This window comes from Venturia canescens, chromosome 10, assembly GCF_019457755.1.
Source record: "Venturia canescens isolate UGA chromosome 10, ASM1945775v1, whole genome shotgun sequence".
Classification (NCBI taxonomy): Eukaryota; Metazoa; Arthropoda; class Insecta; order Hymenoptera; family Ichneumonidae; genus Venturia; species Venturia canescens.
In genome coordinates this window covers 14,380,628-14,438,059 of record NC_057430.1, presented here as the reverse complement: position 1 = coordinate 14,438,059, position 57,432 = coordinate 14,380,628, and the positions used below count along the sequence as shown (strand labels likewise).

General features: G+C 45.4%; 1 protein-coding gene across 1 annotated transcript; it reads left to right on the top strand.

Annotated features, from left to right (window-relative positions):
- The first annotated feature begins 25,450 nt into the window (after positions 1 to 25,450).
- LOC122416915 (uncharacterized) lies at positions 25,451 to 49,083 on the top strand. Its single transcript, XM_043430066.1, has 4 exons — positions 25,451 to 25,762; positions 47,201 to 47,432; positions 47,563 to 47,691; positions 48,318 to 49,083. The coding sequence occupies exons 2-4, from the start codon at positions 47,201 to 47,203 to the stop codon at positions 48,704 to 48,706; spliced, it is 750 nt and encodes a 249-aa protein (XP_043286001.1). The 5' UTR covers positions 25,451 to 25,762; the 3' UTR covers positions 48,707 to 49,083.
- The last annotated feature ends 8,349 nt before the right edge of the window (positions 49,084 to 57,432 follow it).

The window sequence follows — 57,432 nt, the reverse complement described above, 5'->3', positions numbered from 1 at the left end:
GCTCGAATATAATACTGACGAGAGACGAGCTTGTATAAATCGACGAGAACGAGACGTTTATACAGACGCATATCGTCCTCTGAAAATCAAAAAGACGCGTTCGAGCTTGACACGCGAAAAAACTTGGCGCCCTTTTGCCTTTCGAGCGTGCGAGGTTATGTGTGTGCTCCTTAACACCGGGCTCTTTCGTGTAATATAATGCGAGTGCGTGGGCGCTTCGCCATTGTTCGACAGGGTATAAAAGCTGCGCGAGCCAAGACGAGAAGACGATCCTGAGAGATTCTAGGCAGTAAATCGACACAGAATTGTCCGGGGAAATGACCGAGGGAGAGACACCTTTCGAAGCGTAGCAGAATTTCGATCAGAATTATTCCGGCAAATTTTACAATTCGCCCAACAAAATTCATCGAAAATCAAAATCAGCGAATGCGGTCTGCCACTACCCAGGCAGTTTTTCACAGTTTCCAGAAACAGTTAAACTGTTGAGGTAGATCATGCCCGAAGGATCGTATTTTATGGGTGTCTAAATTGGATCACTTTTTACTCCCTAATCAAAGATACAATCTCTTCAAATTAATGTCAGAGTTATCAATTCGAAATTGTACATTTTTTCAATTTATCTTTTGTCGAATGAAATTACAAGCCCTCAATTAATCGGGGATCCATCACTGGCTGAACCTGAAATTTGCACTCGTCCCTGGCGAAAATACCATAGTTTTTTATGCAAAAAGTCGTGTCAGAGAGCGCAAAGGGAAAACACAAGGGGAAATGTCCCATGAAAAAAGTATTAATAAAAAGACAGAAGGCTATGAGAGGAATGGCCTGAGCCGAGGAGAAACAAAATGCCGAAATAAGCAAATTGAGATTATACGAGTGCTTGTTACCAATTTCGTTCAATCTTTAAAGTAAAATATCTTTATTATAGTAAGACAATCGTCGCGAATTTTTTCCCAAACCTTCATTATATACTTCATTGTTATTGTGCACCTTTGACTTCGTAAGAAGCGTTCATTCCTTATATGGAAATAAACACGTTTATTTCAACAACCAATAATATGAAGCCCTTGAAATTTGAGGTTCGCGTCAGTCGACTACCCATTGAAACTCTGTATAAATTTCAAGACTTTCTTAAAAGAATCGTTTGGTGCATGAACTACCTCAACAAGCCTTTTGGTGGTTTCTCGAAAGAGGTTAATTTTTTACGACTGACGTACAAAATGATGAAAAATTTCGTTGTAATATTTGGAAACTTGATTTCGTTAATAAGCTTGTTTTAACGAGTTGATAATATCGCATTGAAGCAAAGTGATAATTTGTGATTTTTCTTCGTCAAATATTGACGAAGGTATATTAATAATGATGAGTGGCCTTGAAAAAGCTTCGGCGTCTCCGGCTGTCTGTCTTTCGTCCATCAGCGTTCCCATTGCCGCGGTTTCTCCGTGTAGCTCGCGCGCATGTATTCGTTCATTCGTTTTTTGCCTGGCTCCCTTTTTCTTTCTCCAGGCTCGGGGTTCATTCTTATTCTCGGCCGAAGTAATCGAAGCTCGAAGTGGTTTTTAATCTGAAGTTCTGGTGGGCCGGAGGAGAACGCTACGCGCTCCCGCTGCTCGCCCTCCTCCTTTTTCTTCTTCTTCCGTTGTTCTTCACTCAGATGCACTTCTGTGATGCATTTCAGACCAGCGCCCGAGCAGAGGTTCGGCAAGAGTCCCGACCCCCGCGTGACCTCACGAGAGAGCCGCTCATTACCGGACACGGAATCAATTTCAATTTCGCCACCCGCCTGTAGCGCATGCACGACGCTCGCTCTCTCGCTCTCCTCATAGCCTTTTCCTCTCGTTCCTCCTTTCAGTCTTACTCGTACCTGCCGATATATTGTGGCCATACAAAGATGCATCGAAGTTGCGGCAGGTCTGCGTGTGAGCATCGCCCTTTTATTTTTCGTATCTGCCGGCGAGGAGCGGCCCTCATCGTGCGCTCGTCCTTCCTGTGGGCAAGGATCAATTCTCTCTTTTCCCTTGTGTTCGCAAAGTGCTTCGATATTTAATCGTGATTATTCGAGCCGAGGGCGATTTGTCTGTACAATTTTGTGAATTCGATGAAAAAAGGAGTGGGAGCTCGGAGTGCTCGAATCAGCTGGTCGCAATCGCGGGAGTGAAACCGCGTCGTTTCCGGGCTCGTATTTAAATATGCGATAATGGAATGCGCAAAGAAATGAAAGTTCGAAGAGCCGGGGACGATCGCCGAGCAGATTTTCGGCTGCTGAGAATTTCGATCGCACCGAAAGCGAGCGAGAAATGTGAACCGGAGAGTAGAAAAGATGAGAGGAAGCGATAGGAAGCGAAGGAGGCAAGAAGCGCGCGAGAGGAATAAGGCGCGGCGAAGGTGCCCGAGAGAGGACGCTTCTGGTCGAGGTTGATTGAGGTTGGTGGGTGGCCCCCACGGTGTGCAGGTAATGCCCTCTAATCACGGCCACAGCCATTGACCATTACGCTTAAATGCGATTTTGAGCGATCCCCGCGCCCCCGTTGCGCCGCGCCGCGGAGCAAACGCAATTTCCCGCTCTTCTTCCTCTTCTTGCGCTGCTCCGAGAGAGCCCCGTTATATTAGGATCCGCACTGTTGTTCCTCCATCTCTTCCACGCAGCCCCACCATTTCCCCATCTTTGTCTCTCCCGCGCGCGCGCGCGCGCGCACTTCCCGTGTGTTCCTCCAACGATCTGGCGCATCTGTTTCTTCATCGTTCGCTTCTTCATCCCGGAGGCGCACGAGTCACGGACGATTTCGTGCTCAAAACGCCCGGCTTCGAGAAGAAAATGCATAAAAGCAAAAAAAAAAATCCCAAAACAATGATATTCAACTCTTAAGAACAGTATTTACGATCGACTTTGGAGGGCGCTCCGCGATTCGCGCGTTCCTGTCATCGAATCGTTGCTCGTCCATCATCCAGCGCGAGGCTCCTCTCAGTGCAAATTTTCATTCGACATTCGAGAGCGTGCGATGAAACTTTCCATAAAAATATGAGTCACTCGATTTTCCTATGAATAATTGAACGTATTAAAATCTGGGGAATAATGGGAGCGTCGCTGAAAGGTCTCCGGAGAGTCTGTTGGTTCGAGCGAAGAGTGATTTTCTGGCGTGGCACGGAGGAGGGGACTGTATACGTACTTAGAAGTGATGTTTCTTCACGCTTAATGCACACCGCTCGGAGCTCGAAGAGAACAGAGAACTAGAAACCTCAGCGGAGTTGAGAGCGAGAGAGCGTCGAGTGCGCGATTTCCTCCGGTCTCTTTGGACTCTGCGGAGGTTTTCCTTCGCGGGCTCCTTTTTTACGGCCTTTTCGCCTTATCCTTCTTCGGCAGTATCTCGCAGTTAGAATATAGTGCAGAGTGTTCGAGCGTGCACACAGAGCGCGAGACTGATGCTGCACCCCGAGCTCGTGCACGCTGCTCTCGCGAGAGGCTCCGGGAGTGCAGCAGCAGCAGGAGCTTCCTCTTTGTCGAGAGAAAGGGACCGAGCAGCAGGGAGGAGACGGGAGAGCGAGTGAGCGAGCACAAAAGAGCCTCGAATCGCGGGTGTTAGCGATGGAATGTAAATACGCCGCGACCAATAGGTTTTATGGTTATTGCTCCGCGCCGCGAGAGCTCCGGGAGATGTGCGCGCGGCGTCGTTGCGCGCTCGTCTTCCTCTGTGTTTGCAAACGTTGAGAGCACATCTCGATCCTTTCGGAGCTACCTATAGAGCGCGAGTGCACCGAGCAACAGCCTTGCATTTCAAGCTCCGGAGAAAAATAGAGGAGCTTTTATTCTCGTTCATCTGGCTGCTAAACCTGCCTATTTCCTGCTCAAACACAATCCGACGGGAAGAAGCGTCGCGTTAAATCTCGCTATTTCGTTGTTTCGTCACACCGTTACTCTCTCCATTCAATTACGAGCCTGTATCTCCGCGCTCATCTCTATTCCCGGATACTCAGGCGCGGGGACGTTAAAATGCTAAATCGAGGAAAATAGAGCGAGCTCTTTCGGTCGTTCTGTGGCAATTATACGGAGCTGAGCTCTCCGCAAACGTAGAAAGTAATATCGTGATATATCGCAGCCATTATCGACTCAACGGTCGACGAAGAAAAGCGTATTTTCTTCTTTTATTTTTCCTTCTTTTTTCACCCAACTCCGAGTTAATTACGTTTTCATCAAGCAGACAAAACCCGATGTGTTGAAACGCCAACGTAAAATGGCTTCTAATCAGGAATTCGCGCGCGCGCGCGCGCTCGCACGCGGGCTATCGACGAAGAAAAAACGTTTATCTCACGCGAACGGTTGATACACTCGCGCGCTATTTGCTTTAATGAAATGCGTCTTGTCCCCTGGGAATTCCTCGCATATACGCGATACCGGGACAATAAAGTTAGGTTTCTCTGATTGCATAGCCTGCGAATCCACCAACGCACTCCGGCGTAACTTTCTCCATTCTCTGACACGTGTAAATACAGGCGCGCGCGAGCACACATGCACGATTTAATGCACACGGGACTCTCGTCGAACGCAGTTTGATTTCGCGCGTGCCTGACGGCAGCCAGGGGCGCACGAGGCTCACTGTATGCAAATACTTGCACGTCTATGCAGTTGCAGCTCCGAGCTGCGGCAAGAGAAACGAGGGGGGAGGCTCGGGGCAAGAGAATAGCTCCGTATAGGCGTCCAGTCGACGCTTCGAAGGCGAGATAGGCAGGGGACTCGCGAGGCGCGTCTCGCCACGTCCTTGTAAGGCCACTTGCCTTCGAGGCGCAATTCTCCGCACACGGAGCCTCGATCCACTGTCCGTGTGCACCAGTAGCCACTTTTAATGTGCGCAGCTCTCGTACGCCATTCCTTCACCTCCGCACACACCTTTCTCCACAAAATACATTTTTACGTATTTCCAGATTCTTTTGCTCCTCCAAAAAGCTTCGGTTTTATCGAACTGTGGCTTTTTAGCTGTCGCGAGTCCCTCGCACTCGCTACGACCCCATCCAATTTCCATTTTTCGACGCGTCCCCCAGCAATGCAGCTTCGATCGATCGGCATTCGAACGCCGACATCAAAGTCCGAGTGGAAAGGGCTCGCGCTGTCCTCAGACTCTCGCCATTCTCACCAGTTGAATCTCTCGCTCCAGCTCGAATCAGCATCCGCACGAGTGTCTTCCCCGATGCCGCGAGCTCACCTCGTCGATGCCAGTGTTTAGGCTACACGCGCGTATCGTAGAAGCGAATTATACTCGAGAGAGAGAGAGCGAGCCTGCAAATATCGAACGGAAAAGATAGAGACGGGGGCGCGTGCAGCACTAAAGAGGACTGACGCGCGGTCTCGCGAACGCGGAATACTCCTCGGTTCCAGCTCGTAAATCGATTACGAGCTTCGCGTACCGGATAAAACCGAAGGGCCGCTTTATATCGGCTCTCTCGGCTCTCTTTACTCGTGTCGAAAGGAAAACGACCTGGTGCGATCGTTACTTCTCATCATAGCTTATCGACTATATTTCACTACTCGCTCATGAAAATCACTCCAAACAGTATTTGCTCTTCGCATACATCAATTGCGGCTGTTAAGTTTTATACTCCACACACACGTATCGCGAGCTTCGTGCGTTAACGGGAAAATTCAATGGGAAGTGAACAACGCGATGTTCCGCGTGGATCAAGCTCCCGAGGGCCTTTCACTAAATCCGATCCTTGGCATCACCCGAAAATCGGAATTTTTTTTCGTTTTCAATTTCACGAGTAGATCGAGACCAAAGAAATTATGAAAGAAGTTGAAGTTACCCAGCACAGGAACCACTGCTTCGATTTCTTCCGAATCCATCTTCGTCTGCAAAATGCATGAAAATATTTTCTGGCGGTCTCACGAGTCAGATTTTCAACTCCACAGCGGATAATAATAGGAATAATTTTTCCACCCGATGCCTCGCTGCTGTGTCTCGGTTTTTAGCTCAAAATTCAGGGCACCATTGTCTTGAAAACAGTTCCCGTGCAGCGGAGTTCCGGTTTCGCATAAAAATCGAATGGACGCGAGGATCGTCGGTCAGAACGGAATAAAAATGCATCACAAAAACGGCCTGCTTCTCTATGGAATACATTTCTTCCTACAGGAAAAGACTGAACACCCGTTAACATTGATTCGATAATTTGACCGATGTGGCTGGTGAAATTTGATATAAAAATTTATTCGTATCACGCGAGCCTTACGATGGACGCTATTTGCGAAGTGTGTTTTGTGCCCTTATTTTGTTACTCGATAAATTTTTCGAGTCTTCTAGCACATTTTTCATACTTTTTTTATTCGGGCATTTGATTCCGGAGATTCTGGATTTTTGTTTGATTTTTTTTTACACGTCGCCTTTCAATGATCCTCGGATCGCGATACACGCGTGAGTCCCTCTGATATCGAAGCGTTGAAAAATGGTTTTTTTTACTGGGAGTCCGAAAGCCTAGAAAATCGTGATAAGCGATGCGCGTTAATCGAGTCAACTTACTGTCGCAATCGGGAACGAAAAAGTTGCGACGCGAGAATCCAAGAAAGTTGATTCCCCGCTGGATTTTCTGCTCCTCTTCCTCTCGTCAAGGCAGAATCGTTAACGAGTCGCGATGCTGAATAAATAAGATGAGAATTGATTAAAGGAGCGTTCGATTATCGAGTTTCGACTATCACGAGGCGCGCATGAACGGGGACGCAGTAGCGGAACGCCCGTTAAAGGAATTCTCGTTGGAATACGAGAAACTCGCGAGTCCAGCGCGGCGATTACGGGCTCGAAATTTCTGGAGCTCTGCGCACGGCCGTTTGCAATCGCAATGACATCCGTAATTTCCTCGACAAAGTTGCCAACGAATCGTCCCGCGGACACTCGCCACTTTACTTTCGCTCATCCTTTTTATCGCGCGTCAGAATATCCCGATGTTGCAATAACATGTGTGATCGCTTACGACGAAAAGCCAACGGGACGAAACCTCTAACAGGTTGGTACCGTAAAACGAAAACTTCGACTCTCGAGATATTCCGATTGCAGGTTCGTCGACAAGATTCAACGACGGACCGGCGGCTCCGACGTTCATCAACAGCCCTTTTCCGCCCTTATCGAACCACGTAATTAGACTACATTTTCATTCGCACTCGTGCGTCGTACGACTAATCTCGCTGAAAATCGTCGCGAGAAAATTTCATTGGATATTTAACGTGCTTTTCCGGTTTTTAAGACTCGATGATGTCACGTCAGACGAGAGCATTTAGATACGCAGTGTCGTCGCATCTGCCGGCAAAAAAAAACTTTCGAAGCGATCCTGCTCGGATACGTAACTTTCGAATCATCATTTCAATCGAAAAGTGTACGTTGACAGACTAAAATAAGGACAGCGCGTCCCGCGAGGAGATAAAAAGTACGAGCATTTCGTAACGCGATTAAAAAATTGCACAATTTTGACTCGGGTTATAAACGCCAAACGTTTTATTTCCTTTTGAAGAATTTCTTCGAGTCTTAAAGCTGGGCAATGTGATCAGACGGATTTACGACCTTATGAACTCGCTCGTTTTATGATTCGTTACTTCGCCCATCTTTACCCTCCCGAGACATTCAATTTGGCGAGAGATTTTTTATGAACCGTCGAAACGAAGCGAGCGCGTCGCCAATTTTTTTAACGATTACAAGTTTTTACAAAATTTCTGTACTTGATATAAGGCTAATAAATAGTGTCATTCTTCGTGGGTCTTCGTTCGAGTCTATGATATATCGCGATGCTCCTCGAAGAAGCTATTAGCGTCATGCCAGCCGGGAATGAGTGCCTTAAAAGTCTTTCGAAGGGTCGTTAAATCGGGAATGAATAACAGGGTGTTTTATATTTTCTTCGAAAAAGTGATTATTTAAACGAAAAGTGTGAGAGACGATCGAGGGAGTGTTCGGACGCGTAAAAAGGAGGAGGTGAACTGATTCCGTATTCGCCCGGATTCTCGGTAAGTTTTCGCTTTTTATTCGGGCCGGGGGGGGATTTTTGCTGCGACTGAAAAAGGCTGTAATAATGGAAGGAGTCACTGACACCTAAGGCGACTTTTCGAGAGTCTCGGGAAGAACGAGTGAATATTATTTAAGATGATAAAAAAATGGGAGAAAAATAAAAAAGTTGGGCGATTGGCAATCACGAATTTAACGATTGGTCGGTACATCCACGCTCTCTCGGTTTACGAGGCCGATCTCCACCCTTATTACAAGCGCTCAAGAGGAAACTCTCTGTGGCCGGTTTGCAAATCGCCGTGGGAGACACTCGCTCGTCCTCGCGTCTAGCGGGAGATGAACTTTCAGAGGTGGGGGAGGACGCACGAGGGACAAGAAAAAAACGAGCGACGGTGTGTGATCGCGCGGGCGCAGGAGTCGCCGAAACACTGAGAAACGAGCGAACCGGAGCGAGCATATCGCCATTACGTCATTAAGGCGTCCAATAAACTTCTTTTACTACTTCCTTAAGGGAGACGCGTACGAGCGGCCCGGTCCGACTCATCCGAGAGCCGGAAAAAACGAGGGCGACGTACGAGCAGGGAGAGAAAAATATTGTGGAAGAAAGAAAAAAATGAGTGAGAGTGAAAAAGTTGGGGATTCGGATGAAAAGAAAAAGGAGGATGGAGAGAGAGAGAGAGAGAGCAGCGAAAGAAAACCTGAAAAGGGGAGCGAGGGATTGAGAATTCGAGGAAAACGAAGGAGGAGCGCTGCGAGGAAGAAGAAAAAAATGATTGCGTTCACCGTTATTTCTCCCTTTCGTTGGCAGTGTCTTCGGTATTTTCTCCTCGTTCTCCCCTTCACCGCGGCCAAATTCTCACCGTAGAATGCACATATTTATATGCGCAAATTCGCCTGCACCGAGAGAGTTTCATGCCCGAAGAGAAATCTCCAAAGTTTCGTGCGCGAGCGCCGAGCGAGAGGAAAAAAGGGATTTGCCCCGGGGGATCGTAAACGACTCTCGACAAAGTAATAAAATAAAACTAAAATTTGTTGCGTGAATTACTTTTCATCGATGCACTTCTTCGACACGTTTAATTCGAGGATATCGGCGCACCAAAGGTTCCTTTTATTACGCGGATTTCCTTTTTTTTACGTTTATACTCTCCGAAAGTTTCGTAATCGGAGTCGATAATTGCGGCCCTCGAGTCCTTCACGTTCGCCACAAATTAGCCGAAGAGGAGCTTTACTGCCTTTAAAACACACTTTGAGCCGCATTTCGACAATCTTTCTCCTCAGTTTTTCTGCTTCTCCATTTTTCGCGAGCGCCGACGTAACGTTTTCAGGTTTTCTCAACATTAGATATTTCTCATCCTCCGAAAGGTCGCATAATCTGTCAAGACTTTACAATCCGATGCAGATCGTAAAAGTGCTGTCCATTCACGTCCGTGATGCCGTAAGATTTTGTCGGTACGAATGTGGTCCACAGATTTTCGGGCCTCTCCGGCCTGGGAACGAGCAGGTCCACCGGAGGCTGTGCTATTGACCCTTTTCCACGGGCAGGTGAGCTCGCCGAGACCTCCTCGGACGTGTAGACGAATCTCTGCCCACGTAGCTCGCTCCATGCGTGGAAACATACGAAGATATTTTAGTTATACGTGCGAGGTAGTCCCGTTTCACCAAGACCTACGATATGCGGCTGGGAGGAGGAAGAGTCGTGGAGAAAACGAAATAAACAAGCTGAAAAAGGTCCCACGAAAAAAATCATCACAAACTAATCGATTGACTGAGTTTTCCGGACGTTTTTTTCGTTGATTTAACATTTCCTCAGAGAATTATAATCGATTTGGAATGTCCACTGCAAGGAAAGGCCGTCTTCCTTCGCGATCATTTCATTTTCGATAATGATTCCGACAGACTTTTCATTAGTTTGAGGACTTTCACTCCGAGCTGCTGCTCCCACGGCCTTTTTCATTAAAGCACTAATTCCCGGAGAATTTTTCTCTCCTAATTGTTCAGCCCAAAGCAAAGAGTGAGTAACTCCGATGCGATTTATCACGGCGTCTGCATTAATCGAAATATCCCGATAATTAAAGCGCCCCGAAAAGACGAATGGGGCCCGGAAAAATATACCGTAAAGCAGCAAAGCCGTTGCTTCGAAAAAGCGATCGCTTACTCCGCCCGATCGATCGGTGTGATCAATGATTTTCAGCCTTCCACCGCGGCAGCAGCAGCGATCATACAATTTAAAAAACGTTACAATCAAATTGATGAATAATCCGGAGAAGATGAATAAATCCGTTGATTTAGTCGTCGTATTCCTGCGGATTTAACTGCTCCTCGGGACTAATTCGCACTGCTCAACAGGATCGTTATTAATGTGATAAATTGCGTTGGTCCACGTGCGTATATCTGTACGGATGGACGACGCAACGAAAGTATATCTCGACGATACATTATTACTCACTCGAGGAAATATTATACGAAAAATCTTTCAAAAATTCTGATTTTATCGATGCCAGAGGAGATACCCGCGGCTGCTTATTGGTTTAAGAATCAGAAAAAGATATCACGATGAATATTCTGAATAGGATACGTTTAAGAATAAACTATAAAAATAATATAATAAAAAGTAAATGAAGGAGGAGAAGAAGAAGAAGAAGAAGAAGAAGAAGCAGAAGAGAATAAAACACAAACGTTGTGTCGGTGGCGAGGATTAGCGATTCGAGTTCGTACGCTTTCGTGTGGTGTGATGCTCGACGCTTTATTGCAGGATCTTGGCTCTCCCACGGTACTTAGTCGACCATATTGGCTCATAAATACTTGGCGGATGTCTTTGGCAGCGACTACCTGTTGCTCTCCCCCTCTAAACTCTCAACATAAATACACGTACACACCAATTTGTACACACATTAACGGAGCTGCGAGCTCCTTTGTACCCACAAACTTATTAGCTGTCATCCCGCTTTCTCGCGCCACAGACTTTCGATTGCATCAGCTGGTCCACCGGCTCTCCCCGACGCCCTCATTCCCTCCCGCTCCTCGGGATACTTTTCGTCATTTCGATCGACGCGCAGCACCTCCGGCCCCTGGAACAACGTTTGTGACTTCAATTTTTTCAATTACAAAGCGATTCGGATGCTAATTATATTGCACGTGATTAGCATGCGTCAAGGCGACGAGGCCAGCCGCCAGAATCGATACACTCGCGTATCGACGTCGCCATGTTTATGTGAGCAACGAAGAACAACGGATTTTCGATAACAATTTAAAATGATGGGAATTTGTCAAGTTTTTTGATAAATTAATTTATCCGTTTGGCAGTTTAGATTAAAAGGAAACGGAGCCAAGTTACCGGAGATAATGATAATGGAATTACCATCTTTTTCAATTTCATTCCGCACGGCCCTAGATTACAAGAAATCAATGGTATATACGAAAGCATGGAAATAATGCAACGATAAACGAAACTTAATTGGCCAATATGAGCGGGATCAACGTAATTATTCCGTTGCGCTCAACACGTAACTGGACTGCTGGGAGAATGTATCGGGAAGACCCTCGCGAAGAGAGCCACCTCTGAAGAAACGATGATCGTTTATATCGATCAACGGAATTCTGCTGTTTTTGGCAGGACAAAATCCTCCTTTTGTTTTTGAGCTACTCGAGAAAACTGAATTTTTTTCAGCGGTCCTGCTCGACCGGAAATCGTGAGAAAAAATCGAGCTCGTCGATGCTTGTATCGATTGCAAAATTTGAGGAAAACTCAGTGACTCGGAGCCTGGGAATGGAAAATGGTTTGAAAATGATGAAAGCAGGGTTGCAACGGGTTTCGTTGGATTCTCGAGCATCCCGTTGGTACTCCGTTCCGTCCGGGTTTCCCCGGTACATGGGGCATATAAATGTAGCACGAAGGTAGGATCTTGGCCGACAAACAATTTATAGCTCGAGATAATTGATTTACAGCAATAAAAGTAATTTTCATCGTTTCTCTCGTGTATATATGCGCAAGAAAGAGCGCAGTGCTTCTGTGCTCGAAGGGAAGGTAGGAAGTAAAAATACTACGGAGTTTAAAAGGATGGAAAGGAATAAAAAATAGCGCTGAGAAAGCACGGTAGCCATTAGCCTATAAAGTTGTGATTGGCGAAGCTTCGTGGTGCGCGCGATAAGAATCGAACTCTTATTGCGATTGAAAGGACGTTTGTGAGGAGAGGCTTCGTCGAGGAAAAGTCCGAGCGGGCCTCGCACTTCGAGCACTCTTTCCTTTGATTATTCTCGCATTCGCCAATGTTATTTCGTTCGATCGTGCACACGCAAACCGATTTCCGGTCTGACTGGTCGAAGATAAAGCTTCTGCTAAGTGGTTCGGACTGTTGGCTCGTGAACGAATCCCAGTGGCGCCCTGCGACGTGCTTTCGGTCTTCATACATTCGCAACTCGCAATAATGCGGTATCGCGAGGGAACGCGTGAAAAGTTATCTCCCCAATGATATCAAAGTTCATCCTCCTTTAATCGTCCAGCCTCCCTCGCCACGTTGTTGAGACGTAATAACCCCCCTCGGTAACGTCTCGCGACAATATCTCGCAGCTCTCGCGCGATCCCCATTTAATTAATTAAATAATACACGAGGTCTGGTAGCAGGCGAGTCGGTTGATAAGGAGCGGAGTGCTCGATGCGTCAACGAGAATAAACTTGTGTTCGCCTCGTGGCTTTTCTACTCTCCGCCTTCCTTCGAGAACATTGTAGACCCGTTTATCGTTGTTGGAGCTTGTGTTACATCTTGATGATACGACGATACCTAGACTAAGACGAAATAGAAAGCAAATGGTAAAGACGAATTTAGCAAAGCTTTTATAGAAGATTCTGCAAGGAAAGATTTCGGTGTAGGAAGAATGATGTGAGACGATCAATGCGACAAATTTTACGAATATAAAATAAAAAATGGGCATGAGTTACCGCACGCCGGAAAGCAAATCGGTTCAAACTGGGTCACAAAGAGCTCAGCGTGCCATTTTCGTCGTTCTTAGTGAAACCGTCACTGCGTTTGTTCGTTTCGTAAAATAATGAGGAAAAAGGATTTTGTCAGAATTTTCATCGAATCTTGTCTCGCAATGGGGACTTGAAACTGGACAATTGTAAAGGAAAGAAAAGGCTTCAGAAGAAACCCGACCGATAAAATAACCTACGTTATAAAATCAAGGAAAATCTTGTGAGCACTTGCATAAATATAAAAGAAAAGTACATTATCACACCTCAGAGAGTTCACCTGCATGCCATCGGGGTTGCAACATTCAAACTCGCTAAAATCATTCTTGCGCTCCCATGTTGTGACTCTCGTCCCTGGATAAAGACTCGAGTGTCTTGACCCGAAAGAAGAGTCTTGACCCGCGCGTTGCGTTCCCTACTAATTCAACATCCTCTACTGCGCGGAACGTAACACTTGAAAATTATTCTTGCATAGAGTTTTTTGAGTGCTTGTCAAAATTTGACAGTAACAATTGGACAAGGAAGGTTGGAAATTGAGCTGCAAAGTTCTCCGTCCTCAAGATTTTTAATTCGATGGTGTACACGCTTAGGCAACGAGGTCGAAGCAACGTAAAGATAAAAATGGAGCTAAACTCTCGTTAAAAAGAAATTGAACGCGGTGAGGCCCGGGCGGTCACGAGTCAGCAGCGATCGAGGGCTCTTCAAAGTCCCCGTATTCGGCGCATCGAAAGCCAATCACGTTTTTCATCCTTTTTTCTCTGCTGCTTCCCCCTCCTTTTCTCCGCACGGAATTACGCTTTGAACATTTGGTAATTCCGGGGAGTCCCACAGCGGGCGCCTTCGCGCGAGACGTCCAACGATACGAGGTGAATGGGAGAGAGCGAGGCGGGGGGAGAGAATCGTTGAACGTTCAACTTGAGACCCACGTCGATCCGGACGTGGACCGATGATCCTCGGCTTATCGAAACTCGCTTTTGCGCCACACATTTACTGGCCGCTTCGGCTGGCAATCATTTTCTTCGTGGGGGTCACTTGGGTGCGGTGCGTGGGATCGAGTGCTCTTTCTTTTGTTTTTCACTCCTTTCTCCCATCGCGATCGCCTGAGCAACGGCAACGGTACGGGGTTGCGCGAGACGGGGAGTTTCGTTAAGGAAATGTCCGTTTCCAAAATTGCTTGTCAATAAATCATGCTATTATTGAAACCCCCGGAACAGGATCCCTGACGAGACTCGCTTTTTTGGAACGGAAACTCTGGAAATGGCGCAACCTCCGTAACGGTGTCGACGGAGCTCAGTTTTCTTGTTTCCTTCACACGAACACTTTTCCACGAAGGCACGTCGCCGCGAGAATCCACGAATCCGCTACGTGCCCGCGGCCGTTTTATTCGTCTCAAGTCCTCGGAAGAATATTTTTCATTTAATCTCGATCTCGCGATTGCCTCGTTTCTCCTTCCCTTCGGTTCTTTCCCCGTGAGTCTGGCACCTCGTTCGTCGAGCCTACAAGTTACTCGGAGGTTCGTGCCTTCGGAGGCTGCTCTGTCCCGTGCCTGCGCGCGAGTCTCCCTCGCTCCCTCGCCCCTTTCGGCTCCCTCGCACTTTTCGAGGCTCTCTCTTCCGGACACGATTTTTCCCGAGATAAAATACAGACGAGAAAATATGAAGACGAACGGTGTTGAATAACGTACTCGTAAGCAGCGTGTGTGTACCACTTCGCTGAGATTCAACGAAGACCAGAATCAACCGTTTACTGGCGAGACAGATCGTATGTTTGAGGATTTGTACAAATGTCATATCCCTACTCGGATTACCGGACATTTTTTGCTCTCCGAAAAATCTCTCGTCCCTCGACTCTTCCGTCGAGCGCGTGCGCGTCAAGCTCCCCGCAAGAATTACGATTCCGGCAAACTCGCTTAGGTGTCGTTCTTCCTTTCATCCTCGGCGACTTCGGAACGACCAAATTTCCATCTATCCACGGGCAGACGCACACACGCGAGAAAACCTACGCCCCGCGCGCGACTTCTTGATTTATTACCATCGAGATGTTTGTCCCTGTGTACGTGTGTTTCGTGGCTCTCGTGATATATTCGAGTCCGGTCGCTTCGACCCACGAAACTTTTGATTTATGTCCAAACAGCGCGGAATATGTCTCAATTATAAATTATCACAATCGTGTTATGAGCAGCGTACAATGGAGCATGTGGACAGGGACATTGGGACAAGCTCTTCTGCCTCGATATCTGCCTGAAACATATTTCGATTGTAAAAAAAATCATTTTTTGTCAAAACTTTTGAGTGTGTTGATCGAAGAGGCGAGGATAAAACAAAGCTTTTGGTAGACGATTGTATGACCGAAGGAAGAAAGCACTTGAGTCAATTACGTGCTCGAGAGTTATCGAAACGAAGTGAAGTTGAACTTGCCAAGGGGCTCGCTTGAGGTCCCCACGAATCTCGCCCTTTTTCACCCTAACGGTTCTCCGACAGCCCTATCTCGAATCTGACCCCGGCGCACAGTCTTCAACGATTACGAATGAAACTCGGAAGCACGTAATGAAACGGTATCGCTATTCTTCACCGCGAGTGTTTAAACTCTATTATATGAAATTTCTATTCTAAGAACGTGCTCGTACTGCGAGGCGAAACAGACGATGAATTACGTGTGCGCGAGCGTCTCTCTGACTCATGCGAGTCTGTCAAAAGAGGACTCGTCCCACGAGTGTCCGCGTTATTCAAACTGATTCTTACGAAACATTGAATTTTGTCGAACCAGTATTTACATTGATGAACGGAAACAACTGAAGCTTTGTTATTTCAACGAAGAGCTGAAAGCAGATCGGGATGAATTTACTTTGCACGTTCTGCGTGGGGCAGCTTCACAAACTCGATTTTTTTCGAGGCTCTTGGGTCGCTGAATCGAGTCCCTTTCTTCATGGAAATTACTCCTAATTGTTCGAACAACACGAAAATTGCAAAAATCGAAAAAATCACCTCCGCCGGTGGGTTCGAAACATTTTTCATGCGATTCTGAGTCGAATGAGACAAAAGTGTAATGACCGAAAAAAAAAAATTTTCGAAGGCAATAGACTATGAAAAATTTCCGAGATTCGAAAATTTTTTAATTTTTCGAAAATCGCAAGAATCGAATAAATGACCTCCCACAATGGGTTCGAAACATTTTTCATGCGATTCTGAGTCGAATGACACAAAAATGTAATAACCGAAAAAAAAAAATTTTTCGAAGGCAATAGACTATGAAAAATTTCCGAGATTCGAAAATTTTTTAATTTTTCGAAAATCGCAAGAATCGAAAAAATGACCTCCCACAATGGGTTCGAAACATTTTTCATGCGATTCTGAGTCGAATGAGACAAAAGTGTAATGACCGAAAAAAAAAAAAATTTTCGAAGGCAATAGACTATGAAAAATTTCCGAGATTCGAAAATTTTTTAATTTTTCGATAATCGCAAGAATCGAAAAAATGACTTCCCACGATGGGTTCGAAACATTTTTCATGCGATTCTGAGTCGAATGAGACAAAAGTGTAATGACCGAAAAAAAAAAAAATTTTCGAAGGCAATAGACTATGAAAAATTTCCGCGATTCGAAAATTTTTTAATTTTTCGAAAATCGCAAGAATCGAAAAAATGACCTCCCACAATGGGTTCGAAACATTTTTCATGCGATTCTGAGTCGAATGAGACAAAAGTGTAATGACCGAAAAAAAAAAAAATTTTCGAAGGCAATAGACTATGAAAAATTTCCGCGATTCGAAAATTTTTTAATTTTTCGAAAATCGCAAGAATCGAAAAAATGACCTCCCACAATGGGTTCGAAACATTTTTCATGCGATTCTGAGTCGAATGAGACAAAAGTGTAATGACCGAAAAAAAAAAAATTTCGAAGGCAATAGACTATGAAAAATTTCCGAGATTCGAAAATTTTTTAATTTTTCGAAAATCGCAAAAATCGAAAAAATGACCTCCCACGATGGGTTCGAAACATTTTTCATGCGATTCTGAGTCGAATGAGACAAAAGTATAATGGCCGAAAAAAAAAATTTCGATGTTTTTTTTATCAGCTTACGATTTCACGTGCATAATTTTTTATTAAATAAAGAAGCCTAAAAAACCGAAGTTCCCCAACGTTTTTCATCAACTTCCTCAGGAACCCAAAATTCCATAAAATTAATATTTAATCGTTAAAATCGTCGAAAACTGTCAAAAGAGCTTGATTCACTAAAGCAAACAGTTGAATCCTCCTTCCACTGAAATCCTCCCCTGAAAAAAGTACCATTTTAAATAAATATTGAACGAAAAAACTTAGTCATCGCTCAAATAGAACGAAAACCGTGAATATAGTGAGATTAACGAGCGCCTACTCGAGTTCATAACAGCCCCGGTACTAATTCCCGTGTTTCAACATTCTGGGGTTGGCAGAGTGTTTGTTTCCCCGGCTCTTTTTCAAGAGCAACCTGTTGCTCAGCTCCCTCGTTTAATTCGTCGAGCACATTGGCGCTGGAACGGGCGATTAAATAGAGATTTCGTGGGGTTAAGCAAGCCTTAATTTATTTTCCCCAGGGCGGGGGCGTACACGCCTCAGCCCTTGTCATTCCTCACCCTTGCGACCCTCCTGACGACGGTAACTTGAGCAAGCAATTAAGCAGCGTGAATACTACTAAACTGGAGACTATCAAAACCTCACGAATTTGAATGCTCTCACGAAATTATTCAAGCCACATTGTTTCTTCAAATCCCTTAAATAACAGCAGCCTAATTACTTCGACTTGCACGTTTTTATTCTTAAAACAAAGTGAGAATTTACTGGTGCCCCAATGCACTATCAGAAGACATTCGAAAGCCTCAATACCTACAGATATACACGTCATTTCTTACTGAATATAAGAACCCGTCGAGGATGCAAATAAATAAATCCTCGATACACATGGCTCGATACACTTATAAATATACGTATACGGAGTCGCGTATTGAGAAAGAGCGATCAGATCGTCGAGGCAATATAATTTATAACTGGTGGTTCGCCAAGAGGTAACGTGTTCCACTGTTCTGCCCCTGTATTTCCTTTATCTCGATATATATACGCACGTCCACCCACGCACCGTTTGCGCCGAGTTTTGCTGGTCGGAGGCTGCATCGTATGACGAAGAGATTCGCGTTGGTGCGAACGGTTTCATTGCGTGTTAAGCGTTCGGAGGCCCGGGCGGTGTGTCGTTGAATAAAACAGCCGGGATCGACGCCGTTCCGGGCTTGATTTCGAGCCCTTGTGTCTTTATGCCTGGGCGCAAATGGCTTCGTGCCAAAAGGGCGGATCTACCGCGCCTGAGAAACTCTCCGAGGCCTCTCTGGCTGGGGGTCTTCGATTTGAATACGAACGCGATATTACACCAAACGTTTGGGTGTTATCCTTCGCACAGGACGATCGGAATATTCTCTCGGGGATCGAGGCACGAGGAGAAAGAGAGAGAAAGAGTTACAGCGACAACGCAATTGTCGTTTATCGTCGCACCCGGGATTTACGGTTTCGAGCACCGCAAACTCGCACGACGCGCGTATATTTTCTCGGGCGCTGCACTACGAAGAGCACGTTCGCGCGAAAGATGCTTTCCCAAGTTGCGCACTCCGAAAGACTCAACCGCCTGATATCGAGCAACCGAACTTTCTTGTGCGATTCATCAAACCGCTATCGCTCGTATATTTTGCCCTTTTCGACGCCTCTTTTCCCATACCTCTATCTGTACACTCGGGCTTCGGACTTCGAATGCACCAACTCATATACAGATGTATGGATTCGCCAGAGGTAACAAGTTAAAACCTCCTCGCTTCACTTCTCTTTCTCTCTCTCTCTCTCTCTCTCTCTCTCTCGTGCCTCTTCTCCATCCGAAGATCCCCAGCTGGTGCCCTTTCTCTCGCTCGCTCTTCTTCATTTTTTCGTACTTCGCACCTATCGCAAATCCTGATCTATCTTGATCTCTCGCTTTGCCAGGAGGCGAAAAATATATGGTGATAGGGAGTTAATAAAATGTAAGAACACGAGATAAAGATTCAATATCTGTTAATGTCGTAGAGCTGTTATTTACACGTATTTATTTATCGATCATTGCGCGCCGCTGAGGAAAAATAGCGTGGAAAAATTAAGTGTCGGATTCGAAGATTAGAATCGCGCCGAGTTTCAGCAAACCTCGAAAGTATTAAGAAATTTTACAGTAAAATGGGAATTTCGGTGTGAAATTTACTCTCGCAGGCTTACGAATTATTCGTCCATGTTTCTACGAAAGTCCTGTCCTCGGCGAGACTCTCCTCGGAGAATACGAATATTTTTCGACGAGCAGGTACACTGGGACTCGTGAAACGAGAACTTTCGACAGATTTATTCTCCCTTTCTATGCTAAGGATGCGAACGGAGAAGGAGAATAGAAGGAATTCGAAAAGAGGGTCACGTTAATGACGCGACGCGTAGGGATAATCAGGATCGGGTCAAACGAGAATCGTAGGTGATCCATCATCGTAACGATTAGCGAGACGCGAACTGCCTGCTCGCCATCCGTGCGTGCCTGTACATCACGCAACGATGTTTCCATTTATTCTAATGCGTGGGCGGTGTGGGTGTTACGAGAGACACGCGTTCTCTTGGAATATCCGAGCAGTTATTCCGCTCGATCTCTAGCTGAGAGAGCGCGTACATGCGCGAGTGATTATATTAATGAGGCAGATCGCGGACTGCGTGTGGGACACTTTTCTACGCTCCGAGGGCTCCGATCACTCTCGAGAAACGAGTACAGCTGTCAATTTTCAAGTGACACTAAATCCATCATGTTCCCGGTCCTTGTGCCACGAATCGCGTTTTTTCTTTCCACATTAATCGGTGGAATATTGAACAGCGAATAAAACGCTGCTTCACTCGCCGGGTGAATAGAAATTCTGTCGATTTTCGCTCGGACTGCAATCGACTTTCTTCGCTCGATTTCCATTGTACTTTTTTCCATATTCTGAATCCAAATACCAAATAAACTTTCGGCCCGCGAGGCGGGCTCCGGCGGTTCTGGACTTCGGGGGCCTCTCCCCGTACCGAGATCGCGGGGGCGAAGGACAAAAATATGTTTCGAGCAGTCGGGAGAATGAGAAGCCGCGGCAAAAATGCATCCCTCCACGACTTCCGTAGTCTGCCGATTCGCGAGAGTCACGAACCTCGCTTAATTATCGATTAAATCCCTTGTGAGTGAATACTCAATCGAGCGAATCTAAATAATGTATATAATTGGTCGTGAATTTAGTGGCTTTTAGAAAGGAGACGCGCGAACGCGTATGATCGGGCAGACTGAAGCGCGCGTCTTATCTCGCCGCATTAATCTCATATCCAGAAATAATTCGACTGCGATTTCGTAATGTGATGAGAACGGAGAAGGAGCGAGGGAGCGCGAGCAGGAGAGAGACTCGAGTATTTGCGCAGTCTGTAGCCAGCCTCCAGGACACAAGCTCGGTGGCATTTCGGATATCTTTTTTTAATTATGCTCATTTACAAAAATAATCTGCGGTTGATTTGGAGGATCGATTAAATTCACGGTCGCGCCGGGGACCGCTCGCCCGGTCACGTTCACCGGCGAAGCGTTTTTTCAGGGCTCTCGCCCGCCGCGATAGCGCAGCCGGAGCAACCGGTGTACGTCCGAGGAGAGTTCACTTGGTGGCTCTCGCTCGGTGTGTAGCTCCGAATATATAATACACCCTGAAATCGATATCCGCCGATTTGCCGTGCGGGCGCGCGTTAACTCGCCCGATAAATCAGCCTCGTTTTGCCTGCCTGCCGCTCGCCCGTCTTTTCGTAAGAGCCTGCGTATGTGCTCTCCGCGGAGAGTGCGGTATCCCTCGACTAGATTGCCCGACGTTGCTGGTTAACGGTAGTTATTAGCCGTTGGCTCGTATAATCCTTGAATTAATTATACAAATACGCGCATATTACATTATGTGCTCGCACACCGCGGGCGCGTGTGTGTACATATTTCCACATGTCAAAAGGAATACGTGAGTCGCGGAGAAGCGAGCGGACCCCCGCGCTCGTCGCGATTGCTCTCGAGATTCTCTCTCGCTAGTTCGGGGCACACGACCCGGCGAGCTCTCGCACAACTCTCCGTGTGCCAGTGTCTTCGCCAACTTCTAAAGTGAGCAAATACTTATCGTTCTGAAGTGGGCGGGGGCGCGAAAAAGTTGGAGCGAAGCGGTCTTCGCTTTTGGGCCAACGAGCATCCGAGAATTTATCTTTCTTCCAAAGTCCTTTCGCCACTTTTTCTATTAAAGTATTTACAATATTGGGCCTCTGGAAAAACGCGATACGTCGCCGCGGTTACGTGATCTAGGACGATGTGCTGACATAGAAAATTCATGAAATTTCGGAAGGTGCGGAGAAATTCCGCCTTTTTGTTCACGCGATAGAACTCGATGGTCGCATAAATAATATTTAGAGAGATCGCTCATTTCGAATGTGTCCTCGAGATATGTCTTGAGTTATGAGCACGTGCGAATGATACTCGCGAGGCCGAAGACGCCCGGGAAGAAGTTCATTTGCTGAAGTACGATCGTATCTGCGGGAAGCGAGACGTCGCGCGGTCCCACCTGCCCAAACGATCCCTCGGTCGCACGCTTTCTTCACGTTTATTCCTTTTTTCCTACGCTTTGCTATTTCCACGGTGCGGAGAGAGAGACTCGAAATAGCTGTGACTTTAACGCTTCACTCGAACTCGCTCCTCGTAGGAGCTCGTGTACCTACGCGATGACGTCGAGTCTCTTCAATGCTTTTTATTTTCATCAAATTCTCATTGAATTACTCACCAAAAGTTTGCTTTGCTCGAGTCTACGGTAAACCGATGACGCGCTTGCCGGAAACATATCTCGAAACTGGTTTTTCAAACGATTTTTCCAAGTTTCATTCCGAGCTGAGTTTCAAAACAATTTCAATTCCGAAGCGCGGTTACGCGGCTGTCCGTAACGATGCAACTCGAATAACAATATTTGGAGAATAATTATGCCAATGTTGATGAAAGACTGAACAAGATATCAAGGATAATGAAATTTTTGAGTTTCTAGGGTTCTGGACGTGCGATAATAGTTTTGATTATCAAACCGTTTCGTAACATCACCATTATTGAAATTCAGTATAATACCACAATTAATGGAGTCGTTGAAGTCTTCGTGGATCGATGTAGCTAAAGAGAGAGCTCACCTGATTTTGACAAGCCCTTTCATGCTTGAGTATTTATTTGCATTTTCTCTCTCATTAATTTCCTTCCCTCTCGCGACATCACGACGATGGTACATCGAGAAAATTTCCAGATTTATTGAATAACATTCCCAGAAAATCGACTAATTTTGTACGAGTCTAAGAAAACGAGGTCCTCGAATCCCAGCTGTATAAAGTCGATCAAAGCCTCAACGATTTTGACGTTGCGATTTTCTAATTAAGGTAGATCATGCCCGAAGGATCGTATTTTATGGGTGTCTAAATTCGACCGATTTTTACTCCTTAATTAAAGATATAATCACTTTAAATTAATGTCAGAGTTATTAATTCGGAATTGTAAATAAATTTTTTCAACTTTTATCTTTTGGCGAATGAAATTACAAGCCATTAACGCTCAACGAGGATCCATCTCTTACTGAACTCGAAATTTCATTCGTCGTTTTTATGAAAAAAATTGCGTCAGAGAGCGCAATGGGAAAACACAAGAAGAAATGGCCCAAAAAAAGTATTAAAAAAGTATTAAAAAAAAGACAAAAGGCTATGACAGCAATGACCTGAGCCAAGAAGAAACAAACTGCAGAAATAAGCAAATGTGAGGCTATATGCGAGTACTCGTTACCAATTTCGTTCAATCTTTGACGTAATATATCTTAATTACTAGTAAAATCGTCTCGAATTTATTCCCAAATCTTCATTATATACTTCATTGTTATCGTGTACTTTTAACTTCGTATAAGAAGCGTTCATTCGTTACACAGCAAGATAAACGATTTTTTAATCATAGTCCCTATAACCCTGCGTATTTATCTTCACATTTGAGCACCTTTGTCTCAATAACCGATAAGACGAACCCTTTAAAATTGGATACGCGTGTCAGTCGACTACCCATTTAAACTCTCTATAAATTTCAAGACTCTCTTAAGAAAATCGTTTCGTGCATGAACTACCTTAAAACGAAAATTGAGAGAAAAACGACTCGCAGTTGTCTCGGTTCTTCAGAATCCGAAAAATCAAGACGCTACGCGATAAACGTGAGTAAAAAATGCGAATAGTTTCCAAAGTGGGTATTCGTAGTCGAGAAAATACATTGGAGCGATGCACATATAGAGACGGTCATATACTAATGTTGTATGTATATAAACGTGGGCAATAGTACAGTGGCATTCGTTGTTCTTCCTAATGGGCTTCGCATTTCTCCCGTCGCGGGCGCGCGGGGGCTTTCACAGCCAGCTGATTATGACATGTTGGTAGCGTCTGGCGCACGGTATTTCTATATGGGTATCAGCATAAGCGATAGCTCTTTCTCTGCGTCCGTCCAAGGGAGATCCATAGCGCGTGCTCCAGGCACCGGAACGCCATTTGCCCGGCTAATGACTCGCGGACACTCGTCTCCCGAGATCGTCTATTAGACTGAGGGGGAGAAAGAGAGCCTGAAGGGAGCAACCCACACAGATAATGACATACACGTTTATTAAGGTAGTCCTTGTAGCGAACAAGTGGAATACACTATTTGAGCAATAAAACCTTTTCCGAATGCTGTGAATAGTCGTAAAACTTGAAGCACTTGAGGCTCACGTTTTGGAGGACTGTTTCAACGGTTTATTTAGTAATTTATTAAATACATTAATTAGCGAGGTGTTAGAAAAATCTTTGAAAAATCATGGTTCGTAGATCCCGAAATATCTGAGCGTTTTGGATCAACTTCCGGTTCGCCGATGCTCCCCCCGCGGGTCGGTCGAATCTTTTGCCCCCGCTTGACCTGAGGCAAGGTCATGGGGAAGAATAGCTGAAAGGTGAATGGGCCGTGCCCGGGACCTGAGAAAAGTACAAATCGAGGAAAGACTTGGCTACGAACTTGGCTGTTTGTGAGCAAAGTTAAGGAGGTTCGAGTACGCACGGTGGTTTTTGTATCATAGTAACATTATCATTCGTTTATTTATTTCTTCGACTCCCTTAAGAAATGGAGAGTGAGAGGGCGCGAGTGCGAAGCAGCGACGTATTCCGAGCTTTAATACGTACATGCACAAAGCTGTGATCACACAAGCGCATCTCACGCCCAATGCGAGTCAGCCCGAGCGTGGATAATGCGTGAGTGCTAAATTTACGTTCACTCGGCGAGACGTGCGCGCGCGTTCTGCTCGCATCTCTAGACGTACGTGGGAGGAGTTCGCGAAGGCTCTCACCTTCGCGCGATTCTCGCGCGCTCTCTCATCTCGACGATCTCCTCGGTTGGCTGTGCGACTCGAGAAATATGCAAGACTCAGAAGCAAAAGGACGCGAAAAATGAATCCCCCGCGTTGTTTTTATCCCGGACATTCGTCCTTGTGCTTTTGAGAGCCTCCGCAACTGCACGCTTGCGGACCCGAGCTTGCGCAACGAGCAGCGACGACGCTGTTGCCACTTGACTGGCGATTTGTTACTCCCAACCTTACGCGATGAATAATTGCCTCACTTCCTATATGTATACTCGCCTCTTACTCTCTCTCCTGCCCCTCTCGCGCTTCGCCCAGCTCTTTTCTCGACAGCATCATCATTTCCTCTCTCTCTCAGCTCCACTCCCAGACTCCGCGCACACCCCCGCACTCTAGACCGGGCTAAAACGCACGCGGTAAACCGCGCGAAACGCTCGAGTCACAAGCACGAGAGATATGACTCGCTTCGCCCGCCGATAGAATCGTTTTCCCGGAGAATCTCATACGGCAGATCCGACCCCGAAGCGTCTTCATCTCCACTCGCTCTCCCTCTCTCTTCGGCTCATCTCATATCTCATCAACGACTCGTCTTCTTCGGATACTCGTACATTTATATGCGCACGTTTTTGCTCCTCGTGTCCCTCGCACACGTCTTATTCTCGCGTGGGGCTCGCGCGATTCGTTCACCCACTCGTTTCACGAGAGGCTCGTCTCTCTTGACACTATTTTCGAGACGCTCCGGGCTCGAATAACCGCACTTTATGCTCTGGCTAATAATTTCGTCTAGTTTTTTCTAACGCGATTTGCTCTCAGCGAAACTGGACACTTTTTCGTCACTGGGAATGAAGAAATTCGTTGAAAAAACTTCGGAAATGTAGTCTAAAATCGGGGCTAAATTTTATTTCCCACCCAACCTTGGCCACGTCAATTTGACGAATTTTCCAAATCCTCTCAATACTCACGAAACAGCTCGCGCATTCGTGTACCCCGAAACTGTGTCGTCTGCGAGCACAGTTCGCCAAGACAGAGAATGAGAGAGAGAGCGAGGAAGAAAGAAAATATTTTCAGTTACAAACGAACACCGAAGCTAGCCAGTATTATTTCTGACAGTCATAAGGACTGACGTGTGTCGCGATAACGTAAACAAAGTATTATTCGAAATTCCGAGTGTGAAAACAGTGTAACCCATGGATCGACGTGGTCGAATTTCCTGACGAATAACCTAACGAATTCTCTCTGTTTTGGCAAATAAACATTTATGCCAGGAAAGAGTCACCGATTTTTAAGAAGAAACAAAACCTCCAGATATCCATCGCGAGCTTTCCACAACAATCGTCCCATGGCTTTGTGTGCGCTGGAATATCCCAGGGAGTAAAAACGACCTGAAATATTGAGGTAAACGAGAAAAGGAGGAAATAGTGGATTCTGGAAAGCGAGAGAGCGAGGGGGGGGGGGGGGGGGGAGAGGCTGGGGCATGTAATCCAGCAGGAGCATTAATTAAGGCTGTAGTCATAATACTGTCCGTAAACGCCTCGCAGTCTAAGGAACGAGTGTCTGGCCGAGTCTATAACGGAGATTCCAAACTCGCACTTTGCATTTATTGTGCAAAAGAGCTGCTCGCTGAATAAACGAGGATTGCAAAAAACACACGCTACGAGGTTGAGAAACCGAAATCTGGGTGTGGTAGACGCGGAGGAAGGGGGGACGAGAGCCAAGCGAGAAACGAAAAAAAGAAAAGTTGGAAACGATGAGAATAATCGCGATGAGACATACCGAAAGAGGTGAAAGATAACCGGGTGGGTTTTCGCGTTGAGAAGAGGCGGACAGTTCCGAGACTAAACAATGGAGAGCACTCGCACTCCCACTTTGCCCCGTAGACTCTCCTTTTCAACTTCTGTTTTGTCACGAAGCTTTTTGAAAAAAGGCGATCGTCTGTAGCGCGCGGAAAACGAGTCCAGAAAAGGGGCCGGGAACGTCTTAGGATGTTCCTTCCCCGCGCAGTAGATTCCGCATCGTGAAAGGAGGCGAAGCGATTTCGGTGGAAACGACGAAAGGCGAAGCAATTATGATTTTTCTAGTGACGCGAATTTGGATATTCGAATTTCTGAGTACTTCGTACGTCGCGAATTCCCGAAACACGAAATCAGAAGCTCGAGTTAGTTGTATTTTCTTCCACGCGCCCATATATTTGGCCCCTTTTCCTTTCTCCCATTTCCCTCTCTTTCTCTCGACGGATCGCACTCAAAGATCTCTCGCCCACTTGGGATAATTGCGTCGAAGACATGCGACGATCAACTCGCCTCGTGTACGCTCACCGAGAGAACGACGAGCTTCTGCTAAATCTCCACCAATCTTCTGCTTCCTCGTTTTCTCTTTCTCCCGACTCGGCCGATCTATTTCAATCGAGCCTCTTCGATATTTTTCCTTTTTATTTAAGCTCGAACTCTCGATATGCGGGGAACAAAAGTATCCGGAAATCCTCGACAGCCTCGTTCGACAATATTTTCATCTACCGACTCATACAGTTTCAAAATTACGATAAAAATTCGAACAAATACTCCGGCAAAATTCTGAAAATTCCCAGATTATCCAAGTCCATAAATTATCAGAAATAAAAGGCACGAACGAGTTTGCCTGACCTTCCGAAAGCTCGGCTTCCACTGCGCTCGCGTATGACAATCGCACAAAAAACAATGCAAAAAAGGTCGAAAAGATTGGAGCCACGGAAATTCCGGATTCAGGAGAATTGCAAGTAAAATACAGAAAAACGTCGACTCTGCCGTCCACGGAAGCCGTGGGTCGTTGCAGGAAAGGCTGAGAGCTTTTGCGCCTGTCCGTAACCGCCCTCTCGTACATGAAATTCTGGAGAATCTGCGGGGTTTGCCACCCCGTGTTCCCGCCCGTGTGCGATGCGGCGAGCCGAGATTGAGCTTCTTCGGTCTTTCTGTTTCCCCGTGGCTTTTGGTTCTCGAATGTTCTTGCCTGGAACCACGAATCAGCGTGCGGCATGCTGGGAACATACTCGCATTCGTGCGTTGACACAAAAATGAGATTCGCTCGCGTACATTCGAGGTTCTGCATGGAAGCGATGGGAATCCCCGAATCGTTGGAGTGGGAACGTGTCCAGTTCGGTGGAGCGGAACGATGCACTTACCCGTGATTAAAGAAGCCTCAAAACGTTAGATTTTTGAATTTTATAAATAAAAAAGGTAAAATCAAAAGGAATGAGGCATGAGCGGATGGGTGGACGGTGAGTCAGGGATTCCCGCTTGTTTCCGAAGCGTGCATTATTATCTCGAGGTTGGAAGCGTTGTTCGAAGCGACTCCCGTTTGCCGGGGCTGCTCTTCCCGATGTTGGTTCGGGCGCGCATATAGCGTGGAATAGCGTTGTCTCGACTGGCTTCTCGTAGTCGGGAGGTCGCGAAGAGTTCGCGTCGCCTCGAGCACAAGTGCAAACAGCCAAAAAGCTCGGGCTTTCTCTCCCTTTCTCGCTCGCTCTCGCGAGTTTTAGTCGGTGCGTACAAAAGTCGGTTAGAGATGGCGGTGAGTATGCACCCCACGCCACCGCCGCCGCCAACTCGAATAATTCACATTGTCCGTCGGGAATGGCCGTGTGTGAAGTACCGTCGCTCTCTCCAGGCTTTTCTTTTGCCAATTATTTCGGGACGTGGCGCGAGGAAAGAAAGCCTCGCACGGAGAATAGATCGCGCGATTTTCCGAGGACTAATTTAGTCCCGGGTTTCTCTGTTCTTACCGCCTGCGCTCTCCCTCGCGCGCTCTCTCCCTCTCCCGCTTTGTTCGAGTGACAATCTTAACGGTTGAGCCTGCGAGGAACCTTTCAAGAGTGAAATAAACGACGCTCTAATGAGTTTTCCCTTTGTTAATATCGTCGCGATCTGACAAAAGGAACGATTTTTTTTTCAGAATCCTTCGCCAGAATGCCTCTGTTGCCAGGACATGAAAATATACTCGTCCCCAGTAATTTCCATCTCGAATGGATTTTTTCGTAGCTCCTCACATCGCGGCTCGCGAGCGCAACGAGACAATCCACAGCAGATACGACTCTCGTTATCGCTTCTTCAAGCAAAATAAAAACAAATAAAAAATCTCATTACTCTGCTCACACATCGTTCATCTTATTCCAAACGTTTTTTCTCAGCTTGCCAGGCATCATTTGATTTTTCCCCCATCCCAGTTCTGCCACACCGAGCATTCATTTTCCTCTCGTGCTTATACTTTCTCGCTTGATGCACTCGACACGTTCGAGACTTTCGTTCTATTTAATTCATTCCCTATGCATCGCTCGTGCTCCTTCAACATCGTGAAAATTCATAAGGGAGAATGAGCGAGAGCAAGAGATTATGAACGCGCGATGCCCAGCAGCAGCGAGCGCCTTCTCAGGCCGACGAATTAATGCTCCCGGTGTTCGTGAATCCCCGCTCGGCCATTCATAACGCGAATGTTATTAGCGCAGATCGCAGCTCGGATAGTCCGCCGTATAGCGGCCTCGTGGACTCTCCTCTCGTGTGCTCTACCTCGTCGTGTGGTTAAAATAAAGATGATGAATGCTCGAGGTAACGTCCTTCTTCACCATCTCACTTCAACCTTCCCCAGCCCCCGGCCCACCCCACCCTTTTCCATCTGATGGCTTAAACCCTTTCTACATTCATATTCGCGTCTATATAGATTTACAAATTCAACGGTGAATCCACGCACGTAATATGTATAGTAAAACTCTTGAGCTCCGGAGCCAGACTCTTCGAAGATGTAGATTGATATCAGCTCGGACTCTCGTTTTCTCACTCCAACAACCTTTCCACATCCGCGCGCGCGCGCGCAGTAGCGTCTCCGAGAGATTTTGCATTTCAAATATCCTACGAAAATAAATTCGTTTGAAGATTCAAACGCAGCATTTCCCATGCGATTCGACACGAGTTCTCATATAACGAAGAATAACAATGAAAGCGCGATATAATGTTTCAAGAAGCAGCGTCTTAACGAGAGCTCTCTATCGATGCCCATTCGACGCGAAACTGGCTCTGGAACTATTTCTGGATCCCCGGCAATTCGTGTTCCGTTCGAACAAGCTTTTTGGTGCGGATCGTGGTGCTTCTGGGTTTGAGGATCGCTGCTAATTAACAGGAGCAATTCGGATTTTCTCATCGGGAGTGAATTAACGTGGAGGTGCGCAGGGGGAATTTCCATCTGTCGGATGTGTCTGAGCTCGGGAGACTGATGGTCCGACGATCCCTCGAACTCGCGGGGAACTTGCGCGTAGGCAGAGAGAGAGAGAGAGAGAGAGACTAAACGCGTTTCTATAGATATAAATACGCGTCATGGGCAGTATGTGTGCGAGTGCATACGTAAACGTATGGAGAGACAGGGCCAGGGGTGCGGATAAACGTAGTAAAGCAACGTCGAGAAAATCTACGATAATGTCCCAATGGACACGAGACGCCCGTTTTCTCGCCCATATAACCCCCGCTCCTCTCGCTTCCCTCTCTCTCTCTCTCCCTCTCCGCCTCTCATTTGGGCTCTCTTCTTTCCTCGTTTGCGAACTATTATACGAGAATGCTCGAAGCTCGGATCTTGTCCGGGTTTCTTTAATCGCGTGTGCTCGCGAGGAACAACATCGAAATATCATACGCGAGGATTCTCGTGCGTTGTTCTCCCTCGTGCGGCCTGATTCAGGGCTCCGGCAATTCTCACGGGATCGCAGCAGTTTCTCTGTGAATGATATAGAAATTAAGTTGAATTCGATTGGAGTCGTACTGAAAAAGGCGGAAGACGAATTATTGTAAATAAAAATAATAAAGAAGCGAAAGAAATCGACGCGAATGGGAACGAGTTTCGGGGGCTTCGAGCAGTGGAAAATTTGCTGTAAAGATCAAGTTATATTTCGATTATTGTTGCGCAAGAGCTCCCGCGGCCTCGTTCCTCGAAAATGAGATTCAAAGGAAAGTGCGGCGTATTATTCTTCGGCTGCGTCTCGTTGTTCACTCGCTTCTCCACTCCTCCGCTCCGATATACAACCCTTGTCATCAGCTCCGAGAGCCGCTGTCGTCGTCGTCGTCGTCGACAGACGCGGTGCGGAATAGGGCATAGGACTAGGGCGCAGGAGGGAGGGAGGCCTTAAAGTACACGAGAGAAGAGGCGAGCTCGATGAGATTTCGAGACGACTATATGGGCATCGGTGCTTGTAGCTTTCGACGTTGAGCGATGCCCCGAGACGAACGATTGTGTTCGAGGGGATTCCGCGGGGTCGGGGAACGCGCGATTCTCCCTCTAAAATTAGCGACAGCCAAAAACGTTCGGATCACCGGGTTTATTTCTCCGAGTCGTTCGGCGAATCAACTTTTTCAGGGCTTCGATATTCCGATTTCATTACTTCGCTCGCGCTTCCAAAAGAACTCTCGTCCGATTCATAATCACAAAAATCCCAAGTCCGAATCCCCGGTAAAAAGCGTCCTCGAGCAAAAGGCGCGAAGAGAAGAAAAAGAGGGAAAGAGAGAAAGAGAAAATTTGTGTTACGGCGAATGACTTCGACGCAGGGTGGTCTCGCGGATCGAATGGCTCGGCCCATGAGCGTGTAAACTCCTCATCCTTCTCGCCCTTTTCTCTTTCCCCTCTGTTTCTCAATGTGACATTTTATCCTTCTCTCTTTCTTTAATACTTTCTCGCGCGTGCTTCGATCCTTACATTACCCTTTGGAGTTACTCGCCTGCACAAAGCACCTTTACCTTTCCAAACGTCCATAGATATATTCGAGCAGAAAGAAGAGTCTCCGTGAACGCAGGGCGAGCATTGCCGTCGGGCCATTAGCTATTAATCGTACGGATATGCATATTAGTCTGGACCCGATGCTACGGAGATCGTGTACATGCGTGGGCTCTCCCTCCCTCCCTCTCTCTCTCTCTCTCTCTCTCGCTCTCTGTCTTTCCTCTCCTTCTTCTCTATTAGGCCATCCGCAGTCTCATTTATGTGTGCACATGCGCGTATTAAACGCAGATGTATATTTGCGAGATAATATTGCAATCGATGATGGTCCCGAGGAGGTTCGCGTTCACCGCGAGTATATAAACGTGGATCACTGTAACGACCGCACACGCACAAGTGCCATGGGCATTTGTGCTGTTGCGGATCGTCGCGAGAATCAAACCGATCGGGCAGTAAAGCGACTCCCAGGGAGGGACTCGATTCTCCTAATCTTGCCTATTATCCATCCTCGAAGCATTCCCACCGCCGGATCTTTGCCGCGCAATTTAATTGTCGCTCCGTATGCCCGACACGATCGATGCGTGCATTTAATGTACAGATATTCCTCTATCCAAGTGCATTTCCATCACGCAATTATATAAATCGAAGCTCGTCGTAGCGATACAACATATTCGTCGATACTTTTCCCTTAATAATACGCGAATGAATCTCAAACTACGATCGATCTTCTATTACGATTGATTCCCGAGGAATTAGCGAGCTCAATTAGCGGAAGATCTCTATCGGTGCCGCAGTAATTATGCAGCATTTCCGGGCCCGTATTTCCATTACGGTGCGAACGACGCTCGGAAGTTGGCTCGATATTTTGGGAGGCGATCGGATCAGCGTTTGCTGGCTGGAAATATATAAGAACGAGTGATTCATTCGAATCGCTTTATTTCAGGACTCAATTACGGTGATTTGGATTAATGTGAGGAGCTTGAAAAATCACTTTGGTCGACGACGATCCCTCGCTTTCCCACGCTTCGTGGACGAGTTATTAATTAGAACATTAGAACGAAGGAAAAATAGAAAGTTCATTGAAAAACACGTGGTCAATGAAAACTTTTGCGAATAATGGGATCAAAAACTTGTGGGAGCGTGGAACTCGCAAGCCCAGCGGGTGTTTCCGGTGTTCCAATTTGATTCTTCGGTTCCCCCCACGATATATCACGTGGGTACGCTTTGCTCACGAATCTTCGAATGCCAGCCCCCCCCCCCCCCCACCCCCCCGTCGGGGAAACGAACGTAAGAATCAGTAGCCCGAATATCGATCTTTCCGCGCCATCGAAATCTCGAATCATATTTTATTCCATAAATTTCAATGGCTCACGTAAAATTTCATCGTTTACTAAGCCAGCAGCAAACGCTTCATCTCCGCAACGAAATTAGTGCTGATTTGGAGCGGCTGATAAATGTGGAACGTTTCTTAGGATCCGACCTCCTTACACCCGCTCTTCGTCGTAATTTATTTAGAGATATTGGCACTATGAGAGCTCAAATCCGTCCAGTTGTTGGTTGGATTCTCCAATCGCAACGGAGGCTGTTGGGATGCTCTGAACGAATTTCAAAACTTCGATTGAATCTCGTTCTTCACAAATTATCATTGACCCGGAGATAAAACACACTGGTGCACATTTTTTGCACCCACGAAAATTTCAAGTGTCCAGAACTTCAAAATCCTTTTACAATTTGGCCATTATTCTATAATAAAATTTGACTTTTCCATTTTTTTAATGATCGTTATCGATTATCAAGGAAATGTTACCCCTAAAAAGTTTCGTTGTAAGATTAATTTCATACACGCACGGATGAAATGAAAAGTTTTTGATCCTCAGCAGCTCACAATCTCAAACTTCATCACGAAAACCTCAGAAATAAAATTCAGTCAATTAAAACTAGAGTAACACTTTGTAAAAGTTTAGAACTTAATTATAAATAATAAGTTTATTCGTCAAACAAGTTGTAACTTGAAACCCCTACGACGACGTTCCGTACTGGTCGCGACTGTAAACCAGGAAATCAGGAGAAATCCGACCAAATAAAATATCCATCAGCTTAAAACCGAGAAACTATCTTTTGTGAGTACTTATTTACAAACTTATAATATTCACACCGCTGAAGGTTAACCTGCCATCAATCAGAGCCTAGATCATCTAGAAACTCGCAAAAATCATTCTTGCACTCCCACATTGCGACCCAGACGTGGCTCTCGTCCTTGGGTAAAGGAATTGAGTGACTTGATCCTAAAGAAGAGTCAATACCGTGTTGCGTTCCCAGCTAATTCGAGATCTTCTCCTGGAATATAACAAAAGTTCGGGTCGTTTGACTCGAAATCGAAAGCTCGTGTCTCGAGAAAACAATTTTTTTCGTCATTCAAATCGAAATCTCATGGGAAACGAAGGGATTTTTAAATCGTTTTCGTAGTTGTTACAATTATTGAAAGAAACGAGCTGCTTCGAGCTGCTGTTTCATAAAAAAAACCAATTCCACGATCCCCATCCGATTTTCAAATCACTGCTGGATCACCACTGCTGGAGAACTTTTTATTCGACTTCGTGTTGTGAGGAAACGAATGCGAGGCTTCGCATATAGTTGTATAGCTGGAGCTGTACGGGAGCGCATCTGGGTGCACAGGTAGCCGTTACGCGATCGTGCGCGGAGGCTCTTGGACAGAGAGAGAGAGAGAGAGAGAGAGAGAGAGAAAGAGAGGATTGCGAAAGGAGGGTGTGAGCATCCCCGGGAGCTCTTTCAGTGAATGGGAGTAGAGTCGAGAACGAAAAACGAGTAGTTCTGAGTCCGGCCTTATCCCGGTCTCTCCTGGGCCGGTTGTTTCCCTCTGTTTTTTCTGTGCATCCTGCATATAGCGGAGGAAGGAAGGAAAAAGAGTGAAAAAAGGGTGCAAGGCAACCGGTTCTCATTGCCTCGTACTACTTGGGCCGGGCCCTTTCCGGCGAGTCGAGGAGCATGTTTTTGTTTCTGTTTCCCCTGATTCTCTTTTTTTCACGAGTCGTTTTATTTCCTTTTGCGAGTATCTTGCCTAATTTTCTTCTTCTCTCTCGTGCCCTCGGACCTTGGCGAAGGTGTTGCGTGATTAATTGTTCCCGACTGCGGTGCGAGAGTTCGAAAAACCTTGTCCGAGTTCTCGGGGGTGTGAGAAAATCTTGTTGGGCGATTCTTCACGATACTTGACAATTTCCTGACGTTCCTCGAGAGTCCCGGAGGTGGCACATTTGCCTCAACATTTCGTCGGCCCTGTACGTCCACCGTACGAAAAACCTCGACAGAGAATAGAGAGGCGGAGGCAGAAAGCGAGAAACAGCGAAGTCGGGGGGGAGCTCTGAGGTATAAATATAATGAAATACATTTGTAATTCTGGTTTTATCTTTTGGTATCGTCTCACGAATGCTTCTCTCGTTAGCGATCGATGGACGCAATAAATTTTCATCGTTATAACGCCCGTACGTATTATGAGCACAGACACAAACGAGTCTGTAATATTGATAAAAAAAAAAAATAATAAAAAAAAATGAAAAAAGTGTAAAAATACGGTACCACACAGAGGCGAGACGAGTTTTATCAACTTGTATATTTAGCAGCGAGAAATTCGTACTCTTGTAGAGAGGGCGGCGGTGCGCGGGCTCGCAGACTAATTTCCATTTATTCGTCAGTTCGAGCGCAAGAGAGAAAGCTATACAGGCCACATTCTTAATTAATTATCGCGCTTATGGATCTCTCACGAGACTCTGTGACTGGTTTCGAACAGATTCGACAATCGCGAATCTAAATTCGTTACGTTTAACATATGTATGCTTGTGAATTCTCGTTTAAATATGTGCGTATATTTATACGTAGCTACCAATGTATCTTTTGGCTTCTCGCTTGATCGTCCGTTTCGAAGCTCGGCTCGACGAGATCGCACGAAATCCTCGGAGAGGCGAGGTGAATTTTGACGGATATTTATCGACGTCCTCGCGTCTATCTTCATCCATTGTTCACGAGTGGCCACCCTTGGGATATGTTTCAGTGGCTGAATCGTAACCGAAATTCATCCTGGTAGGGTGGTGCGTTCGCCCCGCGCAGGTTTAAGTTTTCGGCCCCCGTGTTTGCCAGGCTTTGTAATGAGGCCTCGTCCTCTTCCGAATGGCACGAAGACAAGATTCTTTTATGCGCACTTCGGATTTCGAGGAGACTTACCGCCGCGTCCCAACCGTCGAGTCTTCTCGACCCTCGGATCTTATGGGTGCGTGCGCGGTGATAGAGGGAGAGGAGCACGCGCACGCCGATGGTTTTACGCCCGATGAGTGGGGGCACGAGGATTCGAGACGGCTCAGCTGTTTCGTATTTGCTCAAAGTTTTTTATAGAATTATTCTCTTACGCTGGTAATCAATAAATTCGAAAAATTTTCATTGCAAACGGAGATCTCTTTGGGCCGACAATGACTGCGGCGATTTATGGGAATTGGAATGATTTTGGGGCCTGCGCGATGACGGCACCCGCACAGAAGACGCTCGGATCATCTCACAAGATCGAGTGAATATTGTGCGGGTTAAAGTGAAAAAGTGAAAGAGAATCGTCGGGAGGGAAGAAAAAAGATAAAGAAAAGCGGGCGAGGGGCCGAGGGAGGAGAGGAAAGGCAAAAGGCAGCTGGTCGGGACGATCGGTCTTGGCCTCTGCCGCTTCCTTGGCGCGTGCCATCCCTCGTTGTCCTTTTTTTCCTTACTTTTTTCCTTCCTCCTTTTTTATTGCACCGCTGGCCTCAGGTAAGGAAGGGAGAACGGGCGCGCGAGCCGTCGTTTCTTTCCGTGCTGGCGCTCTCGCTCCAACTCCGGGACCCGCGACCTTATAGCCCAACGAGGGAGAAACACCGCGTGCTCCAGACAAAGAAAAAACACATTCGATCCGCCCGTAACGTACTCTTCGCCGTACCTGCGATGATAAAAAAATGGGGAACGACGAGAAACCCACCGCGATGAGGTGTCGGTTGAAAAGGGTCAAGGCGAGACCGAGCATCAACACGGATCTATCGGGGAGACGAAAAACAGTGGAAAAAACCCCACCAAACGCTGCTTTCGACGTCTTGCTTCGAAGCTCTCCCACCGGAAGCATTAACCATTCTTTAGCCAAACACTCCACGAAATCTTTGATTGTCTCATAAAAACCCCACGGAAACGGTACAGTCACGCTCCATTCAATTGCTAATCAATTTTCTTGTGTGAACGTCAGAATCAGCTCGAGCCCTCTGTTCCTCGGAATTAAACGCGACTTCACATTTAATAAATTCAATTAAAGTCATGACGGAGCTCGATTGAATTGTATTCGTTCGGAACATTAGGAAAATCGTGATGGAGTCGTGCTCGATATTAAAAACATGGAGAAAGGCTTCGAGCTCGTGCCACCGGAAATGGTTTAACTTCCGGACAACCAACACCTGATGGGTCAATAGAAAAGTGTTTTTTTCAAAGCTCATACATTTGCATCAAAGTTTGGAAGTTTGGAAAAACTGAAACTTTATTTCAATCTCATTTTATTGGGTCTCATTTCTTCGGAATAAATGCTCCCTTTCTACCAATTTCTATGATTAAACGCTTCAATAATGTGCAGCCCAAAAATATGATTTTTCAACGTGTTTTCAACAAAGATTGTAAGCAGATGCTGAAACTCACTGGAACGTTGCCCTGGGCACGAACAATGCCAATCTACTGGGCCCAAGACACTAATTAAGGCTACGAAAAAGTGGAAATTATTCGACTGAGGATGTTGTTAACGACGCTCAGTAAATGTGATATTCGCGTTGCAACATTTTCTCGACTCAACCGATTGAAAATCAGATAAATCTCTTCACTTATTTTCATCGTTTTGTGACATCGTGCTCCGGAATCACTGAGCAGAAAATAATGACAAAAGTAGCACGTTGTAGGTACACGTGTCCGGGCTGAAATATCCCGTGGCGAGATTGTCGTTTGCGCAGAGGTACGAGAGATATACAAGGCATTCGCAGAGTCTTTCATAATCTCGTTCGTCTCTTCTGTAAGTCAGAAGAAGAAGAGAGCGAGCGAGAGAGATTCAGTGCAGTATAGAGTTGGCCACCCTCGCAACAATATTTGGACACGGTCGTTCTCCGACGTGACAAATGGAGTCTCGAGAGCTCTCACGGAGGAAAATACAACGGCTCGTGTCGCGGCTCCTCGCTCCGTCTTTCGGCGTGCGTACGTACGTGAGATATCTTCTGTACGAGATACGAGAGCTGGCATGGTCAGTTGGTTAATATAATGGCAGTAGCGATGTTGCAGCGGGTGTAAATGTGGCGAGGGAGGAAAACACAGCGAGCGAGAGTTTAAAAGATAAAGGGAAAGAGAGGGACAGAAAGTTTTGTCGTTTTCTATAGAACCGAGTTGTGTGTTGTAGTTTGTCGTACTCTTTGTCGTAAAATGACGTCTCTTTGTGCTAACAACACGACAAACGAAATACGAATAATACCAGCACCCCGCGCACTGCCACAAGATTACTATTATAGTGTTTTATACGCACTAACTTTTCATGTGTGTACACACACACACAACATATACGCAATGTGCATGACGATGTCCAACTATGTTTTCTCGTAAATTTCAACGTTGGATATTTTCAAACGAAGGAGGGAGAGAAGGGAGAGAGAGGGAGATGGAAATAGAAAGAGACGATTGCACGCCTCTGGTCCACGAGTGTATGTGCAGTTTACTGGGTACTCTTCTGCGATATACGGCATTGCACAAGCTCCACTATTACTAGCTCGAAGGGACGCACGACAGCAGCTGTTCAATTCTTTCTTTCTTCGTCTCTTGCTGTTTACCGCCCTTCCTTCGCCCCCTTCAAATAAATGACAATGAATCCTTCCTTCCCTTTTTCATTCTCATTCGTCATTTATTTACGCGATCCTCGGGGCATCGGTTACAACAGTCGCTCAAATGAAAGAATTTAAAGTTTATTAGCAACGCTGTGACGATCATTGAAAAAAGAATGTCCCTGCTCGTCATTGGGAGTAAAAAAGACGAAATTTTTTTTGGAATCCCAGAAATACTTTATTCGATGATTCTCCATTGAAACTCTTTGCCTGAGAAGATGGAGCGCGTTTGATTTGCCTGTACGTGGTGTGTTTATTGCACCTTGGAGCAGCTCAATTATCGCAGCACTCGAGCGCGAGGGATCGAGAAACGTGCGCACGAACGATCTTCGATATTTTTTCTTCGCGTTTCTATTTGTCTTTATGTATTTTATTGGTTCGGATAATCCGAGGAAGACTCGAGAGAGTGAATAGTTTTCGAGCGAGTGGACAGCCTCTTGAATGACACGCTGTTAGTGTCGTGTCGCCTTGAGCATTGAAACTTTGTCAACTTTTACACTTTATGTTCATAAAATTTCTAACGTTCGTGCGCGCGCGAGCGAGCAGCTGCAAACGCGTTGGCGAGTTCAATGTTTCAGCGGAGAAAAGTCATGTTGGCTTCTGGCAATGAAGCTCCGGAGCCCGAGAATTTCCTTCGAGCATCGTTTATACTGCGGATTCACATACGAACCTTGCACTCCAAATAAATAATTAAACAAGCGAAAAAATGACTTTACAATCAAAGAGGGCTGCGTGATTGGACGCCAATCTTTTGCTAACGCTCTTATAAGTACGAGGAGGAAAATCTTAATGCTTGTAATACGCTGTACTACTCGAAGCAGCTAATTAAAAGAGCGAGTCGAACACGCTCGCTACCTCGCTCCACGCTTTTAGCCTCCGTATTTAACCCGATTTTATTGCCACCTGGAATTTAATTGAAACGTTACGCGTACGATCCTCGTGTACTTTTCACCCTTCGTCTACATTCGTATTTATCGCTTATTATAACTTTTCAATAGTTTCTCTCGTTCATCCGATTCGATCCTCTTTTGAGGCAACTCTTTTTATCCTCAATCTCTTCGAATTCCTTGGCATTTTCGCTGCTCGAGTTCACCCCCGTGTCACGTCAGACTTTTTCCCCTTCGTCGTCCCCGTGGGCGGGATTGGCCGATCGCATTCGTTCGTCGATAATTTAGTGCTCAAAGAAGCTAACAGTGCCTTGACCTCGCGGGTCTTTTGTTCGGCAGTACTACATCTGCACTCTTTACAATTGTCCTCTTAAATTAGTATACGGTAAATCAAATGTATTCTGACACATCTTCATTCCGATACATCTATACTCTTTATTCATAGAAAAAAATCTTTACTCCACTACATCTGTGCTTCTATACGTCTGTATTCTTATATATTTGCATTCTTTTACACCTATTCTCCAATTCAACTGTATTTTCTTACAACTGTCCTCTTATAGACTTGCATTTTTAATTCACGCAAAATAAATCTCCATTCTGATACAACTGGATTCTTTCGCAACCGTCCTCCAATACATCTGTAATTGAAATCATACAAAAATTCTTTATTCACCTACGACATCATTCTTCTACAACTGGATTCTCGTACAACTCTACTCTGATACATCTGTACTCTGGTTTAACTTCATTCTCATAATGAAACAATTGATCATCTTTGATTAATCGATTTTGGTTAATTAATTTATCATTAGAAATTTTCAATTAGATAGTGTTTCAATCAAAATTTGGATCTGCTCGTGAAGCCTATTGATCGTGCTACAGCAAGTTTCGATGTTCTATTATTTCATTATGACAATGAAGTTGAACCAGAGTACAGATGTATCAGAGTAGAGTTGTACGAGAATTCAGTTGTAGAAGAATGATGTCGTAGGAGAATAAAGAATTTTTGTATGATTTTAGATTACAGATGTATTGGAGTACGGTTGTGAAAGAATCCAGTTGTATCAGAATAGAGATTATTTTGCGTGAATTAAGAATGCATGTGTACAAGAGGACAGTTGTAAGAAAATACAGTTGAATTGGAGAATAGGTGTAAAAGAATGCAAATATATAAGAATACAGACGTATAGAAGTACAGATGTAGTGGAGTAAAGATTTTTTCTTCATACCTCGGTCGAAAGTACGCACTTTCGGCCCCGATTTCAGGGCCGAAAGTTCAACATTCCTGCATTGGTAAAAAAAAAACACGCTCGCTGTGACAGCGGGAGCAAAAATTTTTCTCTGCACACCTTAGTCGAAAGATAACATTTCTGCGCTGTCAAAACTGCATGCGCTTCATTTGTCTCGGCGGGAGCAAAAACTTTTTTCTGCATTCCGAAAGGTTTGACGTAATTATTTTTTTTACTTTTGACGTTTGACGTTTGAACAGATATTGCTTACGTGTTTTTTGAAAGGTTGTGTCTAGTCATCTGCAAACCGTACGAATAAGATTATGTTATTCATTCGGAAATATGTTATGGAAATGCCATATTATTTCCAAGCACTATTATCAAAACAGTACAAATCCGAACGAATAACATACATTTATCCTTCCAGATAAAATCAATGTGAAAGCCAAAAATAAAGTGACCAGGCTGATAAAATGAATAATAGTCGTTCGGAATAATGATTTATTTTCAGCTTCATAGGAATGCAAATATTCATATTAATTATCTTTGCTAATATCTTGTTTTTTTGATGCCTGCCCCCCCGACCAGCAGCACTCGCTTCGCTCGTGCAGCAAATGTCGGGGGCAGGCATCAAAACATCTTCTATCGATAGTTGCGTATTTCGGAAGAAACGTACTTTCGACCGGCTATGAAGAAAAATAGTATACACCATACGGGCAGAAGTTTGATAGCCCTGAACTGCGCGTCAAATGCCCTCGGCTTCGCCTCGGGCATTGTGACGCGCAGTGCAGGAATATCAAACTTTCTGCCCTTGTGGTGTAATATACTATTTTCTATGAATAAAGAGTATAGATGTATTGGAATGAAGATGTGTCAGAATACATTTGATTTACGGTACACTAATTTAAGAGGACAATTGTAAAGAGTGCAGATGTAGTACTGCCTTTTGTTCCTGTATTTGTAATACACGAACGACGACGACCGCGGGAACCTCGCACAATTAGACTTTGTAATAAAGAGAAACAGAGAGACCGTGAAATTTCCCAAGGGCTTTGCTTCCCACTCTGAATTCTGAACCAAAATCGCATAATCGGACTCTCAGGACACTCTTGAGGTCACCGGACACGGCGCTGGATCCCTGTTTATCAAAAATCTCCGTATTCTAGATTACAAAATTCGGTGGAATTATCGTTCCTCAACTGAATTCCTTTCGTTTTTATCCCATAAACGAAATAACGAAAGTTTTCTCCTCAAATTCGTTGTTTTGTGTCTCCAGAACATTGAGTTTTCATAATTGATGCTCAATCGTTTCGGTTGCTTGGAAAATCGTGCCTGGAACTACGTTTCGATGCGCCTTTCCATAATTCTCACTTCGAATTTGTTATTTCTTTCTTTTTTTTTTTAAACTGAAGCAATTTTTCTAGGTTTTGGCGAACTCCATTCGCCAGTGGAAGGAAAATCGAGAGCCGATTCGACACCGGCGCTTCAAGGAAGATAATGCATCGAAAAAGTTTCGATCGCGAGTCCTTCGGGTAGTTTGAGCCCATTGTCTTTGCAGGGTAAGACCGAGCATGGGAATTTCGTCTCGAGGTGTAATTCCCCGTGAAAAACGGCACCATTGGCCCAAGCTTGGTGCAGTACCGCGCCAACTATACGCGATGGTTGGACGACCGTTGGCAATATAACTCGGCCAACCGTAGCACCACGGTTGGAGTGATAGCTACGGTCCTACGGTAGGCTAGCGCTTGGGACCAGTATCGGCCCAGCGTTAGTTTGGACAACGGCCCAACGCTGGGCCGGTGTCTGCCCAATGCTAGCCCCACATTCACCCAGCGTCATTCCCCAGCGAATGCCTGTTATCGATTATTTAATTAAATAATATTTATTTTCAATCATGCTTATTTTATCACCCTATACAATTATCCGTCATTGTGGAAATTTTAATTAGTTAAAAAAAAAAACAGTTCCTTATATTTTCTTTAGAGTTGAAATTTTTCAGAGGGGATTTGAACTGCCTACCTACAACTTTCCTACCTAATGTCTACCTAGTTTGTCCGAGACGCTAACCACTACACTATCGACTACTTCCTATTTTTGTATCAACATTCTCAAAATAAAATATTGGGCCCATTCTGGTATTGTATCATATGTGTACATATTGAAATCACTTTTTTAATTCTCAACCGATTTAGACCAAATTTGGTACACAACCGTAAAATACCCGGAAACAAATTTTCATGTAATTCGATAACTTATTAGCTCGTACGAGTTTTGATAAGAAAATTGAAAAAAGTTTATCCTTCAGCCGATTAATTAATAAAGTCGAAAAAATTAAATGACTAATCTGTATATTATTAAAAGATACACGGCCCGTCTTGAATCTTTCTGCCTACACTTTACCTCAATACTTGGCGTCAAGACGCTGCCGCGTCTCTAGATTATTATTATTATTGATATTATTGTCGTTATTATTATTGTTATACAAGAAATCTTAATTCATTTGCAATATCAAAAAAATGAAGATAACACAACATATGTCCACTAAATATTATATATACTGAAAAAAAAAATTGCTTCAAAGAGTCGATTATTATTTGGTGAGTGCGAGCAACAAAATATTCATGGATTAATAATAACAAATTGGTTGATGAACAACTAATGGATGACCAGAAGTTGATCATCAATTGCTGCCGTTGCAAGACAGTGCTGGCTGAGCCTAGGCTGATGAGCGGATACCGATTGTATATCTAACAATATAGCAGGTACAGATTTTAAAAAATAAGGCGAGCAGTATTAACCCGAGGTATGGGACAATGATGGCCTCCAACGGTTGGCTGCCAGTCATGAACCGACACCGGCCCAAGCGTGGGCGATTGTCGGGTCCCAATGCTCAAATTCTTCATTGGCTATAAGCGTGGGCAAATATGCTGGCCCATGCTCGGGCCCAACGTCGAGTCCCAACGGTTGGCTGCCAGTTATAAACCGACACCGGCCGAGGGTTGGCTGGTTGTCGGGTGCCAATGCCCAAGTTTAGCATTGACTAAACGTGGGCAAACATGCTGGCCCGTACTCGGGCCCAACGCTGAGTCCCAACGGTCGTTTACCCAGTATCGAGCCAAGCATCGGCCATATGGTAAGCATCGGCAATTTTTTCACGGGTCGTGAGTGTTTTTCACGAATGATTTTGATTGGGAGTATTCGATAAATTACGAGTCACATCAGAGCGCTTGGTTCAGTTGAAATAAAAAAATGGACTTCATTAGCAGAAGGCTTGTCTTGAACATTTAGCCAACGCTTACGCGGAGATCTCATTCTTGAGCTCCCCGCGTCCTCCCCCGCGACACGCTGGTAAGTCCGTACACGACTGTGTATATCCTCGTGCGGAAAAATCGCACACGCGAGTTCGATCGCACTCCCGCGGCGGTTTCATAATGGGCTGATTGACGGTCGTTAATTAAATCCAGTTTGCATGATCCCGATTCGACGCGGGCACGAGTTTCGCGAGCCATACGTCGCGCGTGCACCGCCTTTGGAACTGTGCGGAACGCTTTATACGTACACAGAAATGTACACACGTGAATGTACAGGGTGACTTTATTACGTTTCCGAAGAACATTAGTCTTGGAGGAGTCCCAACGAATCGCGGTGGAGAAAGTCGCTCGACTCGTCGCTCGATCACGAGAAAATGAGAAAAAAAATTTGAAAAATTGAGCTCCTTCAGTCATTTGATTATTTTCTCGAGTTACTCAAAAAAACTTGAATTTTGAGTTTCTCTGATCAGTCCAACGGTTCCAGCGCATTTTTTTAGCCCTTCCTCGCACGCTGTTAAAGCTTCCAGTCCATTCGGGACACCCTGTGCGTAGTTTAAATGGAGTAAACGGTACGTGAGAGTTTCTTGTTGCTGTCACTTGTCGCACGAGCACTTGCGCCGAGCGCACGCGCTTGTGCTTATTATATTTATATATTTATACGTTTGTATATACCCAGGGAGAGACGAGGCTATACAGATATAATTGAGAATATAGAATTTCCAGCGTCGTTTGCGCGCCGTAGCTCCTGCAATGCACTCTCCATCGCGAACGCCTCTTTTCTCGCGTTCTCTCCCTGCTCTCGCGCGTCGCTTTGGTAAACCACATAATACCAGTGACGTTATTGCCACCGAGGCATTTAACTTGCTGCCAGTGTACTCGACATAAAGGACAGACGGAGACAGTACATTTTAATAAGCCTCCCCGGCGGCCAGCAACCCGGAGCACAGAAAATACCGCGATAATTCACCCGCGAGACACACTCGACCGTATACTCTACCTTCGATCTTATAAAATATCGAGAGGAACGACACAAAAAGACACACGAGATCGGCAAGTGTACGAGCACTGCGAGCAAATATATCAAATGTTGCGTAGGCGAGGGAGAAAAATAAAGAGAGAGGGAGAGACAGAAAGAGCAAGAAAAAACGAGTGTGTTTGCTGGGCCTTGAGTGCACGGGGAGTTCGATTTTGAGTGGAAAAATGAAAAAAGAGCTTCCCGAGGATCGGGGACCCGAGAAAGTGTCACTTTCCAAAGGACTCTTTTTTTCATTCAATCATTTCGTTCGCTGTTTTGCTTGAAAATTTCTTCAATCATTCGATTTTCAATCAAATGAAAAAACAGAAAATTTCATTGCGTGGACAAATAATATTTTCAATCTTCACGGTCATTCCAACTACTAGAATTTGCTGTTGAAGCATCGTTTTCACCCCATTAGAAAAAACTATCAGCGTCGTGGGTGGGTCTTTCTATTTATTTCTTCGATTTCCTCAACTGATGGACACACACTCGAGTATTATTCAGCGGAGATAACGATCTCGGCGTTTTTGTCTAGGGAGACGAGAAGCCCCCACGTGGCAGGTGCCCTTTCTGGCTCGATCTCTATTCTCTATCCATAAAGTATGTACTTTCTCGATACTCGTGTTCCCGTAAACGAAAGCTGTAAACGGTTTAGATAAAATGTCAAGATTTTCGAACGAATTGATACTCGTACGGGGCAACTCGAGTCGAATCTTCTGCTCGAAACGACTGTTGAAAAATTCAGGCTTCCTGCTCGCTCGGGGAATAAACATGTTGCTTGGAATAATGAGAGAAATCGGTTGTTTCGTGCAGTCCATATATTCAAGAACAAAATGTACGAGTTTCAAATCCTTCTTTTAGATTCATGCGTCAGTCAATTTGGTAATCAATTCAATGGCGCTGATACCAAACGAGAGAAAAATGCACCGACTCCTCAAGAATATTTTCGAGTTTGACGATATTCATTAAAATTTTAATCGCTTTTGCCTATGGAATTGCCTGTATAAATAAATTCTTTTCGAATCCATTGACATGGGAAGTATTCGATGGGATTCTGTTTGAAGAAATATGCGCATATTTGTCCACCTACACGCTTGTAGTCTCTACGCAACACAGCTATACCTATTGGGTACATAAATATCGGTCTATCGTCGGATCTGCGTCAAAAGGAGAAGGAAAATTCGACGATTTTATCTGAATGAATGAAAATTTCCGGTGCGAGGGGACCCCCTCGCATCGGAATAGTTTTGAAGGCTGGTCCCAACTAATTAGCCATTAAACAGGCGGTTCCCGTTAACAAAAAACATTCAATAAGTTAAGAGACAAATCCTGTCTCTCTGTGGGGCTCGGTTAATCCGGTGGATTATCGTAAAGTTAATTAATATCGTTGTCGGGGAGATACTTAAACGGAGGAAAAGAGTGGTTCGGTGTGGGGTCCGCGACGCGGCTACTGTGTCCAGTTTCATGTCTGTTCTCTCGAGTCTTCAGAGGCTTTAGAATGAAAAGTTTTTGTGGCACTGGACCCTCCACAGCTCGATGCGCTAATTGCGCCGCTTTGCGGAGCTCCGGGAGTTCTCGGGGTAATAGGGAATTAGATTTTTTAGAATGTCAATATTTCGTTGAGAATTTTCTTCAAAGGAAGTTACGAAGTTGACAGGGAGCAGGATGGAGGCTTCGAAAAGGCAGGGAGCACACGCGATTCGCTCAATTTTCTTATTCGCCCATTCGAAATCGGCGACGCGGATGCGATCCATCAATCTCCGGACGCATGAACATTTCGTGGGCTCGTGTCTGTCCGAACCCGCTCGTATTCTCCTGCTGTCCGAACCGCGAGACTCCCTCGCTCTGACCGAGTTGGAAGAAAGAAAAAATAAAGGATCGCGCGCGGGGCGAGGGCGGAGAGATCGAAAGATCGGAAGACGCCGCGCGAGGAGACCGAACGGACTGGAGTCACGCACTCTCACGTGACCGTTTTGTGTCTGGCAGGTGCAACTCGTCATATAACCATCAGACGCCAAAATGACGTGGCGCGTATACAACATTTATTTAACTTTAGCTGCTCGTATATTCGGAGCTGCGAAGTGAGCGAGGGGCCGATCGAGGGAGGAAAAAGCAATAAAATCAAATATGAAAGAAAAAAAGGGAAAATGAGGAGGAACGAAGAGGGCGGCGCGGAGTAGAAACACACGAGTCTCCAGCGAGTCTCAAGTGAACTTTTTTTATTACCGATGCGCCACGAGTTTTATCTCTCCTCCTCCTCCGCCTCTCGCTCTCTTTTCTTCATTTTTTTCTCCCTCGATATTTCTCTCTTCTCCGCTGTGTGTGTCCCGAGACATCAGAAGAAAACGCGCTCCCACCTGCAGCGAGAGACTCTCTCTGTATCTCCGAATCTCCCGCGCGCATTAATTACCGCGACGTTAAAAGGCGCTCTCGCGGGAACGACGGGGCACGAGGGAAGGAGAGCATGCGAGAATATAAAACGCATCGAATTGTCTAATTGGGAAAGAAACATTAGCGTTTCTGATAATGAGCTAGCGGAGACTCCGATTTGCCATAGCTTTTGGCTGGGACCTTCTTCCCGAAAATGAAATTTCAAAATATGCTCGTTCGTTCATGCACCCAAAAATCCAATTTTTACCGTGTTTTCACGACTTGTGCCGTTTTTTATGCAATTTCTCTCGTTTTTTATTCCAACAATGTGTTCGCCCATTTTTTCAGCTCTTTCGCTTCTGTTATTCATTTCAGATGTCGAAGAAAACTTCATTCAGCATTAATGAAGCTGCGGCCAGTGTTAGAAAAATTTTGGGTCCCGAAGGCCTCGAGAATATTCCAAAACACAATTCTCCGGTTTGGAAAACAATAAGTCAGGACTTGAGGGGGGAATGGAAAGCGTCGACTATTTATAAATATGTGATTGAGGACCGGTACCAGCTTTTGACGCTGGCGCGCATAAAGCTGGAGCCAGAAACTTCCGAAGGTACCGGTCAATGCTTCTAGTTCATTTTCTTTTTGTTTGCAAAACTCCTGAGCTCATCCAATTCCCCTTTCAGTACGTCAAATCAATCAATGTGAATTGAATTTTTATTCAATTTTCAAACTTCCCACAGAAAATAGTAATCCACGTTCGAATTGGATCCAGACGCTGTCAACGATAAAGGAAGAATTCGAGTCTGATAAATTGTCAACTGTGAGAAAAGCGAATCTCGTTTCTGAGCACCAATCATCCACCGACACAAGTGAGACCACATTTTTGCTATTGGATTGAATTAAGGGGTCTATTCTAATATGACGGGCAAAAAAGACTATTTTCACGAATTTTTTTGACCGTTATAAATTATAAATATGGATATAAAAAGCGTTAGGCCTGAAAAATACACAAAATTTTTTTCTTATATTTATTTTACTCAGTTTTCGTACAGAAAAATGGAGAAGACAGGTCTAAAAAGGGTGTTGATAAAATCTCTAGAATGGATGAGCGGAGAAAAAAATAAAAATACTTCTAGATTCAATAGTTAAATGGCGCGGCACTGCTCAGATCCTTGTAAAATTTTGGTGTGATACTTTTAAATATGTATATTCGAAAAATGCAATAAAAAAAATCGATTTTTTGAAAATTCTAATTAGGGTAGACCCCTTAAATGCAAATAAAACATCGTAAATAACATCATTTGAAACGAAATAAGGATCATTAAAACCTTCGTAATGTGTAATTATCATGTTTAGAAGAATTGAACGCGTGATCGGGTAGGGAATTGAAAAATAGTCGGAATGATGGTTGGTTCTAAGATAAAACGCAGTGAAGTTGTGAAATTGAAGTCGTAACTGTTGATTCATAACAAAAATGTATTTTAAAATATTCTAGAAAAATCGCTTTGTCGAAAATGCAACGAGCTTAAGGAGGAGGAAGCAGAAAAGTTTGCTCTCTTTGCGGAGACGTTGCTCAAGTCATCGGTAATCGTGAGCCCTCAGCGAGGAGAAGTTTCCGCGAATATTAGCGAATACAAACTAAGTTGTGACGGTTGCTCTTTGTACTTACCGATCACGCTGGACATCGAAAGTTTTCGCAAATCTTTGGCAGACGGAAAATGTTCTTCGTTTTGCAAAGGCCCAAGATCTTTGATGGTTTTTCAATATAAGGACGAGTTTCGTTTGCACGCTAAATGTCAAACGTGCGGTGAGATCGAGATGTATAGCGCATCTCAGACATCCAAAAAAGTTAACTTCGATATGTGGAACTGGAAGCCTCATTGAGTGCTCCGTCGAGAGGCTTGTGATCCTTTCACATTCGTGTCACTCGCTCGTTAATCCAAGTTAAAGTAAATCCGATCAATTACATTTTAAATTAGATCGTAAGTATTCTTAGATTCTTAGAAAATGCAGAAATCATGCAAATAACTGAGCAATGCTGGCATTGACGAAAAAAAAAATAAAAAAATAAAAATGAAAAATGTTTTGAATTAATGAAATTCGAGAATAACTCGATAATAAAATGTAGTTTTAACGATGATAATATTTCTTGTAATTTTTAAATGTGAACATCATTTGTATTCTTTGTATCCAATTAGATCGAATAAAATCTTGTAAGACTTGGCAGCAAAAAATTTTCCTTCCAATCTCGATATATGAGGTGTTCAGAGAATTCGAAAAAAAATAGCTAATAATGAAAATCGTTGCACGACACTGAAACATGAAAAAAAAAAAAAAAAAACAATAAAAATAAAAATTCTTGCATTTTTGAATATTCAAAGCTCAACCACAATCGATAAACACATTTTTTGAATTCCTCCGTTTTTACGCAAGCTCATTATATAGTTTATTCCACTAGCCATTATTCGCGTTGAGCTTACAAAGTAATCGCAGCTACTGAACAGCAAAGCGGCACTTTGTATTTAAGCGGCAAACGGAAGAATGTTTTCTGATAAATGTTTTTCATCGTAAGTAAAGAAATCGTGGTAAAGAATAAATTTGAGTTTATTTTTATCGGCGAGGAAGTCGCTCCGTTTTTTTCCCCTCCGAGCTGTAAATCAAGAGGATTTTTCATTGAGTTTTATTCTCCCAAATGAGAGGCATCGGAGTCCATAAATAAAAGTGAATTCTGCCGATAAATTGATGAATGAAAGGGCATCGATAATGGGCGAACGAAAGTCGATGCTGAGAAGCTTCTTCATTCGAGGTGTGGATTCGCGCGAGTAAATTCTGCACCGAAGCGTAGTGATACATGGAGATATCGGCTGGAACGAATTGATTGTGAAAAATTAAAGATAAGCATAAATGAGGGCGTTCTGTACGGTAGCGAGGGTCGGGAGTGTCCATAGTAATACGCTCGAAACTGTGGACCGAGTGAATAATATACTGCGTGGGGATATCGTAAAGCAAAAAAGAGTTTATCGCGGTGCTCCGATTTTTCATGCTTTTCTCGTAATTATTCTCGTCCCTTACACTCGTGCGAGATACGCACACAGACGCGAGCGGGAGCGCGCGTACATTATTTAGCTCTTCCGTCGCGGTCCGACATTTGTGTAATCCATAGTCAGCGAGCGTTCTCCGGGTTTACCCGGAGAACGCTCCAAGTCAGCGTGTAATTTATTTCCACGCCCAGCGAGATCTTAATACGAATCACTTATCGACAGAACGTACTCGCGCGCGTATATCTCGCCCGACACACGCACCTTCGCGCAGGTACGCACGCGGTGCGCGAGTGCAGAAAATTGTGTGTGTATTTTGAATTAGAGCGAAGCTGAGGCTTTCGGAGTCCGGCGAGGTATTGCCACGCATGTCTGCCGCTCCCGCAAGAGTCCTAAGTACTAATAAGCGCTCTTAGTAATTAAGGGGAGCGAAGTGCGTCTCGTGCGAATGAAGGAAGTCGAGATACTCGTTCCTCCTTCGGAGCGTACGCCCCGGCGAGATGTTCCAAGGGACCTGTATGCAGATGAGACTGTTTTTTGTCGCGTAAATGTGTGAGGATATCGATATGAATGAATGTACACGGCGGCCCCGATTTAAGGGGGTTCGGTCGATTAAATTTTCGCCGTTGAAGATCGACGATGGATCAACTTCCGGTGGCAAAAGCACTCGCCTCAAGGTTCGCGTCAGGGAATCTGAGGCCGAAAGATCGACGGTGGCAACTCCGATTGATCGCGAGTGCCGAGCGGAGCCCGTCGCCGTTGCTTAAATCGAGGTCTCCGTGTACGAATCCCCGTGCGTGCGTGCCAACCTTCTCTTCCAGGGAACGATACAGACGCGGAAAATTTGCTCGCTGTACGTACGTAGTAATTTAGAAAAGTGTCGATGGAACTTTGCGACTTAATACCTGCGTGCGTGTCCCGATATGTGCAGGTACATGGATTTTCGCTGAAGATGCTTCGATGCACGGTGCTCTAGTCTGACGTAACGAGGAGCAGGTGTACGCTCGTTTGTTCAATCGACGATTAATTCTATATGCTCGCAATCCCACAGGCTCGCTTTCCGAAGGACAGACAAATTCTTGCGATTGCATTTGCCAATCGGATCCTCCAGTTCCTTCGTTTACAAAAAATCCCTGTTTCTGGACAACGAATTTTTATTCTCAAAAATGATATTGTCAAAAATCATAAAACGGAGTATATTCGAACGAGGAAAATAAATGTCGATCCGCGCCCAATCGAAAGACCTTGAGTCAGGGCCAAAGAAACGATTTTAACTCATCCTCGACTTTGTTTCCCATTTTGCAGAAATAATCCCACGCTCCAATTTCGTAGCCGGACGCACCCTGTACGACCGAAGTGTACACTGCCCGAATTCAAAGGCTCAGACTCCATTTTTTCCCCTTCATTATCATTATTTTTGGTTCAATTCATCGGTAGCTTCGATGTTTTTTTAATATCCTCGTGAATCTTTGCGAGGCGACGCCTCTCGCCCGCTGGAGAGCCTTCCCCCCGCGTGTACTCTGAGCCGAATAATGTAGTCGTAGAATGCGAGAAGGATGCACGCACCCGCGTGCCTCCTCCGGATCTCATTTTATTTCTGTTTTTTTCTCGCCTGCCTTATGCATTCTCCCCGCAGCATACGTCCCATCGACAACGCACCAAGATCACTGGACCACACACCGGTAGCGTTCAATTTATATTTTGGGCGGAGTTTTTGCGTTATTTATCGCCTCCTCTACTTGTGAATACGTGCACACACTCACACATGCCCATGGCCAATGTGGAGGCAACGTAACGTGATAGCTTCGGGATTCAACGGATCGTGCTGCGTTCATCTGCATGCCACAGCACGGGAGTAATCCCCTCAAAGTTTGATGAAGATCAATCCGAACACGGATACAAAACAAAAATAATGGTGAATTTATCGTTCTATTAACGAATGAAACGTTTCAGGGCCAATTTCACGTTGGCTCGATCCCAAGGAATTTGGTAAATATTGAACGTTGATAAGAAAAAGTTTTTCTTTGATTTTGGAGTATAAAAATTGGAAAATGGTCGAGGGGGGATCAAAAGCTTGAAAAATAATCAAAAGGAAGTTTTTTTTTTCTATTTTGGTGCCTACGAATGGTTTTTTGTTTGATATTTATTGTACGGTTATTGTTCGTTAATATTATTAGTTTTCGTTTTCGTTTCGTTGGATTGCTTGAGGCAATTTAAGGAGTGTCCGTGAGACAAAATGCTTTGATTTTTGGAAGATCACGAAGGTCGTTTGCTCTTAATTAATTGAAATGATCGAATGAGCTCGTTAACTAATTACCGCAATGGAGGAGAGAGAGAGAGGAATCAGGTGCAGGCGAAGGGGCTTGGGAGGAGAAAATTAATTGAAAATATTCATTATCCGCGAGTCGAATTGTGTAATTTGGAGAGACTGTGGGCACTCGCCGGTCCGAAGTTTCGTTGGCGAACAGCTTTTCAGGGGAATTGATTCTCACGAGGAAAGTTCGGGTAATCATACAATTACGAGCGCAGCGTGGAGCATCGTTATTCTCGTAATTTTTTAGTCACTCGGAATAATAAATATGCTCGATTAAGAATTAAACGGTTTTGCTGGCCGAGGGGAGTCGTCCGGTCTCGTGGGGGGAGCGAGAGGATCGCCGTCCAATTTACTCGAGTTTTCTTATTCGCGCGTCGCCTCCGAGCGCAAGTCGCGAGCGCAATAATCTTCGTGGTTTCACGAGCGACTTTGTCCATTTTTCATGAAACAATCGCACAGCGACAGGCTAATCGAGAAGCCGCCAAATGCTCCAATCACCGAGGCGTAATGAACCGAGATTTTTCCGTCGTTCGGAAAAATCGCGCATAACCTTGTTTCTTACCGGGACCTCGAGCAATTCCCCGGCGATGGGCAAAAGTGCCCCGCGGCACGTCCCTCGACCCGGGTCCAGAGATCGGGCGAAAACTTCGTCGTCCCCTGCTCTTTACGAACGCGCGAGAGAGCCACGCGCTCTTTCACGCACATTTGTGTATTTATACATGTGCGAATCCGCGCGAAAGAGAATTGCGCACCGCTGACGCTGTCTCACCCTATTAAGGACATGGAGATACCTCGCGTTCTCACACTCTAACGAGTCAAGATTCAATGGCACCGTTGCGCGCGGACCTGCTCATTGCCAGCTTCACTTCGCCAACGACGTGCATGCTCTTTTCCCCGCGCTTCATACCCACTAAATTTGGACCCGTGCAACAAACTCTTAACGAGCACCATTATTCTCGACATTCTCGGATGAAAACGTCTCTTTTCTTACTCTCACTCGTGCTTGTGCCGCCTTCATTTTAATGCTCGAAAACAACGAGACACGCGGAGAGAAATTTCTCTGGTGATTTCGTTGCTAAAACCCCAGCTTTCTTCTCATTTTTGTCGGTTAATCCTGTCGCAGGAAATGAGAAATTTTTATTGAGAGGGAGATTCGTGGTCAGAAGATTTTTCTCCTTTATTTATCTCAAGAAGAATCCTCACTTCGTGGATTTCACGATGTTTCGATTTTACCATTTTTTTCAACGTGCCAAACGCACGCCCGCATGGCGAGTATACTGCCGCTGCACACGTCAATTTTTCTTTGACTTGAGTTTTCTGCAAGACGGAACGAAGCAACTGTTTCGTCGACGCGCGGTATACGCGGAGCAGGCAGATAATGCAAAATCGTGAAGCACCTGCCACTCGGCTGTGCGGTGGCGTTGGCGGCTGAACGATCGTCAATCGTCTGCTCGGAGTGACGGCTCGCGTTTTGCTGTTGCTCGCACATGTCGCTCGAAGAAAAAACTCTATGAATTTTCATGTTATTCGCAACAATTGGTGAAGCTATGAAAACAAAAAGTAAAGCGAGTCGTCTCAATTCGAGGTTTTGACGAGCTCCATTTTCATTATTTCATTATTTCGCAAATCCTGCTTGAAAGATTTTCCGCGCGTTCTCGTCCTCGTTTGATCCGCCATGCGGCCTCTTGCAAAACTTTGTTCTCGATCTCACGAAGATCGTTTGGGATTCGCGTGTGCGTGCGCTTCAGTTTAACCGAGACTTTTCCTATCGGCATTCTCGCCGCGCGATGCGATATATCGAGAGAGTCGATGCTGCTTCCAAGTTGGAACAGCAGAGCAGCCCCGGCATCTGGATATATTTATACGAATCGCGGGCGCATGTGCTCGGCACGGCGAACGCGTGTACCAACATTCCGAGTCTCCGTGTCACGGAGAGCAAAATCGTCATTGTTGTCGTATTAATATTGCATCGATCTTCAAAGTTGTTCGCGATCGCAAAGACCAGAGATTGACGAGCATTGGAATTGAAAAACGGAATAATCGTTGCGAGAAATCGCGCGGCTTTCGAATGAATCTCAAAATCTTGTGGAAGCGTCGCCTTCGATCCCGCCAATTCTATGAACGTTCGTTCGCCTTAATTACGTGCCGCAGCAATGTCGATTCGATAGAATTAATAACCGCGGGCAAAAAGCGTTTGCTAAATTACGCATCAACCAAGATTACAGTTCTCCTAATAGATTTAATATCTCAATTCCGATCGAGCGGATAAGCCTCATTGTTCGTTTTATCGCTGCGAATATATCGCGCGCGCGCGCGATGTGCGGAGCATCGCGGCGAGGAATAAAAGGCGTGCGGCCCTGCGCTTTTTAATACTCGTATATTATGTGGTGCGAGCGTGCGCCCGGCCATAGTTGGGGATAAGATCGAGCCGGCCGGATGATAATCCGGGTGTATCGATCTTCGATCTCCGATATTCAAAGCGGTGCGAAGCGTGTTTAAGCCTCGTTACGAAACAATACCGATCTTTGACGGATAATCAGCAATTTCTAACGCTTATTTCCCCCTTCGTGCTTCCATGCTCAACTTCGTTTCGGAGTTGCGCTTCCGTGTTCGAATTTGAAGAAAAAAAAAACACTTACGATCGTTATCATCAATTTAGAAGTTCATCGATCATTTCCGTTCCCCCAATAATGCGCGGAGGCTCCAAGGAGAAAAAAGCTTCTTCGGCATGCCCCGATGAGTCTAAGTGAACCTACAAAAAAATCCGAACGCGCGCAGTTTCTACTCGAAAATTCTCAAATAAATATCCGAGTAAAAACACACCAACAAAAACAGTGTTAATCGAACATTCTCACGAGCGCCTTCGCACAGTACTTAAAACAATATTCCCCCCCTCGCCTTCCCTGAAACCGTCGGTTATTCATTTTCGAAGTTGAGGTCCGAGAGCGAAATATTCACTGACAGAGAGAAAATGGATAATCTGCAGTTTTTATGATTGGTCGCGCCGCGGCCGCGGCGGAGAGTCGCGGTTGTAAGTATTTCACTGGAAGCCTGTTCGCTGCTCGGGAGCCCAACTTTTTGTCTTCTTATTTGAGTAGTTTATTTTTTTAGTTTTTTCAATTTTTTTTAACGATCGTGAAAGTATCGGCTCTCGGGAATATAAGCATTAACTTATCCGGTGCGAGATCGTAATACGGTGTCTGTATGTGCAATGTGCGAGGGTGAACGGCTGTAAAAGGCTGCCTGGCTGCTCTGATACATGAATATCCATGTGTATCATCGGCCTTTATACACACATAGCAGGCGAAGCGTATGTATGTAGACGATATATAATAAGGTATTATATGTACATAATATACCTGTTGCTCCCGGTGTAGTACGGGCTTATTCAGTGCGGTCTCGCGGCGGCGGCGGTGGCGCGACGGCGAGTGTACGCTGCGGTTCGTAATTACCGGAATTGGCACGCTCCTCCCGCGGTGTACTATACGAACTTCCTTTTCTCCTTCTTTAACCTTCGCACATAGACACACGAAAGCCGCACGCGCAAATTCACTTTTTAATGCCCCCTCTCCCCTCTCGGCGGTGGATGCTGCTCTGCCGGTTTTGCGGTGTACGAGAAAAATCGATTTCCCCTTATTTTGACGCTTCTATATTACGGCTCGTTTTACAATTATCCTAATGCAAGCGCGAGACTGCGGACGGTTGCGGAGACGCGGATCCGCTCGCCCGGAGCTCGGCAACTCGATTCGCACTGCGCGTTCTGATCGTGCGGGATTCCATATGTACGTTAAGAATGTTTCTTCGGTTTTAATGAAATTGCGAATTTGATTTATTGGTGGATTATTTTGGGACGGTAAAGCCGGGGTAGAGAGTCCGATTCACAGCAGTTTCTTTATTGCCGCTAGTGTTGGATTGTTAAATTGATTTTAATCGCGCATTCGTAACGACGATTGATACGATTGAGGCTTCGGTGTTATTTTTGGAGGCAATACTTTACGTTTAATTAGTCACAGCGCAATCACCGCCGTCCTATTTCTCGCGCACCTACGTCCCTCTCGCTCTCTCTCTCTCTTTTTCTTCCTCTTTTCCGCTCGCATTCGACGACTTCATGCCTATCTCGTTCATTTAACTCTTCGTGAGTCACACTCTCGTTAAGCCAGAAGAGAGATGGAGAGGAGATTGAGCGGGTTGGGGAAAGGTGGGAGAAAGATGCTGCACGAGTTGCTGCTTCAGGTGTTCGTATCAACATTTTACGGTTTATACGCATGTACTCACTTTTATATGAATCATGAAACCCAGAGGAAGAGTGTTGTTCAAACTTTTATCTCCGCGTGCGAGTGTTTTTCTCTATGAAGAGCCTCCCCACTTTTGTCACTCTGTTCCGGTCGCAGTAGTTGCCTTTCTAAAATAAGCTCGCAGTGCGAAATATAGCACGACGAGTCGGCGGGAGGGCGAGAGACGACAAAGGCGCGATGCAATTTTTTTTTTTCTGTAACCGAGTCCGGCCGATCCGTCGAAAATCGCACTCCCATAAATTCGTCGATTGCGATCACGACGATGAAAATGCGTGACGATGCGCGAGGACGTTTTTTCCAAGTTTAATCGGAAAAGCTGCAGCGGTATGAGCTCCGCTGCATTCTAGGTAAGATGAGCGACGACGAACGAGAGAAACAGAGAGAGAGAGAGAGAAAGAGAGAGAGAAGCGAAGAGGAGAAGAGGAATACGCACAATCCGGTATCAGGTGCGTACGCAGTGCGTCACCCCGATAAGATCTCGGAGTCCGGATCGTCGTCGTAGTTCTCGTCGTCGTCCCAAAGAGGTGCATCTCTCGCGGTTGCAGTCGCGACTCTCCTTGTCTCCGCTCTCCTCTCGTTCTCTCCCATTCCCCTTGCCCGTATGCCTCGTTGGCGAATATTCCGCCCACTTGGGGCACCGTCGATGGTTATAGTGCCGGTGCAAATGCATTACGACTGTCTGAAATGTGCGCCCGTGTGCGTGCGGGTATGCAGTTTGAGTTTGCTGCACATACGCGCGCCCGCGCGCGAGCGCCTATATATTTATATGCATGTGGACAAGACGCATTTCGATCGCCATTTTCGTTCGCTAAATACGAGGTAGAGATAATAATTTTCAAGCGAACCGACGAGCACCGCCGTATAACGGCCACTCTGCCAGAAGGACAGGTATATAATACCCACTGAAGATCCGTTTATTCTCCCCACAATTCCTCCCTTTCGACGTATACACGCTTCGTGTCT

Coding starts and splice junctions, on each gene's coding strand:
- LOC122416915 (XM_043430066.1), top strand. CDS start 47,201: ATGTCGAAGAAAACTTCATTCAGCATTAATGAAGCTGCGGCCAGTGTT. Junction 47,433..47,562: donor GGAGCCAGAAACTTCCGAAG/GTACCGGTCAAT, acceptor AACTTCCCACAG/AAAATAGTAATCCACGTTCG. Junction 47,692..48,317: donor CCAATCATCCACCGACACAA/GTGAGACCACAT, acceptor AAAATATTCTAG/AAAAATCGCTTTGTCGAAAA.